The 72089-nt window shown below is 47.5% G+C and overlaps 2 protein-coding genes and 2 long non-coding RNA genes across 4 annotated transcripts in view; 3 read left to right on the forward strand and 1 right to left on the reverse strand.

Annotated features, from left to right (window-relative positions):
* Positions 1–10853: 10853 nt before the first annotated feature.
* LOC103654656 (uncharacterized) lies at positions 10854–13716 on the reverse strand. The gene is made up of 2 exons (XR_566255.2): positions 13566–13716; positions 10854–12163 (listed from the first exon to the last, which is right to left on the reverse strand). It is a non-coding gene; the product is annotated as an uncharacterized lncRNA (long non-coding RNA).
* Positions 13717–27320: 13604 nt separating this feature from the next.
* On the forward strand, positions 27321–29961 carry LOC103654657 (NEP1-interacting protein-like 1). Its single transcript, XM_008681492.4, has 5 exons — positions 27321–27607; positions 27769–27947; positions 28044–28127; positions 28235–28414; positions 28547–29961. The coding sequence occupies exons 1-5, from the start codon at positions 27466–27468 to the stop codon at positions 28667–28669; spliced, it is 708 nt and encodes a 235-aa protein (XP_008679714.1). The 5' UTR covers positions 27321–27465; the 3' UTR covers positions 28670–29961.
* An 18878-nt stretch (positions 29962–48839) lies between these two features.
* LOC103654658 (cation/H(+) antiporter 15) lies at positions 48840–51980 on the forward strand. Its single transcript, XM_008681494.3, has 3 exons — positions 48840–49264; positions 49362–50375; positions 50465–51980. Exons 1-3 carry the CDS (start codon positions 49082–49084, stop codon positions 51722–51724), a joined length of 2457 nt encoding a protein of 818 aa, XP_008679716.1. The 5' UTR covers positions 48840–49081; the 3' UTR covers positions 51725–51980.
* Positions 51981–71462: 19482 nt separating this feature from the next.
* LOC103654659 (uncharacterized) overlaps positions 71463–72089 on the forward strand; it is a 1712-nt gene continuing 1085 nt past the window's right edge. Inside the window, exons 1-2 of the long non-coding RNA XR_002268900.1 lie at positions 71463–71929; positions 72010–72089. The exon at positions 72010–72089 is cut by the window's right edge and continues 1 nt beyond it. This is a non-coding gene — a long non-coding RNA (uncharacterized lncRNA). The remainder of the gene's footprint in view (positions 71930–72009) is intronic.

Genomic DNA, 72089 nt, shown 5'->3' on the forward strand with positions numbered 1-72089 from the left:
CATCATTGCCTATCTGGCGGAGCGAGCCAGATGGGACGCCGGTCTTGTTCCCTGTGGCCCGAGTCAGCTCGGGGTAGGGTGATGATGGCGCCTCCTGTTGACGTGGCTGGTCTGCGCCCTAGGTTGGGCGATGTGGAAGCTCCTCCGAAGCCGAGGTCGAGCCTGTCTTCCGTGGCCGAGGTCGGGTCCGAGCCCCTGGGTCGGGCGAGGCGGAGACCGTCGGCTGAGGTCGGGGCGTAGTCCGAGCCCTGGGGTCGGGCGGAGCGGAGTTCGTCGTCTTCTGGGGCTGAGCCTAAGTCCGAGCCCTGGGTCGGGCGGAGCGGAGTTCGCCGTCTTCTGGGGCTGAGCCCGAGTCCGAGCCCTGGGTCGGGCGGAGCGGAGTTTGCCGTCTTCCGGGGCTTAGCCCGAGTCCGAGCCCTGGGTCGGGCGGAGCGGAGTTCACCGTCTTCCGGGACTTAGCCCGAGTCCGAGCCCTGGGTCGGGCGGAGCGGAGTTCGTCGTCTTCCGGGACTTTAGCCTGAGTCCGAGCCCTGGGTCGGGCGGAGCGGAGTTCTCCGTCTTCCGGGACTTTAGCCCGAGTCCGAGCCCTAGGTCGGGCGGAGTTCGCCGTCTTCCGGGACTTAGCCCGAGTCCGAGCCCTGGGTCGGGCGAAGCGGAGCTTCCTATGGTGCCTTCGACCGGGCCTGACTGCCTGTCAGCCTCACTCTGTCGAGCGGCACCGCAGCCAGAGCGGCGCAGGCGGCACTGTCTTTCTGTCAGGCCGGTCAGTGGAGCGGCGAAGTGACGGTGGTCACTTCGGCTCTGTCGGCTGGGGGGCGCGCGTCAGGATAAAGGTGTCAGGCCACCTTTGCATTAAATGCTCCTGCGGCTTGGTCGGTTGGTGCGGCGATTTGGTCAGGGCTGCTTCTTGGCGAAGACAAGGCCTCGGGCGAGCCGGGAATACGTTCGCCGCTAGAGGGGGGCCTCGGGCGAGACGGAGGTCCTCCGGGGTCGGCTGCCCTTGTCCGAGGCTAGGCTCGGGCGAGGCGTGATCGAGTCCCTCGTATGGACTGATCCCTGACTTAATCGCACCCATCAGGCCTTTGCAGCTTTATGCTGATGGGGGTTACCAGCTGAGAATTAGGAGCCTTGAGGGTACCCCTAATTATGGTCCCCGACACTGATGGTGGAATTAAAGTGGATCCAGGAAAGATAAGTGAAATACTAAATTGGAAGCAACCAAAGGATGCGTCCAAGATCAGAAGTTTTCTTGGATTGGCATGATACTACAGAAGATTTATTGAAGGTTTTTCCAAGTCAGTGAAACCTCGTACCTCACTACTGGAGAAAGGTAAAGAGTTTAAGTGGGATGAAGCATGCCAGAAATGTTTTGAAGAACTCAAGAAAAGGTTAACCACTGCACCAATATTGGTAATGCCAGACATTCACAAGGGATTTGATGTGTATTGCGATGCATCACATGCGACGAATGAGACAATGTGCAGAAGCACAAAGTGCACCTTCGACAATTATAGTCTTACATGCCCCAAAAAAGTTTTTGACGATAACAATATTATGCAACAGTTATGATAAAGAAGAGTTTTTTCTTTACGAACCATGAAAAGAAGCGAAGGTGTTTTTTCGCCGAAGGCTCAAAAATGGTATGTACGCAAATTTCATGCATCGCAAAGAAATATATTACATTAATATACACATAGATATACAATGTTTAACTTATGTACGAACATTACATTCCCCAAATACTCTGACGGTTAGATTCACCCGATACCCCTTCGCACGGTAGTTTTATTAAAGAGACCCTCAATTTATTGGAAATCAACCCGTCGTCCCTGGTTTTCGCGCGCAGGCCCCTGTAATCTTACAAATTTAGCCTTGGACTTTTAAATATTCATAGAATTAGCCCTAATTTCATAATTTAGTGATTCAAATTGCAAAAGGTTCATAGAACTATTCTCTGTTTAAATAAAATGGTTTCACTTACTAACTGCACACTCTAATTTTTAGGATTGAATATGAACTAATGTAGATGTATGTTTTATTTATTTAATAAAATAAATAAAAGGAGAACCTTAGAGATTTAAACTTGTTTAAGCTTGTGAGATTAATAATATGTATTACATAAGTTCATCTCTGTTCTAAATTTTAGGTCACCATAAAATAAATTGACCTATGATTATGTACTTGTAAATAACACTTAGGGAAATAATAATCTATTTTCAAATAAAGTTAATGTATGCCATAGTTTATGTTATACTCTGAATTCATTATCCCTTATGTAGTATTGGGTCTTTTTAAGATATGTTCCAATGTTTGTACATGTTTGGTGTGATATTCATTTGTACTTTCCAAATGTATTGAATGCATGCTCGCTTTATTTAGACAACGAGCAGTCCGAAGTTTCTGAGTGTGTTGTTGGAGACCTCCCTGAGCAACCACCTGGTGAAGGCAAGTGTCCTCTGACCTATTATGTCCTACATACTTTATGATTCACTGTCCTGCATTACTTTATGAAACCTAAGGATTGACTAGTCTGTATTCACTTATCCTTGTTTACCTTTTGGGTTACCATGGTTAGCATGTTGCTATTGCTTTAACTTAATCAATGAACATGATGTGAACATTTATGATACGACACTGTTATCATGATTATGTAGATGATCTTGTGATACCTTAGGGGACTCAGGCCTTTTTCCTGAGTACCTCTCCGTAAGGACCTGTTCGTGGAGTGACCATCCGGGATAACAGTACAACCATGAGGGTGGAATGGGACGCCCTTAGCTGATTAATTAAATGAATCTGGGGGTGTAGTTGGCTTTACCAGAGGGCCGTCAATGGGGGTCGGGGCGTAGTGCTCGCACTGCCAAGGTTGGGGTGCAGAGGTTCTTTCGATTTGGTTTTGTTAGTCACCCACCTTGGGAAGGTGTACTACGTTTGTATGACTGGTGAAACCTAACAAGCAGCTATGCACCAGGGGAATCTTTGTAAAGGCTATGTAGTGTATCCCTGGCCATTCACCTTGGTAGTGAAGATCGGGTCTGTACAACCTAGGCTGGAAAGGGATCACGACTTGTGGGTAAAGTGTACAACCTCTGCAGAGTGTTAAAAACTGGTATATCAGCCGAGCTCACGGTTAAGAGCAGCCTTGGGATCCTCTTTGATTAGAAGAACTTTGGATACTTTTATGATGATGATTAACAATGATGCTATAAAATCTGATCTTTGGTATTTCCTCGTTTGAGGAAGTACTTTTGGGTAATAACTGGGTTTATTACTAAAAGTTGGCTCTACTAATAATAATAAATACTTGACTAACTTAAAAGCAACTGCTTGACCTCAACTCCATATATAGCTAGTCCACTTTAGCCAAACGGGACATTTGTTGAGTACTTTGATGTGTACTCACCCTTGCTTTACACACCACCCCAACCCCAGGTTGTCCCTAGTGTATCCAATGCTCAGGAGGTGATGCTGGCAACATGGAAGATTTCGAGGAGTTTCAGGACTACGACGAGTTCTAGTTCTTTCTTAGTGGCAAACCCCCAGTCAGCTGCCTGTTTAGGCTTAGCATCTACGTTTCGTAATTCCGCACTTTGATATTTATGTTGAAGAATGGTTATGTATTAGACTCTGTGGATGTCTTGGACATCTCGATGTAATAAAGTACCTTTCCGCTATTTATTTTGAGCATTGTGTGATGATGCCCAATTATGTAATCGCTGTGTACGTGAGCTTCTGATCCTGGCACGTACATGGTTCGCATTCGGTTTACCTTCCAAAACTGGGTGTGACAAATTGTGTCTAGGAATGAATGCACTAGCTCTTGTACTGAATGTGAAGTGCTGAAAACTAGGATGTTTGGAGTGGTGGTGGTTGGAGGGTATATTTATAGCCCTCAACCACCAAATGACCGTTGGGGCAGGCTACTGCCGATGGACGCACCGGACAGTCTGGTGCGCCATCGGACACTTTCCGGTGCGCCAGCCACGACACCTAACCGTTAGGGTTTGGGAGCTTCTGACCCTTGGAGGCTTTGTCTTCTAGTGGCACCGGACAGTCCGGTGCCGCACCGAATAGGCACTGTTCATTGTCCGGTGTGCCTTTGACGACTACTCTGACTTCTGTGTGCACTGTTTACGCACTGTAGCGTTTGCAAGGGTCCGTTGCAGTCGACCGTTGCGCTGGATAGCCGTTGCTCCGCTATCACACCGGACAGTCCGGTTGCACACCGGACAGTCCGGTGAATTATAGCGGAGTGCGCCCTGAGAAACCCGACAGTGGCGAGTTTGGACTGTAAGGTCCTGGTGCACCAGACACTGCTCGGTGGCACACCGGACAGTCCGGTGCGCCAGACCAGGGCACACTCGGTTTCTTTGCTCCTTTGTATTTGAACCCTAACTTCAATCTTTTATTGGTTTGTGTTGAACCTTTATGCACCTGTAGAATATATAATCTAGAGCAAACTAGTTAGTCCAATATTTGTGTTGGGCATTCAACCACCAAAATTATTTATAGGAAAAGGTTAAACCCTATTTCCCTTTCAGGTACAAACAATAAAAAAGCAAATTTCTTGTTCCATAACACACAAGATAAGCATGAATGCACATATGCAACTGCTTAATCACTAAGATACCCCAAGTATTGGTGGGTGCCAAAGTGACATAAATTATTTAATAAAATGTTAGTCTACAAAGATTACATGAAAACGGACAACACATATATCCTCAATATCTCACAAATTATTTGCCAACAATTCCATCTAGTAAACTAAACTAAACTTTTTTCAACTAATAATTTGTGAAAATAAGTTTAGTTTAGTTTACTAGATGGAATTGTTGGCAAATAATTTGTAAGATATTGAGAATATATGTGTTGTCTGTTTTCATGTAATCTTTGTAGACTAACATTTTATTAAATAATTTATGTCACTTTGGCACCCACCAATACTTGGGGTATCTTAGTGATTAAGCAGTTGCATATGTTGCATTCATGATTATCTTGTGTGTTATAGAACAAGAAATTTGCTTTTTTATTGTTTGTACCTAACTTTCGGGTTTGAAAATTTAAAGTTAACACAACTACAACCGCCCTCTCTACCTCTGGTGCAGACTGCAAACCCACATGTATTGCAAAATTCAGCCGATAATGAGGCCATATATGTGACATTAGAGGAAGCTCCTCATCCATCGCTTGCATTAGATGCAACGAATTTAGACATGGATGCCACACCTGACCTGGCACAACCATTGGAGAGTAAACCAAGGTAGTCATAGCCACCAGAACCTCCCCTTTTGCTATCTTGTGTAGTACAACATACAACTTATTCACTAGGGATGGTGTCTGATAATATTGAGACACAATTGCTGCCACCAGTTCCAGTTCTTAATCTTGATCAAACTCCAGACATCTGGATAGATGCAGGGACCAAGGATAGTCACAATGAAAGAAGTGTCATCCGCTGCCTATAACAGGAGTGGCAGAAGAGGCCAATGGATTTGTTTTTCCACCAATAATGGAAAAATGGTTGTGAGGACCAATCACCACCCCTAGAGCCACACACTTCTTTCCCTGCAGTGGATGTTGTAGCTACATCACTGGAGATAGATCCTACAAGTTTTGAGAATTTAGAGTCCTCTGGATTGATCTCTCCTTGTGTAGCCGAGCTGAAACAATAGACCCCTCAACACATGGTGCCATCAGCTATTATGCCTCTTGTTGCGTGTGTTTTCAACCTTGTTCGGACTTTTCTGATTTGGTTGCACAAAACTTGTCAATCAGTTGTCTGATTTTGTTCTGCTTTCTACAGATTAGGGATACCGGTGCGCTTGTACGTTTAATGCCAACGTGGGAGGATCTTCGTAGCTACTTAATTGCTAGAGGCCGCAAACGTTTTGAAGTCTGCGTGTATGATAGCTAAAAGAGGCCATCCTTTAGAAATGTGGAGATTGCTTGATCTAGGTTCAAGATTGATTAATTCTGTTCAACTTCATGATTGGATGGTGTGTATAAAATTTGGTTTGTAATTTGTCTTGTTTTTTAACAAAGTACAAAAGAGCATAGCTTAATTTGACCTTATAAATGTTGTGATATTCAGAAGCTGGCAAACTATAATCGTTGTGCACTAATGTTTTATTGAATAATTTGTGTTCCGTCACAACGCACATACACTCTATTATCATATATAGAAGTCTACATGGTATTGATGGTTGCAATGTAATGGTGAATTAGCTAGATTAAGAAAACAAAATTTATGTATGGTTTCGATCACAAATTGATTACGAAACCTTTTCACATAACAATATAACACACATTTGTATATAGGTTAAGGTTATCGTGTATTATATGTTCCCGTTGCAACGCACGTGCATTTACCTAGTAGAGTTTATGAGATATGGATTTCGTATTGTCTGCCTTGCTGCTTCTTGAGCCTCCACTGTGGCAATGTTTGCTGCTCTGAACATGGTGTGCCCGGATTCGTGGCCACCTACAGTTGCAGTAAGGAATAAGCTAGGGATCGAGTAGACGCGAGGAGTTAATCAGACACTGCGATTTCAACCTGATGATCTGGAAGACGAATGATGTTCACTGGTGACAGACACCTCATTCTTTCGGCGACGTAGAATACGTTCTTCTTATCTAGACTCGAGTGGGTCATTGGCTCTAGTGTCTTGCTCTGTTGACCGAAGCTACTCCGCGTGGTAAAGTGATGGTGACTGACAGCGACGACATGGCCAAGGACGACGAGGGACCTCGATGATGAGATAGCTCGGACTTGTTGACCGTGACCCAATACGACGCCGTTGCTGGAGCGGTGTCCTGGCTCTAGAGCGAGCGACGTGGGCGAGGATGGTGCCGCTGGCGTTTGTTGTGGCCATGGAGGGAGACAGTGGTGAGGTCCTAGAGTAGGGGAGCGGCTTGGCGTCGGTGCTTGAGGCCCTCGGCGGCCATGGAGAGGACGACGTGCTGGTGGAGGTGAGCAACAGCAACGATGGAGTGAAGGGATGGCGATGCGACACCAGTTCCACTCAAGGAGGAGCAACGACTGTGTGGGGAGCCAAGCGAAGAGTGAGGAGCAGTGCGTGAGAGAAGAAGGGACGTGCGTGCAGCGGCCTAGGGGCGAAGGGAACGAGGAGGGGCTGCGGGCGCGGGGAGGACACCGCCAATCTAGTCATGGTGGTGGATGTCTGGTGGCAATCTAGACGACGGTCGGACGGAAGGGTGATGGACTGAGACATGCGGACCCACCTGTCATACGGTCGGTGATGGGTGGAATAGAGAATGGCAGAACCGTGGTGCACGGATGATCTATATTAGAGTCTTATAGAGTAGTAGAGATTAGATATGGGGTCTGTTGGGCACCAAAAGGAGAAGGCCAGACGGTCCACGGTCTGGACGGTCCGTGCCTATGGGTCGGACGGTCCGCGCAGGCGCAGAACAGATTAGGGTTCCGAGTTTCTTGCTATGTTTGTTGGTGAGAATCTCGGGATAAACATGGAAATTTGTTTGTAAGGGGTCCAGCCCCCCTCCTTTATAAATAGAGAGGTATACGGCCGATTTGATCAACGAAATCTAACCTTCAATCAATACAATTTACATTTTATCCTAGGAGTAGTTCTAGTCTAGTTTAGGTTTAGTCTTCCAATCTCTAAATCTTCCGCTTCTCTTCGGCTCTACGTCGATTAGAGGAGTCTAGGTCAGTCTACCCGAGCCTAGACAACTCCTAGGATCTCTCCTCTCGATGGGGTCCCTACCGGGAGCGAGATCCAGGCGCCACCGGCGATCCTCCACCGCCTCTGCGCACGCGCGGACCGTCCGGCCGTTAGGCAGGGAACCCTAGCCCCTGCGCCAAGTCGTGGACCGTCCAACCCCTAGCCGCGGACCATCCGCGCCTGACCAGAGAGCACCACCACGGTTCTTGTTGAGTGTTTGGCACTCCGAAAAGGCATCAACATACTTTTTGGCGACTCCGCTGGGGACAACAAATATAGACTCATCAAATCGGCCCTCAATGGCCGGTTCAAGGGATAGCTCTGATATTTCCCCAAGCAACATCATAGAGCCGACTTGGGAGACCTTGCTGGCTCACGAACAGCTCTAGTTCGAGGAGCACAAGGAGCGGATGATCCAGGAGGCAAAAGCAAAGTTCTTGGCCAACTTCAAAGTGGACAGGAACAACAAGGTCGTCCGACATTGGGCGACGGATCCGGCTTCGCTCCGACCCACACCAAATATCCCCAATGTAAGTAATACAAATGAGCTACAATCTCTTAGAAATTATGTAGATGAACAGCATGAACAAATGCAAAATATCATAGGAGGTATGCAAAACGATTATAGGAGACTAGTACGTGCATTTGATAAATCTAATAGCGCAAATTTTCCTTTGCACGAGGTTGAAGTAGGGGGTAACACGCGTAATACATCGGCTATAGGTTGTCACGACCAGTCACAACCCCTTTATGGGATGCCGATGGACGCATACCCTGAGCAACCGCAAATCGACAGTAAATCAACCGATCTACACATGCTCGGATCGTCCGCACCTGAGCGCGGACCGTCCGGGCCAGCCACCGTCGGGCCCATTTTTAATGAATTACCAACACATGTGCCCGAGCCGCATCGTTTTGCGCAAAATTCAAACTACCCAGTCGGACCGTCCGCATACCACGATGGACGGTCCGCATATAATCACGGACGGTCCGGACCAATGTCCGGACAGTCCGCGCATGACCTTTTTGAAGAGGATTGTTACCCGAATTCTCACCCGTCCCAGCAACACTTCCCATCACACTATGCGATGCATCAGCCCAATAATACAAAATTCAGAGCCCAGGAAAGCTTTTCGACCCTGCCTAGAAGGTCGGAAAGGAGCGATCAATCCTATGAGCCATATAGGGCTAACGGCAATGCGCCACATAGCTCAAACCAATGGGGGGGGAAGACAACATACCAATATCCAGCCAACCCCACCTATGTTTGACTAGAGAGCCGGTGGTCTCGCGCCGGCTACCATTGATATAGTGAGGGAAGAGATAGCCGGGGCGTTCCGAGATAAACTCGGAGTAAGCATGGTTCCTAGGGGGCAATCATATCGGAAACCATATGACAGCCGGTTTGATCACCACCCATACCCATAGGGAACCAGGATACCCGAATTTGTGAAATTTTCGGGTGACCAAGGAAAAAACACGCGCGAACACATAGGCCAGTTCTTAGCGCAATTAGGGGAATTGACCGACACAGAAGCATTTCGCGTACGTTTATTTTCATTATCATTAACAGGAACCGCGTTTGCATGGTATGCCACTTTACCTCCTAATTCTATTTTGTCATGGGAGGATTTAGAACAAAAATTCTATGATCATTTTTTCTCCGGTGACTATGAGTTAGATCTGGTAGACCTAGTGGCCCTTCGATAGGGGAAGGATGAATCGGTTAATGAATACATCCGGAGATTCCAGGATACAAGAAACCGATGCTTCCAAATTTATTTAGCAGAAAAACAGCTAGCAGGATTAGCCTTTAATGGTTTGTGATATTATTTAAAAGAAAGATTAGAAGGCATCCAATTTTTTACACTAGCACAGTTACACCAAAGAGCTTTGGCCTGTGAAAGCCGAAGCAAAGAGACTGCCAAAACCATTCGTCACAATGTCCATATAGTAGAGTGCGACCAAAGTAGCTCGGACGACGAATCAGTAGAAGTGTATGCTGCTGAAATGGTTAGGCCAAAGCAGGCCAAATCTTCGGCTTGTTCCTCCTTGCAGCCGGTTCAGAAGAAATGGCAAGAGGAAGTTAAGTTTACATTTAATGTTGGTAAATGTGATAAAATATTTGATGAATTACTAAAAAATGGCAACATTAAAATAAATCATATTGTTCCATCCGTCGACGAGCTAAAACGTCGGGCATACTGCAAGTGGCATAACTCATTTTCTCATGCCACTAATGATTGTAATGTATTCCGTCGACAGATTCAATCGGCTATTAACGAGGGATGATTGAAATTTCAGGAAATGCAGGTGGATACAGAGCCCTTTCCGATGAACATGATCGACTTCGAGGGCAAGAAAGTCCTGGTTCGGTCAAACACAACCGATAAAGGCAAAGGCAAGGAGATAGTCATCAGCAATGCAAGAGAGGCCGATGAGAATCATAAAATTTCTTGCAGGAAAGTGGTGGCAGAAAAGACTCCTGATGGAGGGAAAACTCTTAAGGTGACCATCACGACCTCCGGCACTGGGGGGCAAGCACGGACCAAGGAGCAGGAACCCGTGCTGCGCACCCCAGACGGTCCGACACACAGGCGTGGACGGTCCGGGACCCCGCCGGATGGTCCGGATTACTCCAACGGATGGTTCGGCCATGCTCAAGACTCGCAACGGACACGTACTTTCAAACCACGACGACCAGAGATAGGTACGTGGAAAACAAATACATTCAAGGCAGCTGGTCGGTTGGTCAAAACTGGCCTGACTTTCGATCAATTATTGTCTAAATACGTAAAAAAATAAGGTCGACCCCAGTGACCGGCCAGCAAAGCGACCCCGCTCACTCATTCATGAGCGACGTCGGGTAAAGCCGATTGGACCACCTCACCAATCGGAGGAAATGAAAGGTCATACTGTGCAATTGAGACCTAACATACCTGCGTGAACACCTCCACATTATCCACCTATGCCATATCCATACACATATTTACCTCCACCATATGTCCCAAACCAAATGTGGGGCATGCCACCATATCCATTGTTACACCCGGTTTTGAAGGTAAACCGAATGCGAACCATGTACGTGTCAGGATCAGTAATTCACGTACACAGCGATTACATAAATGGCTCATCATAGCACAATACTTCGAATAACAATAAATAGAAAGTAATAATATTACAGATTAGAGCCATTTACATAATATAAATCAAAGTACACAGAATCGAAACGTAGCCAACGTAAACAACCCACCACAGGCAGCTGACTGGGGAAGGTCGCTAGCCTAATCCTCGAACTCATCGACGTCCTGGAACTCCTGGCGATCCACCTCGACGCCTTCTTATCTTTCTTTACCTGAGCATAGATTGCATCAAAGGCAACCTGGTGTTTTGCGAAAGCAAGGGTGAGTACACATCAACGTACTCAGCAAATGTCCCGTTTGGCTGTAGTGGACTAGCTTTATGTGGAGTTAAGGTCAAGCAGTTGCTTTTAGTTGGTCAGGTAATTATTACTAGTAGAGAGCTAGGTTTTAGCATTAACCCAAGTTGTTAACCCAAAAGTACCCTTTCCAAACGGAAAGAATACTAGAAACCATAACCATAATCATAATAGAAACCAGCAATATCCTTATCATCATCTGTAAACAAAACATCTCTGATCAATGTGTCTCTAATCAATGGAGCTCCCTTGGCCGCTCATAACCACGAGCATGACTGATATATCAGTTTCATAACACTCTGCAGAGGTTGCGCACTTTACCCACAAGTCGTGATTCCCTCTCTAGCCCGGGCTTGCAAGACCCTTATTCACTACCGAGGTGAATGGCCAGGGATTCACTACGAAGCCTTTACAAAGGTTCCCTGAGGCTGTAGTCGCTCGTTAGGTTTCCTAAATGCACCGCACTCCTCCCCAAGGGGCGAACCAACCTTGGCAGAGCGAGCCGCATACACTGAGCCCCATTAACGGCACGACGGCGAAGCGAACTACACCCCAGTTCCTCTAATTAGTCAGCTAAGGGCATCCCATTCCACCATCATGGTTGCACTGTTTTCCCGGGCGGTCATCCAACGAACAGGTCCTTATGGAGAGGCACTCGAGAAACCGCTCAAGCCCCCTAGAATATCACCAGTCCAACATCATAATCATAATGAGAACATCGTATCATAAGTGTTCACATCATGTTCATTGATTAAAGTAAAGCAATAGCATGAAACTAACCATAGTAACCCAAAAGGTAATCAAGGACAAGGTAAATAGAAAGCTAGTCAATCCTTAGGTTGTTCATAGTATGCGGGACAGTGAATTATAAAGTAAATGGGACATAATGGGTCAGAGGACACTTGCCTTCACCAAACAGATGCTCAGGATCTTCAGCCTCGCAGAACTCGAAGAGTTCGATCACTTAGTCGCCAACGCTTGATCGTCGATTCCTCGAAGGTCAGAAACGGATCGCAGTCTATTCGCGACGCACCGCGAATACAAACAGGCACAAACAAACAACCATATATATGCATAAGAACATTACACCATTCAAGTAAAACATAATAAAATACGCAAAATAAAATAGAGTGTGCTACTACGGTCACACGAGGACAAAGAAACGCGATAGTTGGAGCTATGGTCGAGAAGTCAACGGGTTTATGCTAAGCAAATATTAATTGGAATATTTAATCTGATATCTCTATATTAATTGATATTAATTAAATGTAAACTAATACTACTACTTAGTTCTTGTCTAACTTACCATTTTAATAGTTGATGATCAAATAAGTAACTAATTAATTCACATGAGTAATTATAAACAAATGGTTTAATCTCGCACGCGGCAAGGCGCGTGACACACGCGAACGACGCGCGACTACGCGTGCGAACAACACACGCGGACGACACGCGACGACGCGCGCGACATCACGTGAAACAACACGCGGCCACACGCGAAAACCGTGCAACGATAAACTAGAATCGCTAACCGATCCCGCATCCCTATTAAGAAAGTGTTAATTACAACATTGGCATCGATGTAATCACATTAACGAGCATTTATACGAGAACAGGTTAGAGCTATACCTAAATTGGAATGTCATTTTATTAATCATTGGACCAACAAATAATCGATTAAATAGCTAAACCCTATGATGCGACAAAATACTATTATTAACGTGCAATGTTATCTCGAAGCTAACTCAATTTGAACAAGTCGAAATCGATTTATAACATAAAAGATGTCGCTTATTTAACGAACTAGGAACTTATGCGTAATGAACTGTATGCTTCGAGGACTAGCAATTAGTTTTTGCATGACTTAGGAGAATAGCGAGTTAATTCTGGAATTAAAGCAGTGTCTTTTCTAAGCAGTTGAGTGATGTGTCTCAAATTTATTGGATGAAAGACTGGCCATTTGGAGGGCTACAAAGAGCACAACCACAACAAGTCTCGAAATAAAGGATCTAGTGTGGAGCGGTTTCTAGATTTTTTTCCTGCATGCAGCGAGGAGCGTGGATGTATGGCATGCATGGGGCCCACAAGGTGTTTTCTATTCGGCTTATTCCAAAACCAGAACGCACGATGGCTGTTGCTAGGCAATTTCTTCCATGAACGAGCACGAGCAGCAAAGGGAAGGGAAGAGAAGGATCATGACCATGGGGATGGCTCGCGGGCGGGGTGGCCTCACCGGTGCAGTGCCAGCGGTGGTGCCCCGCGACCCGCAGACAGTGGTGGCCCAGAGCTAGCAAGCGACGCCGTCGGAGCAGGGCAAGGGGCACGAAGGTGTGAGGAGAGAGAGAGGAGGTATGCAGCCATGGCGCAGGAACTTCGACCATGGCGGCACGCTGCAGCGAGGAGGGGCCAGTGGGGCTTACCAGCTGGGGTGACGGCGATGGCATGCTGCTTGGCGCTTCGGTGAGGTGACTTAAGTGAAGCGCTGGCGAGGCTCGACGACGTCGGTGGCTTGGGCAGGAACAGTGGCGAGCGCAACACGGACTCCTTGCACGACGGCGAGCTCAGCGTGGGGCGGCTGCTGTGCAGTTGCAAGAATGCGGCATTTTACGAGATCGAGGGAGGGGAGAGCAGGTACCAGAGCTTCAAATACGGGCGACTTGGCGATCGGTTGCTGGCGTGCGCCATGGCCAATTCAAGCAGGAGAAGCAGATTAAGGAGGGGATTACGAGTGGGGCCACGACGCGGAGCAAGAGCTGGGTGCCCGGGCTCTACGCGCGTGCCCGCGCAACCGCTGGGCTGAGCCGGCCGGAGGGGTAGGGGTGGGAATATGTTAGTTTTTCCCTTTTTGTTTTACGTAATTATATGTGTAGATGTGTATTTATATTTATATATATAACTATATTTATTTATATTAGATCATCCAAATTTAATATTTTTTCCCAAATGGAAACACCACCAAAACCATTTTAGCAAACAAGAAATTATCTCTCGACATAAGATGCAACACACACGTATATATGTATATATATTCACAATAACACCTGAATTTGTGGGATATTAGAAAAGAAATTTTACACCCTTAAATTCAGGGTGTTACAAATCTAACCCCGTTAACAGAATCTCGCCCTCGAGATTCAAGGAGAGGCTAGCAAGAAAATGAGATTGGTTCATCGTTTTTTTCATAGCTTATTCTAACTCAGTTTTAACTCTGCCAGCTTAACTTATGGATTGGTCGCTTTGACCTTCAGATGTTCATGACCCATTGATGCAATTCTTGAGGACCTCTTGGACCTGTGTGTTAGGACCCACACACGCTTTCGCTGCGCCACTCTGATCTTGTTGGTTGATGTTGATCGCATTGTCTTCATTGGGGTTAGCGGCTAACCCCTTTAACAGGAGCGTTGATATGCACTTGGTGAAGATGTTGTCGACTCTGATCTTGACTGATTAAGAGAAGTTGAAGAATGCCAACCGGACAGGTGCAAGAGGGAAGGGTATAGATAGAAAAGGTAAGCATAGATGGATTAAAGAGAGAAAAGGGAGAGCACCCAGCTATCTAACTCTATGGCACTCAGCTAGTAGACTGATGTCATTGCGGACCAAGGGCCACAACACACCAACACTCATCACAAAGAAGCAAATTAGTCACCACACAAAGACAAACAACACAAGCATACAACAACAAACATCTCGTTGCTATACGTAACTTTAATTAAATGGTGGTCTTTCCTTACCAAGGGGAAACTATTCTAAGGCCATCGAAAGGCAAGGGGAATAATAAGACATACATAATAGGGGCATGAGCACTATAAAGGATGGAGCTAAAGCAAGGATTGTAACCGACAGGGGAGAGAATGCAACCAAGGTCAAGATAGGTAAAACATCATTCTCAAATCGAAATGGGAAAGATGATATTTCGAAAGGTAGGCATAGGGTAAGCATCATGGAAAGATCTAGATATTAGGAAGGTAAGGGTGATATCAAGCAAAAGCTAAGACTTGCAACACGACAGAGGAAAAGGGAACGGACAAGAGCGAGATGGGCAAGACATCACTCTTGGAATGAAATGGGAGAGGTGGCTTTAAAATGCGGGCAAGCATCAAGGTAAAGATCGAGGGATGACAAGGGTTAAGGTGATAATGGTCGAACACACAACAAAGGATTTTTTTTTGACGGAACTAGCAAGGTGTCAAAGAAGGGGGAGCAGTCAATGATGAAACAGATGAGGCATTATCCCTGAACAGGGATGGAAAAGAGGAGGCTTCAAAGGGTAGGTTCAATGTAAGCATGTGGGCAAGGGCATAGGTATCACGAGGGTTTAAAGGTGATAACAGATAAGGATCTAGGAGAGGAGGTAAATGTGCATAAGAACCAAGAATATAATTACCACAAAGGATGGAGTTAAGACAAGACCTGCAAATGGAAAAGGAAAGGGTACATCCAATGGCCAGATAGGTAAACTGCCACTCTTAAATTGAGGTGGAGGAGAGGAGATTTTTTTAAAGAATAAAGGTAAGTATCAAGACAAGACCGATGGATGACAAGGTAATGGTGATAGCAATTAAAACACATGGCAAAGGATGGAATTAAGACATAACTTGTAAGGCGACAAAAATTGAGAAGAAATCAAGGGGGAGATGGGTAACTCACAGCTCTCAAACCGGGTTGAAAGAAAGGGGAGACTTTTGAAGGATAAGTTCAAAGTAAACATTTAGGTAGAAGGCCTCAATATCACAAGGGTCAAAGGCGATAATAGACAAGTACATAAGGGAGAAGACGAAAGCACAAAAGAGCCAGTGGTATAAGTACAACAAAGAATGGAGGTATGTCAAGGCATACGCGGTAAAGAAGAGGATATAGCCAAGGGTGAGATAAGTAAAACATAGCTCTCGAATTGAGATAGAAAAGAGGAGATTTCAACAAGCAGACCTAAGATAAGTATCAAGGCAAGATCTACAAATTACAAAGGTAAGGATGATATCAAACAAAGGCTCAACAAAGGATGAAGTTAAGGTGAGACAAGATTGCAAAGCGACAAAGGGAAAGTAAACGAACGAGAGCGGGATAGGGAAAACAACACTCTCGGATTGAAATGGAATAAGCGAGGCTAAGAAAAATAGGTAAACATCATGGTAAATATGGAGAGAGGTCAAGGGTCAAAGGTGATAATAGGCAAGGATATAAAGGAAGATGTAAATGTACATAAAAACCAGGAATCTAGGTACAACCAAGAATAGAGTTAAGATAAGTCTTGCAAGTGGTAAAGTATAGGACATAACCACGGGTGAGATAAGTAAGAGACCACGCTTGAACTAAGGTGGGAGATTGGAGGTTTTAGATAACGAACATAGCGTAATCGCTAAGGTAAGATTGAGAGATGAGAAGGGTAAAGGCAATAAGGAACAAAAGCACAACAAAGGATGAGGTTACAAACTCGCGAGCCAAGTAAGAGGATACGACCAAGAGGAAGAAGGTATGAGACGGAAGAGGGGTGATTTTAAAGGGCAGGTATGAGACAAACATCAATGTAGGATATAGAGGTGTCAAGGGTGCATATGATAATAATTAAAAGTATAACAAAGGATATAGTTAAGGCAAGACTCATGAAACGACAAAGTGGAGAAAACAATCAAGGGTAAGATAGGTAAGGTTCCAACAGAAGGGTTGAAGTAAAGATTCATTACCGAGTGGAGTTACAAGGATACAATGAGATCAACAAGGATATGCAAAGTAGAATGACCGCTCATGGATCATTAAGAAACAAGGGTGGTCAAGGATATGTTAAATGTCTTGAACAGTCATTGGGATATAAAGGTAGCATATATAAAAATAAGAGTATGCAAGATTCCAATGATACAAGCGTACCTAGACATGGGAATAGAAAAAGGTAGAGGATAAACAGGGAGGGATCTCGGAAGACCAGAAGTTCATGGACATATAAACTAGAGTGTTTAAGTAGGCAGGAGAAATTCAGATGTAAGGGTTTGAAACAAAAGTACTGAAGAATCTAGGAGTACGAGCATGTCAATACTAAAAGGACAAAGATAGTCAAAGGGTAGCAATTTAGTGATGGAAGAGGGAAAAATCCCAACAGACAAAAAGTTATGGTCAGGGGGCATCTTCAAAGATGTCGCAAGCATAAGAGTGAGAACAGAACTAATATGACCAGCAAATAAACCATAAATAAATGAAGGATTAGAATAAAACACAATTTTCAGCAAGGTATAATATATAGTAAAACATAGGTTTGGTCGATATGACCAACTTTTGAAGGGATAGCAAAGTCAAGGCAGGGATAGAGGTCTATAATCCTTAGAACGACCATTCTACTCTAGGTTAGCGGTCCTACAGTCAGCACGGCTTTGATACCACTTAGGTCACACCCGGTTTTGAAGGTAAACCGAATGCGAACCATGTACGTGCCAGGATCAGTAATTCACGTACACAGCGATTACATAAATGACTCATCATAGCACAATGCTTCGAATAACAATAAATAGTAAGTAATAATATTACAGACTAGAGCCATTTACATAATATAAATCAATGTACACAGAATCGAAATGTAGCCAACGTAAACAAACCACCACAGGTAGCTGACTGGGGAAGGTCGCTAGCCTAATCCCCGAACTCATCGACGTCCTGGAACTCCTGGCGATCCACCTCGACACCTTCTTCTCTTTCTTTACCTGAGCATAGATTGCATCAAAGGCAACCTAGTGTTTTGTGAAAGCAAGGGTGAGTACACATCAACGTACTCAGCAAATGTCCCGTTTGGCTGTAGTGGACTAGCTTTATGTGGAGTTAAGGTCAAGCAGTTGCTTTTAGTTGGTCAGGTAATTATTACTAGTAGAGAGCCAGGTTTTAGCATTAACCCAAGTTGTTAACCCAAAAGTACCCTTTCCAAACGGAAAGAATACTAGAAACCATAACCATAATCATAATAGAAACCAGCAATATCCTCATCATCATCTGTAAACAAAACATCTCTGATCAATGTGTCTCTAATCAATGGAGCTCCCTTGGACGCTCATAACCGCGAGCACGGCTGATATATCAGTTTCATAACACTCTGCAGAGGTTGCACACTTTACCCACAAGCCGTGGTTCCCTCTCTAGCCCGGGCTTGCAAGACACTTATTCACTACCGAGGTGAATGGCCAGGGATTCACTACGAAGCCTTTACAAAGATTCCCTGATGCTGTAGTCGCCCGTTAGGTTTCCTAAATGCACTGCACTCCTCCCCAAGGGGCGAACCAACCTTGGCAGAGCGAGCCGCATACACCGAGCCCCATTAACGGCACGACGGCGAAGCGAACTACACCCCAGTTCCTCTAATTAGTCAGCTAAGGGCATCCCATTCCACCCTCATGGTTCCACTGTTTTCCCGGGCGGTCATCCAACAAACAGGTCCTTACGGAGAGGCACTCGAGAAACCGCTCGAGCCCCCTAGAATATCACCAGTCCAACATCATAATCATAATGACAACATCGTATCATAAGTGTTCACATCAAGTTCATTGATTAAAGTAAAGCAATAGCATGAAGCTAACCATAGTAACCCAAAAGGTAATCAAGGACAAGGTAAATAGAAAGCTAGTCAACCTTAGGTTGTTCATAGTATGCGGGACAGTGAATTATAAAGTAAATGGGACATAATGGGTCAGAGGACACTTGCCTTCACCAAACAGATGCTCAAGATCTTCAGCCTCGTAGAACTCGAAGAGTTCGACCACTTAGTCGCTAACGCTTGATCGTCGATTCCTCGAAGCTCAAAAATGGATCGCAGTCTATTCGCGACGCACCGCGAATACAAACAGGCACAAACAAACAACCATATATATGCATAAGAACATTACACCATTCAAGTAAAACATAATAAAATACGCAAAATAAAATAGAGTGTGCTACTACGGTCACACGAGGACAAAGAAACGCGATAGTTGGAGCTATAGTCGAGAAGTCAACGGGTTTACGCTAAGCAAATATTAATTGGAATATTTAATCCGATATCTCTATATTAATCGATATTAATTAAATGTAAACTAACACTACTACTTAGTTCTTGTCTAACTTACCATTTTAATAGTTGATGATCAAATAAGTAACTAATTAATTCACATGAGTAATTATAAACAAATGGTTTAATCTCGCACGCGGCAAGGCACGTGACACACGCGAACGGCGCGCGACAACGCGTGCGAACAACACGCGCGGACGACACGCGACGACGCGCGCGACATCACGTGAAACAACACGCGGCCACACGCGAAAACCGTGCAACGATAAACTAGAATCGCTAACCGATCCCGCATCCCTATTAAGAAAGTGTTAATTACAACATTTGCATCGACGTAATCACATTAACGAGCATTTATACGAGAATAGGTTAGAGCTATACCTAAATTGGAATGTCATTTTATTAATCATTGGACCAACAAATAATCGATTAAATAGCTAAACCCTATGATGCAACAAAATACTATTATTAATGTGCAATGTTATCTCGAAGCTAACTCAATTTGAACAAGTCGAAATTGATTTATAACATAAAAGATGTCGCTTATTTGACGAACTAGGAACTTATGCGTAATGAACTGTATGCTTCGAGGACTAGCAATTAGTTTTTGCATGACTTAGGCGAATAACGAGTTAATTCTGGAATTAAAGCAGTGTCTTTCCTAAGCAGTTGAGTGATGTGTCTCAAATTTATTGGATGAAAGACTGGCCATTTGGAGGGCTACAAAGAGCACAACCACAGCAAGTCTCGAAAGGATCTAGTGTGGAGCGGTTTCTAGATTTTTTTCCTGCATGCAGCGAGGAGCGTGGATGTATGGCATGCATGGGACCCACAAGGTGTTTTCTATTCGGCTTATTCCAAAACCAGAACGCACGATGGCTGTTGCTAGGCAATTTCTTCCATGAACGAGCACGAGCAGCAAAGGGAAGGGAAGAGAAGGATCACGACCATGGGGATGGCTCGCGGGCGGGGTGGCCTCACCGGCGCAGTGCCAGCGGTGGTGCCCCGCGACCCGCAGACAGTGGTGGCCTAGAGCTAGCAAGCGACGCCGTTGGAGCGGGGCAAGGGGCACGAAGGTGCGAGGAGAGAGAGAGAGAGAGAGATAGAGAGGAGGTATGCAGCCATGGCGCAAGAACTTCGACCATGGCGGCACGCTGCAGCAAGGAGGGGCAGGTGGGGCTTACCAGCTGGGGTGATGGCGATGGCATGCTGCTTGGCGCTTCGGTGAGGTGACTTTAGTGAAGCGCTGGCGAGGCTCGACGACGTCGGTGACTTGGGTAGGAACAGTGGCGAGCACAACACGGACTCCTTGCACGACGGCGAGCTCGGCGTGGGGCGGCTGCTATGCAGTTGCAAGAATGCGGCATTTTACGAGATCGAGGGAGGGGAGATCAGGTGCCAGAGCTTCAAATACGGGCGACTTGGCGATCGGTTGCTGGCGTGCGCCATGGCCAATTCAAGCAGGAGAAGCAGATTAAGGAGGGGATTACGAGTGGGGCCACGACGCGGAGCAATAGCTGGGTGCCCAGGCTCTACGCGCGTGCCCACGCAACCGCTAGGCCAAGCCGGCCACAGGGGTAGGGGTGGGAATATGTTAGTTTTTTCCCTTTTTTTATGTAATTATATGTGTAGATGTGTATTTATATTTATATATATAACTATATTTATTTATATTAGATCATCCAAATTTAATATTTTTTCCCAAATGGAAACGCCACCAAAACCATTTTAGCAAACAAGAAATTATCTCTCGACATAAGATGCAACACACACGTATATATGTATATATATTCAAAATAACACCTGAATTTGAGGGATATTAGAAAAGAAATTTTACACCCCCAAATTCAAGGTGTTACATCTATTTGGGATGTCATAGTACCCTGCTTTGGGGGCACCCCAAACATCTGTATTTGATAGGTTGGCACCTCTAGTACAAGACCGATTGAGCGTCGCTCAATCCGGTCATCAGGCACAGGCCCAACAAGAGTGCCGGAGTATTCGGCCTCAAAGGCTGACCAATCCGGCAGGGGGGCATATACCTGCAGCAACTGAAAGGACAACAAAAAAGGACGTCATCAAAATAGGTACTACAGATGTTGTCATACAGGAAGATAATAAAGGGCCGATGATTTTTGGTGAATCGGCCAACACAACCAAAAAAGAAGATACGGCTACCATCAAAACAGCCGATCTGAAATACTCCATGCCTCGATGGTGCCCAGCGGGATTGACACGGTCCCAAAAGCGGAAATTACAGCGCCTAAGAGCAAAGGAGAGCCAGGAGAAGGAGGCGGAAAAGATATTCAATGACACACATCCACAGTACCCGCCACCGCAAAAGAAATGGAGATCAAAGGCTGTTGAAGAAAAACAAACGGCCACAAAAATAGAAAATAAAACAACACTTGTGCAGCACTCTGCAGGTACGGCAGATAGCCTGGCCAACAAGGCCGAACAATCTGCACCAGGCGCGGACCGTCTGCTCCCAGAGTCCGGACCGTCCGCACCACACCAGGAAGCCTCCAACGACATGCCAACATCAATGGAAGAGGACGACCTACTAGGAGAAGACCTGGTCGACTACGAGGCTTCTCCAGAGCGCCCAGGTATGGATGTAAATGTTATTACATTTTCCGCATTGTACTATTGTCGGCGACGATGAACTTGTTGTTGCCCAGTTTGATTTTGGTCCTAAAGAAGCCACCTTTACTAAACCAAAGGAATCAGTAAATCATTTAAAGCCGCTCTTCGTGCGCGGTCACATTGATGGGGTACCGATTGCTAAAATGTTGGTAGATGGAGGGGCGGCTGTAAATCTAATGCCTTATTCATCATACAGAAAATTAGGTAAACAAGATGACGAACTTGTCAAGACCAACATGACCCTCAGTGGTGTTGGAAATGATAGTTCGATTAAAGCCAGGAGAGTCACGTCCGTTGAATTAACCATCAGGACTAAGACCCTTGCTGCTTCATTCTTCGTCGCTGATGTAGAAGGAAATTATAGTCTAATCCTAGGTAGAGATTGGATTCATGCCAACCAGTGTATACCTTCTACATTACATCAAATGTTAATACAATGGGTAGGCGATGATGTAGAACAGGTACATGCTGATGTATCGGCCTGCATCGTTGTGGCCGATGCCCCTGTACTCTGGACTTATGAGACTGCTACATGTCTCACAGGAGTAGATTTTTCTGATTACCAGTTCATAAGTATAGATAAGAAGGGTTTCATTCCTGTAATGCTAGAGCCGATGGAGAATCGGCTAAATCCTAAGTAAAGTTTAAATGATGAGTACACACAAAATTTATGAGTCCTTGGTCACAGACAGTTTGGTTTCTAAAGCTGGATCGTCTGGTCTTTCACCAAATAGTTCGGACTTTAAGATCGAACATCTACCACAGCGTAAAGACGGTATTACGGATGATCCGACCCCCAAGATCGGAGAGTCTGCCACCACACAAAGAACATCTGATTCCTCTGTGGGGGACATGATACAGGAATTCAGAGATCTTGATAAACTAGGACATGGATTTACATCGGCCGATCCTTTGGAGGAGATCGACATAGGAGATGGTAAAACTCCAAGGCCGACTTTCATAAACAATACCCTAGAGACCGATTCTAGAAGTGAAATGATCGGTCTATTGAAAGAATATTCGGATTGCTTTGCTTGGAATTACACTGAGATGCCGGGACTGAGCCGAGAGATCGTAGAGCATCGGCTGCCCATTAAGTCCAGTTTCAGACCTTTCAAGCAGAGAGCTAGAACATTTCGTCCAGATCTCCTCCCACGAATCAAGGACGAAATCCACCGGCTGCTAGAAGCTAATTTTATTAGACCTTGCAGATATGCAGAGTGGGTCTCCAATATTGTGCCGGTGGAGAAGGAGTCAGGTAAGCTTAGAGTATGCATTAATTTTTGCAATTTAAATAGAGCCACTTCTAAAGATGAATATCCCATGCCCATAGCCGATACATTAATCAATATTGCGTCAGGAAATAGAATTATTAGCTTTCTTGATGGTAATGCCGGATATAATCAGATTTTTATAGCCGAAGAAGACGCGTCTAAAACGACCTTTATATGTCCAGGCTTCATCGGTTTATTTGAGTGGGTTGTCATGACATTTGGTCTAAAAAATGCTGGTGCTACTTATCAGAGGGCTATGAGTTTGATCTTTCATGAGCTATTAGGAAACACTATAGAAGTCTACACTGATGATATTGTAGTCAAATCGGCTGAGTTTAGTTCTCATGTAGCTGATTTGCGCAAAGCCTTTGATAAAATGCGTCGGTATGGGTTGAAAATGAACCCACGTAAATGTGCTTTTGGAGTGTCGGCTGGTAAGTTTTTAGGATTTGTCATCCATGAACATGGTATAGAGATAGACCCTAACCGAATCAAGTCTATTCGGAATGTTGGACCTCCGACTTGTAAGGTCGAAGTGCAGAAGTTTCTTGGCAAGGTGAATTATTTACAGAGGTTTAGTTCTAACCTAGCCGGGAAGATTGATGCCTTCACCCCTATCATTCGACTTAAAAATGATGCCGAATTCACTTGGCGGCAGAACCGCAGGAAGCATTTGATCTCATTAAAAATACTTGTCTTCGGCTCCCGTATTAAAAGCACCACAAGAAGGAGTACCATTCAGATTATATATTGCAGCTGAAGATAAGGTCATTGGGGCTGTTCGGACACAAGAAACTGAAGGAAAGGAGCATGTGGTGACTTATCTAAGTCGGAGGTTGGTGGATGCTGAAACGAGGCACACTTTTATTGAGAAGTTATGCTTATGCTTGTTTTATGCATGCACCAAGTGTAGATGCTATTTACTGTCTAGTCATTGCACTGTTTCTGGTCAAGCCGATGTGATCAAATACATGTTGCATAACCCAATTATGAGTGGTAGAATTGATAAGTGGGCTTATGCACTCATAGAGTATGACTTGGCCTATGAACCATTGAAATCTATGAAAGGTCAGGTCGTAGCAGATTTTATTGTAGAATATCGGATTAATGATACTCATAAACTAGACATGTCATACCTCACTATTACTCCTTAGACTTTATATTTTGATGGATCGGTTTGCAATGAAGGGCAAGGAATTGGCATCGTACTTGTTTTACCGAGTAATGTCTCCTTTGACTTCTCTAGCCGATTGAAAACTTATTGCACTAACAATCAAGCCGAATATGAGGCCCTTTTGTTCGGCTTGGAACTTTTAAATTGTATGGGAGTAAAACATGTGGAGGCATTTGATGATTCTCAACTGGTCGTCCAACAAGTGTTAGAAGAATATCAATGTTTTGATGGTACTCTAAATAGTTACCTAGAAAAATGTTGGAACATAATCCATTCTTTTGACGAATTCAGTATTCGGCATAACTCTAGAGTTGAGAATCATAGAGCTAACAAATTGGCACAAGATGCATCAGGTTATCGGATAAAGCGAGGGAGATTTCACAACACTGAAAATCTGATAACCGGTGCATGGCCAATATCCCAGGTCGCGGACCGTCCGCGTGAAGACGCCGGACCGTCCGGGGTTACCAGGACAGTTCTCCTAATTGACTCGGCTGATGATGAAGCCGATACAAGTGATTGGAGGACGCCTATAGCTAATTATTTACGAAATCCCAATATCAGGACAGATAAGAACATTCGACGTACGACTTTTAAGTATGTTTTGATGAGTGATGAACTCTACTGCCGAACAGTCGACGACGTCCTGCTTAAGTGCTTGGGCCCAGATGATGCTATATTAGCCATGGCCGAAGTACATGAAGGAATTTGTGGTACCCATCAATCGGCTCCAAAGATGAAGTGGTTGTTGTGAAGGTCTGGTTTTTATTGGCCTAACATGGTAGCTGATTGTTTCAAGTACTACAAAGGATGCCAAGTGTGTCAAAAATTCGGTGACCTACAGTTGGTCCTTGCAGCCGAATTACATCCCATCATCAAGCCTTGGCCTTTCAGAGGATGGGGATTAGACTTTATTGGAGAAATTCATCCTTCATCATCAAAGGGGTATCGGTTCGTGTTAGTTGCCACTGACTAATTTACCAAATGGAGTGAAGTTGTTGCTCTGAAGAACATGACACACCAGGAGGTAATTGAGTTCATAACTGAGCATATTATTCATAGATTTGGCATTCCCCAGACCTTGACTACATATCAAGGAACTTCTTTTATGTCGAAGGAGGTACGTAAATTTGCTGAATCATATATAATTAAGTTGCTTAATTCATCTCCATATTATGCTCAGGCCAATGGACAGGCCGAGTCTAGTAATAGGACATTGATTAACTTGATAAAAAAGAAGATATCCGATAATCCTAAGCATTAGTATAAAATTTTGTCTGAAGCTTTATGGGCTCACAGAATATCTAAACATAGTGCTACTAGAGTATCTCCTTTTGAGCTTGTCTATGGGCAGGAAGCAGTGTTTCCTGTGGAAATAAGTTTAAATGTTGTCAGGTTCGTCAGGCAAAATGATCTAACTGTCATTGATTATTATAATTCAATGATGGATAATATTGATGAGGTGACCGACAAGAGGGTGATAGCTTTGGGAGCAATAGAAAAGAACAAGATCATGGTAGCTAGGGCCTACAACAAGAAGGTCAAAGCAAAGTCATTTCAAGTAGGGGAGCTGGTGTGGAAGACCATCCTGCCGCTAAGGAACAAAGACCGAAAGTTTGGGAAGTGGTCGCCAAGCTTGGAGGGTCCTTATAAAGTAAAACAGGTAATGTCTGGTAACGCCTATTTAATACAAACATTACAAGGCAAGGATTTACCTAAGGCTTTGAATGGACGTTTTCTCAAGCAGTACCATCCTAGTATGTCGCAAGATGCTTAAGAAAACCGATGTAATCACATCGAGTTAAATGCTTTTGGTTTGCTCAGCTCCACCAAAAGGTAGAGGGGCATATGTTGGGCACCAAAATGAGAAGGCCAGACGGTCCGGCCCTTGGGCCGGACGGTCCGCGGTCCGGACAGTCCGCGCCTATGGGCCGGACGGTCCGCACAGGCGCAGAACAGATTAGGGTTCCGAGTTTCTTGCTATGTTTGTTGGCGAGAATCTCGGGATAAACTCGGAAATTTGTTTGTAACGGGTCCAGCACCCCTCCTCTATAAATAGAGAGGTATACGGCCGATTTGATCAACGGAATCGAACCTTCAATCAATACAATTTACATTTTATCCTATGAGTAGTTCTAGTCTAGTTTAGGTTTAGTCTTCCAATCTCCAAATCTTCCGCTTCTCTTCGGCTCTACGTCGATTAGAGGAGTCTAGGTCGGTCTACCCGAGCCTAGACAACTCCTAGGATCTCTCCTCCCCGACGGGGTCCCTCCCGGGAGCGAGATCCACGCGCCGCCGGCGATCCTCCGCCGCCACTGCGCACGCGCGGATCGTCTGGCCGTCAGGCAGAGAACCCTAGCCCCTGCGCCAGGTCGCGGACCGTCCGGCCCCTGACCGTGGACCGTCTACGTCTGACCAGAGAGCACCGCCACAGTTTTTGTTAAGTGTTTGGCGCTCCGAAAAAGCGTAAGCAGGGTTAATAGATATCGGGTCGCAGAGTGCCATCTCTAGCGCGATGCTTCGGAACTCCCTTTCAATGCGCGATCGATCCGCCGTCCGGGGTGCCCGCAACGAGTGAGATGAGGTGACGGATGAGACATGCGCAACGCAAGAGCAGGCAGGGCAGCACGACGGCGTCGTGGTTGGTGGTGGTGTTCGGGAAGAGGGAAGCTTAGCCGTTAAGAGAGCGAGCGGAACAAGGAAACCAAGGCGGGCACGCACGGCGCGGCGATCCTTCGCCAACCACCCTTTCGGGCCGGGGCCGCCGTCGCCGTCAGACGCGCGCCGGACGGATGGTTAGCATTTATGCGCCCGGCACAGCGCGGTCCGTGCGTGCTGTTGCCTGGTTGCTGCCTCCCGGACGCTTTGCGTGCGTGCGTGGGCGCGTTCCACCGCCAGCCAGGCTCTCCACGTCAGAGTCGCCGTTGAGAGCAGACGCGGGCGCACGACTGACCTGCCGAGCCGAGCGCAGCCGTGGGCGCGGGCGGCAAAACAAGAACAACGCGTACGTCCATCAGCCAGAACAACCTATAAATTTCCAAACGCGGCGCGCCACAAAGTCCGCCCGTCCGCAAATCCCTCGTCTAGTCTGCTGTGCCATCTGTTGTACCACGACTAAACCACAGCTCCACCGTCAGGTCTTCTTCCCCTTTCGTGTCCTCTCCTGCGCGCGCACCGACAAGTGAACGAGCGAGCGAGCGAGCATCATGGACATGGAGGCGGCCGCGATCTCCGGGACCGCCAGCGCGTCGTCGTCCACGTCGCGGCGCGGCAGGAGCATCTCCCGCCTGCCAGCGCGCGTCGCCGGCGCGGTGATCCGGGGCCTGGTCACCTTCGTCTTCGCGGCAGGTCGGTGGATAGATTTTCGACTTGCCATCAGTTTGATCGATCGATTCGATTCATGTGTTCACCGTGCCCTCTTCCTCCGCCGTTGCGTGCTACTGCTACACAAGTGGTTCTGGCTCGTTCAACGGACCAACCGAGGCTCACTGATTCTTGGTTTCATGCAGTGGGCATGGTCCTCGGGGCCGTCACGGGCGCGCTGATCGGGCTCGCCACGGAGAGCGGCCTGGTGCGCGGCGCCGGCATCGGGTCCATCTCCGGCGCCGTCGTGTCCATGGAAGTTGTCGATTCCTCCGTCGCCATCTGGCGCTCCGACGAGTCCGGGATCTGGAGCGTCCTATACGTGGTACGTAACAATCAGTTTCGCCGTTTCATACCCAATCCAATCTCTTCGTTCACCAACCTAGTAACAAAAGATCAAATTTCTGCTAAAACGTTTCAGCTCGATGTCCTCTGGAGCCTGCTGACCGGCCGCCTGGTGCGAGAGAAGGTGGACCCGGCCGTGCAAAGCGCCGTCGACAGTCAGGTAAGCACAAAGCCCCAAATCATCCGCTCACAGTCCAGACAGGATCATCTCAACAGACGAACCTCAAGTCTCCAGCCAAGCTAACGTGATCTCGATCGGCCGCGCAGATGAACGCCGCGGACTCGCAGGACATGGCGCCGACACTGGCGGACATGTTCGAGACGGGCGCCGCCGACGCCAAGGGCATGCCGGCCGCCGCTGTCGCGGCGCTCCCCATCATGGCCTTCACCGAGCACACCGTCGCCGACGGCTCCGGGGAGCCCATCGGCTGCTCCGTCTGCCTTCAGGTCAGCTACCTATAGATCCCCGCCGCCGCGCATGCTTGCAGCGAGTGCAGGCTGTGCATGGCCGATTTTCGTGTCGTTTCTGCACAGTTTTTGATGGTCGACATCGACCCGGTCGGTGGTTTGATTTTGCAGGACTTCGAAGCAGGCGAGACGGCGCGGAGCTTGCCGGAGTGCGGGCACACGTTCCACCTGCCGTGCATCGACGTCTGGCTGCTCCGGCACGCCTCGTGCCCACTGTGTCGTCGCGCGGTCTAAGCCGGTGCGCACACTTTTCGTTAGGATGTCTTTGGGCAACCGTGAGCCGATGCGCGTGCACACGTGTCCCAGACCAGGAGCACAGTACAGTAGGGTAGTAGGAGTGCAGGACACCTGGTTCTTTCTTGCATACCTTGATTATTTTTTTCCTTCTTTTTTCTACGTCTTGGGCACGCATGTACAGATACAGTACGTGGCTCACATTGTCTCACACACACACTGTGGATGTAAATATGTATAGGGTAAATGTTGTAAACAATGTAATTTCCTTATTATGAAAGCCGGACCGAAACGGCGCCGACTAGGCCATCCACGTCGTCGAAAAACTTCATAGCCGTTCGATCATCCATCAACCGTCACCGTCGTTCATCGCGCACTTCCAGACTTCCTTCGAAGCGCCGCGTATATCGGATCATTTCTCGAAGAATCAAGAGAACCGTCTCCACGCGCTTGCTGCCTTCCTCCTCCTCCTCTATGCCCTAGGTTGGCTGAGGTCCGCGCAGCGGACAACGGCGAGGTCCACGTGCTGCTGGCACTACGGACTTGCTCCAGTTATTGGCGCCCTACCGCAACTCCTGTGTGCTGGCACCGTCGTGGTGATTCAAGGGCGTCTCATGAGACATCCTCGGCGTCGTCGCCACCGTCTCGCTACAGGAGAAGGGGCTCGCCGGCACGCTCCCAACCGCCGTCGCGGGACTCTGCTCCCTAACCGGCCTCTACCTCCACTACAACACGCTCTCCCGTTCTTCTTTTAATCCTCCTCCGATTCCTCACCTGCGCGCGGAATCCCCTCCGTAGCTCTTCGTCCCTAGAGGACCAACCCCACCAACGGGGATGTTGTACGCCTGCTTCTTCAAGTACATCATCATCGATGAACAGGTACGTCCCATCCCATCGCCCTTCTTCATTCCTCTGTTCCCCGATTGGATCCTTGCTGCCGTCGCCGCGGCAAGATAGAGATCCAATCTGCTGCTTGCCCGCTCGAGATGATGTTGATGGCCTTCCTCTGCTTCGCTTTGCTGCAAGCGTTGACAAGTCATGTCTGCTGCTGTAGTTCACCCACAAGAGCTTCCAGTCCGTTGATGACCTCACCATCGGCGTCGAGTCCTGTACCTGTTGTGGCTTATACTGGAGATGCAGAAATGTTGAACAAAACACTGCTGTCGCTGCCACTTAAGCGGAATCTTGTGGATGTAAAGTTTAATAATTCTGCATCAGCATCGAAGCGCATTGCAATAACTTACCAGATGTACCAACCCTCTACATTCCAAACTCTTGCTCCTATTTGCAAAGGTCTGTGGGTAGCATTCGATTGTCCTACTTCATCTCATTGTGGTCGGACAAACTTCAACAATGTTTCTACTGAAAACTTGGACAATTCTCAAGGCACACCATGAGTATTGACCACCACAACACTTCTTGCCTTCCTGGTGTGAATGACCAACAATCAGGAAATTTTTATTTATAGGTTTTGAACCGTAATGTCTTCATATGCATCTCATATCATGTTATTGTGTGTTTATGGCATTCTAACTTAACGTGTCACTTTTCTCTCATGACTACGTTAGTAGGATTGTTGGATTTACATCCGTTCCTAGGAACTATTGTTTAGTTCAGTAGCATATCCAACTAATGTCATTGCATCTCAACTTTGTTTAGTTCAGTAAAAGATTTTCTGTGATTCAAACTAATATTATCTTTTAAGGCCAAATAAAGTATCTCGGTAGACAATGCATGATAGCCTTTTTAGTTTAACGAGAAGTGCATGAAGTAGGAAAACAACAAGAGCCTTACAAATCATGAACGCTGATCAATTGGAATAAAAAAAATGTTGACTATTTAAAATAATAGTGCATTTGCCACATAATTTTATAAGTGAGTGGAAATTTATCATTGTACAGGATACTGATGATGACCAATGTCCTGAAAGAATAATTTATCCGCTCACTTTCCTACCATAATTATTTTTCACGCATACCATTATTTTAAGAAAGAGGAATTTGTTTCTATTGTATTTGTCTCATTATGGTTTGTCATTAAATAATGCACAGGTTATCTTAAATTTAGAGGTGTGGGATTTGAGAAAGTTCAGGCAAAAATGTCATGAGCAAGCTTGGTATGCCAATCATTTTTTTGTGCGGTTATGCCTTAGACAGAGGTGCTCCGTGTAACATGTGATGCTCATCTGGGGCACATCTTCAATGATGGGCCGCCCACCAATAGGGAAGAGATACTATATGAACCAGTATAACTTCGATTCTGTTTATAACACATTACCCCTCCTCCTGTCATCTCTAACTCCAAGGCTAGGTTTGCACACGTTTTGGTGGTGGTATTAGATCTAGGGATCGTGTCATTGCGAGTCCTCCCTGATGTACTTTCCTCAGCGGCGAGTCACTAGCAATCAAGCCCACTTGCTCAGGTCTTTAACATTGTTTTCCAGGGGCAACTCACTAAGGGATGCGACAACAATGGCTTATGCTCAGGTCTTTGCTCCTCACCATGAATGGGCAATAAGGAAAGCAGTTGCTGCTGGATGTACGCCCTTCCCTCAAAGTCACAGCTGTTGAGTAAATTGAATGGAGATGGTAAGTACTTTAGATCTATTGTCCATTCAAGCTGCAGCCCCCAACAAAACAGCAAGCGGCTGGTTTTTGTGCAGAAATGATCACATCATAACAGTGTGCTAGGTCCTTATAAAACTCAGCGTCATATCTGATTATTTTGTTGTTCATGTTATAGCACATTACTCTTAATTTGTGTCAAAGGAAATGACCGAAAGTGGCAAGCTACACGTGAAAGTCATATGCATTTCCTTTCACAAATTATCTTTTCACCATTTGTGGTCAGTTCTACTCTACTATTTACGGCTGCTGCTGCCTTAACCATTGTTCTATTATCATATAAACACACTTACTGATTAGAGTTTAGGCCAAAATGATAGTCCTTGGTTCCGTCCTATGAATAGATTCTAGGATGTCAAAGCCTCCAAGGAATGACCAGATATCTTTACAATTTTCAGATTTTATTGTTGTATATCCCTTATCCCTCTAGAAGCACTCACAGCATATTGCCAGCCACATGGGTCTTCACTACCAATGTTGTACACTACAATTTTTGAACATAAAAAAATGCATTATGATTTTGGAAATTTCAATATAGTTTTCCTTCTGTACAATAACGGAAGTATTTCCTCCATAGGTGGAACATGGTAGAACACAAATTATCTGATCAAACAATACCTACTGAGTTTGAAGTGCAAACAACACCACTGAGTGATCGAGTCCTCCCTGGGATTATACGTCAAATAGTGACAGATTAAATATTCTTTATCCACTCTAAATTCTAAGTGGTTTGGCTTTATCATCTTATACGTACGATTTTGGAGAGAGTGAAGCAAATTTCAGAATACTGTATACTGACAAAGTGGCTGAAAGGGACCTTATGCCTGCTTTTGAGATTACCTTGTTTGATCTCACAGTTTTGCACTCTTTGCTCTCCGCACTAGGTCCAGTGACATATGCTAGACCTAATAATCGCATACTAAAAGGCTGCCTTGATAAATTGTGTCAACCCAAACCCTGATCATGAGACTGACTAAATCAGCTCATCCACCAACCAGGTATCTCATTTGGATTTTATGCAGCATGGTAATCTGAAGCTGAAGTTGTTTTATGGTATGTGGTAATATTAATGTTGCACTTATGCAAATTATGCTTGTCCTCTTCTACTTAGTAACAAAAACCGGTTTGCGGTTTATGCTGTAAATACTATATAATATCGAATAAAATCACTGGGTTCTACTAGAGTTTCTGGTCATTATAGTTTTTTGTTTGGGGGACATTTGACATCACACGGGAAGAATCAGTCATTCTGAAAGCAATCTGTTTGAGGAAATGACAATACTCTTCATTTATGTCCGAGGAAATGACAACAACAATGCTAACTTATTTGGAACAAAACATTTGGCATGCTGCTTCATTCTGTTTGAGTGCAATCTGGATTTGGGGAGCTAAGACATTGAAGCATTAAGTATGTTTTCACGACATGGCTATTATATATGTGCTTTGCTTCTCTTATATGTGCAGACTGCAGAGATAAAAGGGAGAAAAGAAACAGATGTGTATAATGCTCTCCACATTCTAATTATTGTCCATATGATTATTTTGAATTGACACACACCATATGCATCTTGTTGTTTATCTTCTGAATAAAAGGAAATTCATTATTATTCAAGCTTAGTCTATATAGTTTGCTTAAAAGTGATGATATCCACGTACTTAGCTATATATTTGTTCTAGCTACTTAGGTATACATGTACTCTGAATGTTGTTGCCTAAAGTTTTTGCCATGGACTTACCAAGCATAAATGTTCAATTTATTTATACATATATAAGTACTTCCTCCTTCGGATACAAATTGTCATTTTTTTCTTACTTGCCTGTCTATTGTTCAAAGCATTATCTCTAATAAAGGCTGCCTTCATAAAATTCTGATTTCCCAACTGCCTATAGAACATTTTTTTGTAGAGCTTGGTACAACAGCAGCTCTACGTCATTGTTTGTATATTGTTACACATATTATTTCTAAAGTATAATTCTGTTTTTTCCAGATCTCTAAAGTTCAATTCTGGTTTCCTAGCTGCTTATAGAGCAAGTTCTGTGTGAGCATGCAGAATCAGTTCTAGTACGTCCAGGTTTAATTTCCCTTTCTTTTTTTAGTGAATAGTGGGTTACAAATATAGAACATATACACTAAGTATTGTATGGATCTCATAAAAAGGAAAAAGGCAAAATGAATTTTATTTTGGTACAGATGGAGTATTATGTTGCTTCGGCACAAATATAGCATCTAGCTCCATTTGTAGACTGAAATGTTCTACTACTAAAGACAATTATCTCTTTCGATAATTCTACCACTTCTATATGTATACATCTATCTATACTATTGTTCCTATATATATATAAAAGAACACTTTTTAACATTCTAATAAACGAATTGAAGACTCGCGCAGGCGCGAGCCAGTCACTAGTATACTTGTACATTGAGATTTCTTTCCAATGATCGTGGCATAATACGAATAATGTACTTGTTCACACTTAAAATTCTCTACGATAGAGAGTATTCGATACAATAGCCTCTTTATTTTGGCCCACTTCTATGAAAATTACATCTATAAAACTCGTCCAAACCAACGTGAATGTAGAATTCGTCTAATCGCCGCGTCGGGAAGAATTCGCCGCTTCCTAAACCCTAAATTGGGTAGACTTCTCCTTGATTTTCCTCCACACGTAAGGCTCATGATATCCAGATTCTGGTGACAGTTATATTATCCAGGAATCCAGATTCTTAAAAAATCTTTTAAAAAAAGTTGACTCAAATAGGTCCGATGATAGATTGATAAGCAGTGGATCATCTTACTATGATTGAAGCCTAATGATGAGGTGCTGTGATATGTGAACAATGTACTCGCATGAAGTGGAATCGCTTGACTGCTTGTAGAGATGGCAATGGTAGCAGAAACCTGATATGTGATGGATAAAAACTATTATTAGAACATGGGTATGGTAAATTTTGATGCCCATGAGTATTTTGTTGGACCATTTATTATACTCAACGGGTATGGTGGGCATGAGTATATTCTCTATTGCCTAAACCTGCTACCCGACGGGAAACCCACTAACATATGACAAGTGTGTTCGAATTATTACAAGTGTTCTATATAAAATTAAAAGTAAAATTAAATGTTGAACTTGTGATAAAATTATGTTGGGTTTGATGAATTTGTCATGCTGGTCACAAAGATAACATTCTACTTTAATATCTCTCATTATTGATGAGACATAAGGCTCCAATATTTTATATTTGGTACTTACTTTTGTGATTAAAATAATCATGTCAATTGGATTTTTGGTGGGTATGTGTCACACCCGGGTTTTAGGGACCCGAGCGTGAACATAATCACCAGGTATGGTGAGACCAAGTTGTCGGGTACCATAATTAGGGGTACCCCCAACACTCCTAAACTCGGCTGGTAATCACCATCAGCGCAAGCCGCAGAGACTGGTGGGCATGATCCAGGTCAAAGCTTCGTCCACTCAAGGGATGCGATCTCGCCTCGCCCGAGCCTAGCCTTGGGCAGGAACAGTACTCCTAGACAAATCCACGCCTCGCCCGAAGACCCCTTCAAGCAACGGGCGCACCCTCGACTCGCCCGAGGCCCAGCTCGGGCAGGCTTCGCAGTGAAGCAACCTTGGCCAGATCGCCTCGCCAACCGACCGTATCGCAGGAGCATTCAATGCGAGGATCGCCTGACACCTTATCCTGACGTGCGGTCCTCAGTCGACAGGACCGAAGTGACCGCAGTCACTTCGCCCTTCCACTGACCGACCTGACAGGAAAGCAGCGTCGCATGCCTCGCTCCGACTGTTGTGCCACCCGCCAGGGTGAGGCTGACAGCAGCTGAGTCCAGCCTCAGGCGCCACAGGAAGCTCTGCCTCGCCCGACCTTGGTCCTTGGCCTCAGGAGAAGTCTCCGCCTCGCCCGACCCCAGGGCTCGGCCCCGCCTCAGCCTCGGAAGGTGGTCTCCGCCTCGCCCGACCCAAAGGCTCGGCTTCAACCTCGACCTCGGAAGGTGGTCTCCGCCTCGCCCGACCCCAAGGCTCGGCCTCAACCTCGACCTCGGAAGGCGGTCTCTGCCTCGTCCGACCCCAGGGCCCGGCCTCAACCTCGACCTCGGAAGGAATCGCGTCCACGCCCGACCCCGACCTCGGCCTCGGGAGGAGTCTCCGCCTCGCCCGACCTTGGGCTCGGACCGACCATGCCGCAGGGGGTACATCATTACCCTACCCCTAGCTAGCTCAGGCTACGGGGGAACAAGAGCGGCGTCCCATCCAGGCTCGCCCCGGTAACAAGTAATGTTGGCTCCCCGCGTGCGTCCATGACGACGGTGGCTCTCAGCCCCTTACGGAAGCAAGGAGACGTCAGCAAGGTCCCAACAGCCCCGACAACTGTGCTTCTACAGGGCTCAAATGCTCCTCCGACGGCCACGACACCGCGTACACAGGGCTCTAGCACCTCTCCGACAGCCACGTTGGCATGTACATAGGGCTCTGGCTCCTCTCTGCCGGACACGTTAGCATATTGTTACACCCCATTGTACACCTGGACCCTCTCCTTGCGTCTATAAAAGGAAGGGCCAAGGCCCTCATACGGGAGGGTGGTCGCGCGGGACTCCCTCTCTCCCTCGCGAACGCTTGTAACCCCTACTGCAAGCGCACCCACTCTGGCGCAGGATAACACGGAGCCGAGGTTTTACCCCCCTTCGTGTCACGTCTCGCGCCAACCCATCTGGGCTGGGGCACGCAGCGACAATTTACTCATCGGTCTAGGGACCCCCCGGGGTCGAAACGCCGACAATTGGCGCGCCAGGTAGGGGCCTGCTGCGTGTTGACGAACAGCTTCCCGTCGAGTTCCAGATGGGTAGTCTCCAGCAACCTCTTCAGCCCAAGACGCTACTCCGTTTCGGGAGTCTCGAGTTGATGTCCCTCGACGGCAGCTACGACATGGTACTCCTTCCCCCGCAGCGCGACAGCGACAACGACGACCGTCAGCCTGCCCGGCGGCGGCGGACTCGGCGACGTCTTCCCCCCATGGCGGAAGAGCAGCATCCGGGTTTGTCCTGTCGCCTTCCTCGCCGCAGGAGAAGGAGGCGGGGCAACCGTGGCCAAGCAGGAGGCGGCACCTCGTCGGCTGTCGAGCGAGACGATGACGCCGGCACCCCAGCGGGGGACACGTCGGGCGTTGACCTCGCGCCTAAGACGATGACGAGCGTCGTTTCCCCGCAACACGCCAACCCCCAAGCGGACAGATGACGCCAGCACGCTCGCGAAGGGCCTGCTGGGCGTTAGCCTTGTACCTGAGATAACGGTGCAGTCCGTCCCCGACGCGACTTTGTCACCGTCCATCGATCGAGAGGTACCGTCTGTTTTCCACCCTGTGCCTTTTAGATTCAGCTTCGATCCACCAAGCGACCCCTGCTTCGGTGAGCGCTTTCATAAAGGCGTATCCTAACCTTCCGGGGTACCATATGTGGTCAACCTGGGACCGACTGACGGCCGTCTCGACCTACGGGCCCCGGGCTCTGAGGAAGACGACGAGCCCGACTCTGGTTGGGATTTCTCTGGGCTCGGTAATCCTAGCGCCATGCAAGACTTCATGACCGTGTGTGACTACTGCCTCTCCGATTGCTCCAATGACGGCCACAACCTTGACAACGAGGGTTGTGGCCCAAGTCGCGAATGTTTCCACGTCGATCTAGGGGGTCACGACGAAGGCAACCACCTTGGTATGCCGGAGGACGATGATCCCCCTGGGCCTGCACCTCGCGTTGACATCCTGCGGGAGCTAGCTGTGGTCCCAGTCCCTGCGGGGGGTCAGGACACACAACTCGAGAAAATCCGCGAGATGCAGGCCAAGCTCGACGAGGAAGCAGGACAACTTGTGCAGCTCCGGCAAAACATCGAGCAGGAGTGGGCAGGCCGAGCACTAGCCGGAGAAGCACGCCATCAAGCCCAGGACGTCCAGCGCCGTATCACTGACGATGCCAGGGCAAGGCTGCCCCTAGTTTCCAGTGGAGTTGGCCAGAACCTGGCTGCAGCGGCAATACTACTCCGAGCGATGCCGGAGCCATCCACCACCGAGGGGCGGCGTATCCAGGGAGAACTCAAGAATCTCCTGGAGGATGTCGCGGTCCGACAGGCCAAGAGCTCTGCCTCCCGAAGGCAAGGGTACCCCGTGGAGCATCGCACCGCGACTTCCTGATTCATGCGGGAAGCCTCGGTCCACACCGAGCGCGCGCGGGATGCGACGCCTGCGGCCCCGGGTCGCCTCGGCAACGAGCACCGCCGCCACGACCGTCGAGCCCGCCTTGACGAAAAGGTGCGCCGAGGCTACCACCCCAGGCGTGGGGGACGCTACGGCAGTGGGGAGGATCGGAGCCCCTCACCCGAACCACTTGGTCCGCAAGCCTTCAGCCAGGCCATATGACGGGCGTTGTTCCCGACCCGGTTCCGAGCCCCGACTACCATCACCAAGTACTCGGGGGAAACAAGGCCGGAACTGTGGCTTGCGGACTACCGGCTGGCCTGCCAGCTAGGTGGAACGGATGATGACAACCTCATCATCTGCAACCTCCCCCTGCTCCTCTCCGACGCCGCTCGAGCCTGGCTGGAGCATCTGCCTCCTGCGCAGATCTCCAACTGGGACGATCTGGTCAAAGCCTTCGCTGGAAACTTCCAGGGCACATACGTACGCCCTGGGAACTCCTGGGATCTTCGAAGCTGCCGCCAGCAGCCAGGGGAATCCCTGCGGGACTACATCCGGCGGTTTTCGAAGCAGCGCACCGAGCTGCCCAACATCACCGACTCGGATGTCATCGGCGCATTCCTCGCCGGCACCACTTGCCGTGACTTGATGAGCAAACTGGGTCGCAAGACTCCCACTAGGGCGAGCGAGTTGATGGACATCGCCACCAAGTTCGCCTCTTGTCAGGAGGCGGTTGAGGCCATCTTCTGTAAGGACAAGCAGCCTCAGGGACACCAGCAGGAAGACGTCCCCGAGGCGTCCGCCCAGCACGGCACGAAGAAAAAGGGAAAGAAGAAGTCGCAAGCGAAACGCGACACCGCCGACGCAGATCTTGTCGCTGCCGCCGAGCACAGGAACCTTCGGAAGCCTCCCGGAGGGGCCAACCTGTTCGACAAGATGCTCAAGGAGTCGTGCCCCTATCATTAGGGTCCCGTCAAGCACACCCTTGAGGAATGCGTCATGCTTTAGCGCTACTTCCATAAGGTCGGGCCCCGGCGGAAGGTGGCAAAGGCCATGACAATGACAAGAAGGAGGGCAACAAGGCAGAGGAGTTCCCCGAGGTCCAAGACTGTTTCATGATCTACAGTGGGCAAGTGGTGAACGCCTCGGCTCGGCACCACAAGCAGGAGCGCCGGGAGGTCTGCTCGGCAAAGGTGGCGGCACCAGTCTACCTAGACTGGTCCGACAAGCCCATCACCTTCGACCGAGGCGACCACCCCGACCGCGTGCCGAGCCCAGGAAAGTACCCGCTCGTTGTCGACCCCGTCATCAGCAACGTCAGGCTCACCAAGGTCCTCATGGACGGAGGCAGCAGCCTCAACATCATCTACGCCGAGACCCTCGGGCTCTTGCAGATCGATCTGTCCACGATCCGGGCCGGTGCAGCGCCTTTTCACGGGATCATCCCCGGGAAGCGCGTCCAGTCCCTTGGACAACTCGATCTGCCCGTCTGCTTCGGAACTCCCTCCAACTTCCGAAAGGAAACCCTCACGTTCGAGGTGGTCGGGTTCCGAGGAACCTACCACGCGGTGCTGGGGAGACCGTGCTACGCCAAGTTCATGGTCGTCCCCAACTATACCTACCTCAAGCTCAAGATGTCGGGCCCCAACAGGGTCATCACCGTCGAATCCACATACCGACACGCGTAGGAATGCGACGTGGAGTGTGTGGAGTACGCTGAGGCCCTCGCCGAGTCCGAGGCCCTCATCGCCGACCTGGAGTGCCTCTCCAAGGAGGTGCCAGATGCGAAGCGCCACGCCGGCAACTTCGAGCCAGCAGAGGCGGTTAAGTCCGTCCCTCTCGACCCTAGCAACGACGCCTCCAAGCAAGTCCGGATCGGCTCCGAGCTCGACCCCAAATAGGAAGCAGTGCTCGTCGACTTTCTCCATGCGAACGTCGAGGTTTTTGCGTGGAGTCCCTCGGACATGCCTGGCATACTGAGGGATGTCGCTGAGCACTCGCTGGATATCCGAGCTGGAGCCCGACCCGTGAAGCAGCCTCTGCGCCGTTTCGACGAAGAAAAGCGCAGAGCCATAGGCGAGGAGATCCACAAGCTGATGGCTGCGGGGTTCATCAAAGAGGTATTCCATCCCGAATGGTTAGCCAACCCTGTTCTTGTGAAAAAGAAAGGTGGGAAATGGAGGATGTGTGTAGACTACACTGGTCTAAACAAAGCATGTCCGAAGGTTCCCTACCCTCTGCCTCGCATCGATCAAATCGTGGATTCCACTGCTGGGTGCGAAACCCTGTCATTCCTCGACGCCTACTCAGGGTATCACCAAATCAAGATGAAAGAGTCCGACCAGCTCGTGACTTCTTTCATCACACCCTTTGGCATGTACTGTTATATTACTATGCCATTTGGTTTGAGGAATGCAGGTGCGACATACCAAAGGTGCATGAACCATGTGTTCGGAGAGCACATCGGCCGAACGGTCGAGGCTTACATCGATGACATCGTAGTCAAGACGAGACAAGCCTCCGACCTCCTCTCTGACCTTGAAACGACATTCAAGTGTCTGAGGGCGAAGGGCGTGAAACTCAACCCCGAGAAATGTGTCTTCGGAGTCCCCCGAGGCATGCTCCTAGGGTTCATCGTCTCCGAGCGGGGCATCGAGGCCAACCCGGAGAAAATCGCGGCCATCACCAACATGGGGCCTATCAAAGACTTGAAAGGAGTACAAAGGGTCATGGGATGCCTTGCGGCTCTAAGCCGCTTCATCTCGCGCCTCGGCGAAAGAGGCCTACCCTTGTATCGCCTCTTAAGGAAGACCGAGCGCTTCTCTTGGACCCCCGAGACCAAGGAAGCCCTCGGAAACTTAAAGGCACTCCTTACAAGTGCGCCCATCTTGGTGCCCCCCGCTGCAGGAGAAGCCCTCTTGATCTACGTAGCCGCAACCACTCAGGTGGTCAGCGCTGCGATCGTAGTCGAGAGACGAGAAGAAGGGCATGCACTGCTCGTCCAGAGGCCGGTCTACTTCATCAGCGAAGTGCTATCCGAGACCAAGACCCGCTACCCGCAAATTCAGAAGCTACTGTATGCAGTAATTCTGACACGGCAAAAGTTGCGACACTACTTCGAGTCTCATCCGGTGACTGTGGTGTCATCCTTCCCCCTAGGGGAGATCATCCAGTGCCGAGAGGCCTCGGGTAGGATAGCAAAATTGGCGGTGGAGATCATGGGCGAGACAATCTCGTTCGCTCCTCGGAAGGCCATCAAGTCCCAAGTCTTGGTAGACTTCGTGGCTGAATGGGTCGACACCCAGCTACCAATAGCTCCGATCCAACCGGAACTCTGGACCATGTACTTCGATGGGTCGCTGATGAAAACAGGAGCAGGTGCGGGCCTGCTCTTCATCTCGCCCCTCGGAAAGCACCTCCGCTACGTGCTGTGCCTCCATTTCCCGGCGTCAAACAACGTGGCCGAGTACGAGGCTTTGGTTAACGGGTTGCGCATCGCCATCGAGCTAGGGGTTCGGCGCCTCGACGCTCGTGGCGACTCGCAGCTTGTCATCGACCAAGTCATGAAGAACTCCCACTGCCGCGACCGGAAGATGGAGGCCTACTGCGACGAGGTTCGGCACCTGGAAGACAAGTTCTACAGACTCGAGCTCAACCACGTCGCCCGACGGTACAACGAGACTGCGGACGAGCTGGCTAAGATAGCCTCGGGGCGGACAACGGTTCCCCCGGATGTCTTCTCCAGAGACATACATCAACCCTCCGTCAAGACCGACGACACGCCCGAGCCCGGGGAAGCCTCAGCCCAGCCCGAGGCACCCTCGGCCGCCGAGGGTGAGGCACTACGTGTCGAGGGAGAGCAGAATGGGGTCACGCCTAATCAAAACTGGCAGACCCCGTACCTACAATATCTCCACCGAGGAGAGCTCCCCCTCGATAAAGCCGAAGCTCGGCGACTAGCGCGGCGCGCCAAATCGTTCGTCTTACTGGACGATGAAAAGGAGCTCTACCATCGCTGCCCCTCAGGCATTCTCCAACGATGCCTATCCATCGCCGAAGGGCAGGGGCTATTGCAAGAGATACACTTGGGGGCTTGCGGTCACCACGTAGCACCTCGAGCCCTCGTTGGGAACGCCTTCCGACAAGGTTTCTACTGGCCCACCGCAGTGGCCGACGCCACTAGGATTGTACGCTCCTGCCAGGGGTGTCAATTCTACGCGAAACAGACGCACCTGCCCGCTCAGGCCCTACAGACAATACCCATCACTTGGTCATTTGCTGTGTGCGGTCTGGACCTCATCGGTCTCTTGCAGAAGGCACCCGAGGGCTTCTCGCACCTGCTGGTCGCCATCGACAAATTCTCCAAGTGGATCGAGGTCCGACCCCTAACCAGCATCAGGTCCGAGCAGGCGGTGGCGTTCTTCACCAACATCATCCATCGCTTCGGGGTCCCGAACTCCATCATCACCAACAATGGCACCCAGTTCACTGGCAAGAAGTTCCTGGACTTCTGCGAGGACCACCACATCCGGGTGGACTGGGCCGCCGTGGCTCACCCCATGACAAATGGGCAGGTGGAGCGTGCCAACGACATGATTCTGTAGGGACTTAAACTGAGGATCTACAACGACCTCAACAAGTTCGGCAAGCGGTGGATGAAGGAACTACCCTCGGTGGTCTGGAGTCTGAGGATGACGCCAAGCCGAGCCACGGGTTTCTCACCGTTTTTTCTAGTCTATGGGGCCGAGGCTATCTTGCCCACAGACTTAGAATACGGTTCCCCGAGGACAAGGGCGTACGACGACCAAAGCAACCAGACCAGCCGAGAAGACTCGCTGGACCAGCTGGAAGAGGCTCGGGACGTGGCCTTGCTACACTCGACACGATATCAGCAGTCTCTGCGACGCTACCACGCCCGAGGGGTTCGGCCCCGAGACCTCCAAGTGGGAGACTTGGTGCTTCGGCTGCGGCAAGACGCCCGAGGGCGCGACAAGCTTACTCCTCCCTGGGAGGGGCCATTCATCATCACCAAGATTTTGAAGCCCGGGACATACAAGTTGACCAACGATCAAGGCGAGGTCTACAGCAACGCTTGGAACATCCGACAGCTACGTCGCTTTTACCCTTAAGATGTTTTCAAGTCGTTCATATACCTCGTTTTCTATACATACACAAATAAAGTCTAACCATCAAGGAAGGGTCAGCCTTGCCTCGGCAAAGCCCGACCCTCCCTCGGGGGCTAGAAGGGGGAACCCCCTCTGTGTCAAAATTTTCCTCGGAAAAAGTCTTTCTGCCAGAACATCTTTCGCGCTTTTCGACTGCTTCGATAGCGGGATCCTGAAAACGATGGAGTACACGTAAGCGGCAAGGCCGACCGAGCCGAGGGACTCCTACGCCTCCGGGATACGGATACCTCACTCATCACCTTCTACGATAAGTAACTCATGCTTGGATAAGCGATTCTGCTGACCGAACAAGTCTTAACGCTCGAAAACTTTTCTGCCAGAACGATTTTCGTGCCTTCTCGACTATATCGATAACAGAATCCTACGAACGAGTAATAGTACACGTAAGCGGCGAGGTCAACCGAGCCGAGGGACTCCTACGCCTCTGGGATACTGATACCTCACTCATCACCTTCCGTGAAAAGTAACTCTCGCTCGGATAAACGATTCTGTTACTGACGAACAAGTCCTGATACTCGAAACAAGAGGAAAGAAAACACAGCTTTACAACACGACAATGATATGTTTGGGCCTCGGCAGCCGCGAAAAACATACGCACACTACAGACAAACTCTCCCTGCAGGTTCAGACACCAACAGAGGGAGCAGCAGCACCCTCGGCGTCGTCTCCACCTTCGGAGGAATCTGGCCCGGCCTCGGACGGCGACGCGGGCGGAAGGATCTCCACCTCGAAGGAGGAAGCCAGCACCAAGCTCGGGCCATCATAGCCAAGGTCTCTATAAGGGTCCCAGCCCGGGCAAACACCTCGACCAGCCGCTCCGTAGCCTCATCCAGCTGTCCCCCGAGGACATCAGCCCGGCTCATGGCCTCGGCAGCCTGACTCCGGGGTTGGTCTCGCTAGCGGACGACCTGGCCGAGCTCCACCCGCCGCTGCTGCACCTCTTCGGCCAGGGAGGCCACGTGCTCCCGGGCCAACGAAGCTTCTTCTCGAGCTGGCTCTGCCTCTGTCCACGCTGACACCGCTGCCTCCGGCTCCGGCTCATCGCAGAGCAGCTGAGGGTTCTTTAACTGAGCAAGAGAAGCCTTGGGTGGCAAGGTCGACCGAGCCGAGGGACTCCTACGCCTCCAGGATACGGATACCTCACTCGTCACCTTCCGCACAGGGCAACTCACACTTGGTTAAGCGGTTCAGCCAGCCGACAGGCGAGTCCTAGCGCTCGAAATGAGGAAGAAACACGGTATTACACTCAAATACCTAGATGTTTAGGCCTCGACAGCCACAATGAACACACACCGGCACTCAAGGTGCCATTACAAACGGAACTCCGGTTCCACTCCCACGGGTATGAACAACCTCCACATCGGAGGGCCTGCGGGACGACAAACTCCAGGTGGCTCGCCGCCGACCACTGCAGCAGCGTCAACGACCTCCGTCTCAGACGGCAAGACAGCTGCAGCGACGGCCTCAGGGCAGACGCTGCTGCGACAAGGTCCTCGCCCACGTCCCCACTCGAGGGGCGAGGACAAGCCGCCGAGGCCGACGAGCCGGAGGTCAGTCCGCAGGTGGCACCGACGATCTCGTCGGCGGAGAAACCTTCTCCGGCTGCCACCGCCTCAGCGCCGACGATGGCAGCCACCTGCCCATCAACACCGCACCAGCGAGCACCGGCCGCCCCAAAGTGCACCGGTAGGTCCTCACTCCCGTCCTCGCCGCAAGAACGAGATCAGGACCGTCTCAGAACACGAGTACCGCCCTCGCGGCGTACGACGTGTTGTGAGACCCTCTGGTGCGGCCGGCCACAGTCACCTGGACAGAGGATGGAATGCTACACCCTGGCCAGGGAGCAGCAGTTCGCCTTCCCCCGCATGGCTAGAGGACGCCTCCTCCGTAGAGCTGGAGGATGGTTTCCACCCCCAGATGCTGGAGGAAGAAGCGGGACGCCAGCCCACGCGAAGGCAGGCCCCGCCTCGCCTCACGCTCCTCCCCAGCAAGGATGATGAAGATCCTTGAAGCTGAGGGCGGGGCAGAGGCCACAGCCCGGCTTGCTTCTCCCCACCATCGAACTGGTGGTCACCATCCTGGGTGACCATCGATGAGGGAATGCAGCTGGGCTGCCTGATGAAAATCCTTGAAGCCGAGCGATGGCTGAAGGGTGCCCACCTCCGTAAGATTGCGCTCCTCCAACAACAAGACGAAGGCAACGCGGGCGCTCCCCATCCGGGGGCTCGGAAGGTGGAAGGATGCGATGCATGAGGAGAGTGCGAAGACATGGTTACCACCCGGGGGGTCGATCCCTTTTTAAAGGCGGCTCTCCCCACTCGCGTCCTCAGGCGTCGCAGACTAAGTCTTCACTGACGTGCCCCAGGGTCCTCCCCCTACGACACGGGGGATGGGTCTCACACGTCATACAAGCTGGCCTGAAACAGAAGAAGCCAAACCGCAGCGTGCGGAGCGTGTAACCGCCCCGCGGTTACAAGCACTCCTCCACCCTCATCGAAACCAACGGTTGAAAGGGCGGACCACCATGCAGGTGGCGTGCAACCACACCACGGAGACGCACCCCTTCGACTTTGACGCATCCAGCATGGAGGCCCAGGCCCACACGTCATGTAACCGGCGCGCCAGTTACTACGTGCGAGAAACTGCACCGTCACTTGCGCCAATGCCGCGCCTTCTCGACTGCGGAACCGGTGCCGCGACTCGAGGCAACCCTGCGCATGGCCCAACAGTGCCAACCGAGCACATCGGTCATGGGTCAGTCAGCCACGGGAGGAGGCGCGACGGTCGATATGGCCAAAAGTGGGCCGGCAGTAATGGCGGCAGCAGGCGAGCGGAAGCAGCAGTCAAATCGTCTGCAGGCTCACGTCCCCTCCTGGAGCAGCAGGGGAGCTCTCTCCCACGGCATGAAGACGACGCGCCCGTGTTCCATCTCTCGAACGCCTCGCACAACGGCTGCCCCGCGAACCACCCGTCCCGTCGCATTAACTTCGCGGCAGGGCAAGCGACATCTTTGGTAGTCGAATCAGGCGACGTTTCACCTCCGCCATGATGACCGCGTCAAAAAAGGTGCGCCACATCGTTTAAATTCGTATCCTTTTCTTCTTCCCCTTTCTCTCTCTTGCTACAGGGACTGGGAAAGGGGATATTTCGAAAGGGATCCTTCTCCGCGGAGGAAACGGGCCCCGGGCCCTCCTACTGATCAGGGGTTCGAAGACTGGCCCCTCGGAAGGGTTCGACAGCCGCCCCAGAGCACTCGGGCTTTAGGCTCATTACTGATCAGAGGTTCGAAGGCTGGCCCCTCGGAAGGGTTCGACAGCCGCCTCAGAGCACTCGGGCTCCGCGCCCACTACTGATCAGGGGTTCGAAGGTTGGCCCCTCGAAGGGTTCGACAGTCGCCCCAGAGCACGCAGAGCGAGGGATGACTCTGGGTACGTCCGATACATGGCCGAGGCTCGGGCTACGCTCCTGAGGTACCCTAGGACATTTCCGAGACCAGCAGGAGTGATTTTGTAACGGAATCCCATCAGAGGGAGGCATCGAGCCCTCGGACCCTATCGAACGGGACCGGGTCCGGCAAATCACCTGCAGGTACTTTTGGAGCGCGCCTCTAGGCCACTAGCTGAACCTTATCGAACGGGGCACAGGCGTCCACTCGGGGCACAGGGGTACTTTTGGAGCGCGCCTCCGAGGGCAACATGGCGCTTTCCCCCCCCTCCTTGCGGAAAGGCGACGAAGGGGCGTATGATAAAAGCTGAGTCAGTCCTTGATCGTCCTCTCGCTCTGTGCAGAGGCTCAGTGGCTGCTCTCGCAAACCCGGCTCTGGCCAAACCGTTGACAGCGTCAACCGACCAGCCTGAAAACTCGGAACCTGACCATGCACCCGGACTACGATCAGATCGCATGAGGGAACAACCAGACCGGCCAAGGCATCACGAAAGGCATTAAGACCTCAGAGGAGTCAAACCACTCCTCCGAGGCCTCGGGGGCTACACCCGGCGGGTGCGCTCGCGCGCACCCACTGGAACAAAATGTAACCGAGAAAGGCCGGTCCCCTTGCAAAAAAGTGCGACAAAGCCTCCAAGCGAGTACCAACACTCCCTTTGAGGCTCGGGGGCTACTGTCGGGTACTATAATTAGGGGTACCCCCAACACTCCTAAACTCAGCTGGTAATCACCATCAGCGCAAGCCGCAGAGACTGATGGGCATGATCCAGGTCAAAGCTTCGTCCACTCAAGGGATGCAATCTCGCCTTGCCCGAGCCCAGCCTCGAGCAGGAACAGTACTCCTAGACGAATCCACGCCTCGCCCGAAGACCCCTTCAAGCAACGGGCACACCCTCGACTCGCCCAAGGCCCAGCTCGGGCAGGCTTCGCAGTGAAGCAACCTTGGCCAGATCGCCTCGCCAACCGACCGTATCGCAGGAGCATTCAATGCGAGGATCGCCTGACACCTTATCCTGACGCGCGGTCCTCATTCGACAGGGCCGAAGTGACCGCAGTCACTTCGCCCTTCTACTGACCGACCTGACAGGAAAGCAGCGTCGCCTGCCCCGCTCCGACTGCTGTGCCACCCGCCAGGGTGAGGCTGACAGCAGCTGAGTCCAGCCTCAGGCACCACAGGAAGCTCCGCCTCGCCCGACCCCAGGGCTCGGCCCCCGCCTCGGCCTCGGAAGGTGGTCTCCGCTTCACCCGACCCAAAGGCTCGGCCTCAACCTCGACCTCGAAAGGTGGTCTCCACCTCGCCCGACCCCAAGGCTCGGCCTCAACCTCGACCTCGGAAGGTGGTCTCCGCCTCGTCCGACCCCAGGGCCCGGCCTCAACCTCGACCTCGGAAGGAATCGCGTCCACGCCCGACCCCGACCTCGGCCTCGGGAGGAGTCTCCGCCTCGCCCGACCTTGGGCTCGGACCGACCACGCCGCAGGGGGTACATCATTACCCTACCCCTAGCTAGCTCAGGCTACGGGGGAACAAGACCGGCGTCCCATCCAGGCTCGCCCCGGTAACAAGTAATGATGGCTCCCCGCGTGCGTCCATGACGATGGTGGCTCTTAGCCCCTTATGGAAGCAAGGAGACGTCAGCAAGGTCCCAACAGCCCCGACAGTTGTGCTTCTACAGGGCTCAAACGCTCCTCCGATGGCCACGACACTGCGTACACAGGGCTCTAGCACCTCTCCGACAGCCACGTTGGCATGTACATAGGGCTCTGGCTCCTCTCTGTCGGACACGTTAGCATATTGCTACACCCCCATTGTACACCTGGACCCTCTCCTTGCATCTATAAAAGGAAGGGCCAGGGCCCTCATACGGGAGGGTGGTCGCGCGGGACTCTCTCTCTCCCTCGCGAACGCTTGTAACCCCTACTGCAAGCGCACCACTCTGGCGCAGGATAACACGGAGCCGAGGTTTTTTCCCCCTTCGTGTCCCGTCTCGCGCGAACCCATCTGGGCTGGGGCACGCAGCGACAATTTACTCGTCGGTCCAGGGACCCCCCGGGGTCGAAACGCCGACACAAGTCTCATACATATGATGAATCATGGTACAGAAACGAATATTACAACTTTACTATATAATAGAAGTTCTGTATAAAATAAATAAATAATTACATCGTAAGAAGAGAGCGATCCAGCAATCCAAAGTTGACTGGAAGACGACGACCTAGACCTCTCACGAACACATCGTAGCATCCTCCCTGCGCCTCATCCTGTGGCCTGTTCTTGACCTGTGGGGGTGTAAGACATTAAGGGTGAGCTCACATATGTTCATCGCTCAACAAGTTGTAGGTAATAATGTGCATGAACTTGCCAAAAGAGAATGGTTAAAGCTGAGCATTGCTTTTAAAATTTGTCAAAATTTTATTAGCAGTTACTAACTGTAAGTAGATACCGAACCATAATAATAATAGAACAAAATTAATAATAAATCTCATGCAATGCAGATGATAAATTGAATTTAGTTCTATAATTTAATCATGCGGGAGTCTTAAGCTGCTCATTCGGCTCAATTAAATTTAGCCACCGAGATAAAGAATCAAAGTATTTTAAAAATGCAGGTACTTTAAAGGGACTATACTTCAATTTAGGTGACATGCACATGCACGCAAGCAAGCAAGCGCCGGTTGTTTGCCCATTCGGCTTATTCCAGAGCGTCTTCCGGACCACGGCCACGAAAGTCATGGCCGTCCCTCCAATATGGACGGAAAATGCCCAGAACCAAGCTATCGCATGCAAGACCGCAGTACGCCCGGAGTTGAATCCGTCTAGTCGACGACTGCCTGCCTGAGGAGACGAACCAGCTTGCCGATCGCCGTACCTACTGTCGAAGAAGTTCCGGAGGTAGCAAGGCCATCTAGCACTCGATCGGCGCCCTCGGCGGCGGCGGCCGACTGCCGGGGCTGCACAATGGCTAGATCGTTCAACATTTGTCCGCAGATCGACCCCTTGGTGGTCACGCGCGTCCCCGGCGTGGCCCTCGACATGCTGTTCCTCGTAATCATCCAAGCGCTTGCCGTCATCCTCCTCGCCAAGTTCATCCACCTCTTCCTCCAACGCTACAACCAGCCGAGCGCAGTCTCTCAGATCCTCGTACGTACGCGCGTGACGCCCCATCCCAATCCGCGGTTAACTTCCAGACGCTCCATCTGAAACTGGCGTGCATGGCGATCTGCTTTAATGATTTCAGGCCGGAGTTGCGGTGGGCGGCATGGGCCTGCGCAACGCCATCCTGCACGTGGACGTGGACGACGTCGAGGACATGTACGGCGGCTACATCACCTTGGCGCGCGTCGTGTACATGTTCCTCGTCGGCCTCGACCTGGACCTCGCCGCGCTGCGGAACTCCACGCGCCGGTGCGTCGCCCTGGCCTACGCGACCGTGGCCGCCAGCCTGCTCGTGGCCGCCATCGTGTCCAGCGGGATGTACGGCAGCATGATGCACTCCCCGGTGAAGACGCCCGAGCTGCTCGCCGCCACTCTCATGCTGGCGCTCACCAACACCTCATCCATCACCATCTCGCGGATCGCCGGCGAGCTCAACCTCACAGTGACGGAGAATGGCCGGCTCCTCGTTGCCGCGGCCATCATCACGAACCTCATCTGCGTCGTCGGCGACAGCGTCCTGTCGTCCACGGCACTGGCCAAGGAGAAGAGCCAGGACCTGTACCACACCTCGCCCCAGATCAAGAAGGGCTTCCTGGCGCTCGCCGTGGCAGGCGTCGCTGTGTGGCAGGTGCGCCCCGTTGTGACGCGCATCAACCAGCGCAACGTTGGGCAGCACCACGTCAGGAGCCGCGACCTGGTGATCATACTCCTGGGCATCTGGTTCATCAGCAACATACAGCAGCTGCTGGGTTTCGACGGGATGCCGACGAGCCTCGCGCTGGGGATGGCGTTCCCGAGGGAAGGCCCCGCCGCGCGTTCCGTCGCCGACGCGCTTATGCCCCCCGTCAACGGCTTGGTCCTGCCCTTCTACTTCGCTACCATCGGGATGAGGCTCGACTACAACTCCATGTCCGGCGCCATCATCGTGCCCGGCCTGCTACTGACGCTGCTCGGCCTGGTGGCGAAGGCCATCGGCGCCACGGCCGCCTCCACGTACCTCAACATCCCAATCTCCGACGCGCTCCGCTACAGCGTACTGCTCAACGTCAAGGGCCACGTCGACACCATGAACATGAAGTTCGCCAAATCGGAAGGGGTTGGTAGCTACTCCGCCCAAGTACAATCATGCTCCTTGTACTAGCCACAGTTATTTATCTATCTGATCGCTGTGGTCGGCCGATGCAGGTGTGGGCGGAGCAGGCGCTGTACGCGATGATCATCGGCAACCTTATCAGCACCATCATCGCCGGGCCGGCCGCCGCCGCGGTTCTGAGCAGGGAAAAGGAAGAGTACAAGACAAGGCACCAAGCCATGGAATCGTTGAGCGCAGAGAAAGAGCTGCGCATGCTCGTCTGCGCCCACAGCGCGCACGCCGCGCCCGGCGTCCTCAGCCTAGTCGAGCTCCTGGTGATCACGCCCCACGAGCAGCCGGCCGTGCCAGTCCTCCATTTCTTCGAGGCCCCCCGAGACCGATCCGCCCGGACGCCGTACCACCAGCGGACGCGGGGTGACGAAGGCGCCGAGGACAAAGGCGGCCCCGATCCCGTTACGCAGATGAACATGGTGGTCGACGTGTTCTCCAAGACGACGGGCATCTCCTTCCGCCAGATCGACGTGGTGAGCCTCGGCGCGTCTCGGGACGCGGCCGTCGCCTGCCGTGGCGCGGAGGAAGCGCACGCCAGCCTGCTACTCCTCCCCTGCTACAAGGAGCAGCGGTTCGACGGCAAGATGGCGTGCCGCCTCGAGGAGCGGTGGAAGCTGAACCACGACGTGCTGGAGCGGGCGCCCTGCACCGTGGGGCTCCTCGTGGACCGCCCGTACCGTGGCGGCGGCACTAGCTTCCAAACGCCCATCGACATCGCCCCGGAGACCGGGAGGACGCTGGTGCATCCGTGCAGCGACCGTACGGTGACCCACGTGATAGCGGCCGTGTTCCTGGGCGGGCCCGACGACCGCGAGGCGGTGTCCTTCGCGTGCCGGCTTGCGGAGCACCCGGCCATCGGGCTGACGGTGTTCCGTTTCGTGAAGCGCAGCACGTACGACACCGTGACGTCCTCCACCTCACGCGCCGCCGCGGCGGTGGCGGCCGGCGGCGACGAGCTTGACGTGCCGTTCAAGGAAGGCCACGTGGACGAGCGGTTCCTGTGGCGGTTCTACGAGAACTACGCGTCACGAGAGCTGGCCATGTACGTGGAGAAGGTGGTGGAGAGCCCCGCGGACGTGGTAGAGACGCTAGAAGGGATGTCCGGAATGTTCTCGCTGGTGGTGCTGGGGCGGGGCGGTCGGCAGCCGGTGGAGCTGATGGCCGGGCTGGAGCGGTGGTCGGAGGCCGGCAGCGAAATAGGGCCTGTGGGAGAGATCCTGGCGTCCCACGAGTCGCTAGAGATGGGCTCCGTGCTCGTCATGCAGCAGCACACGGTGGCGCTCTCGCCGCCATGCCAATGATGTCAGATTTCACAGGACAGCAGCAGAACGGTTTGTGATAGATATCTGGACTAGGAAAAATGGATTTTCTTCTGATGCCCTTTCAGGTCAGTTTCAAGAGTAGTGGATATCCTCCTACATATTGGACTTGTTGTACTGTGGCATTTGTATCATTGTAAGAAAACAGTTACTTAGGACTCTTCTCTAACATCTTTGTTTTCACCATCAAATCAGTATTTATATCAAGGTCATCATCACTTGAGGACTCTTCTTCAACTAGAACTTTAGCCCTGTGTCACACCCGGTTTTAGGGGTAAAATCACTAGTACAGATAAACTCTATAGTGCCGGTCGTAAAATTATTTACAGTGGCGTTTTTCGTAACCGCCAGTGCTAGGGGCTAGTAGAAATCATCATTTTTACAGGCGGGTAACTGAGAACCGCCAGTGGAAATCGATTTTCACTAGCGGTCGACGTAATAAAACCACCAGTAGAAATCAATTTTCACTGGCGGTCGGCGTAATAAAACCGCCATTGAAAATCGTTTCCAGGAAACATAAAACAGATTTTAAAAATAGCAAAAAATATATTTTTATTACGGAGGCCTCGCGGCCCACCACCCCACCCCCCACCTGTCCGTCGAAGTCGAAGGTCGCGGAATTTTTTGTGTACTACGCGGTTGCTAGAAATCGAACCCCTGACCTCACCCTCACGCGTACCCTCCTCTATCACTCCGGTTATGGCATGCTTTGTGTCTAGTTTGTAGTTTTGTTGCCCACATATTACAACCAACTGAATGTAAATTGCTTGTTTGAGACCGTAAACGAATTCAAATAAAACAGTTGTCAACTACAAAGTTGAATAATTTTTTATGTTCTAAAACTTTCATTTTGACACTTTTTTCATCCGAGGTCGTTTGCAAAATTTGAATTTTAAATTTGACAAATTTAGATACAATTTTTGAGAGCCGAAATGATTTCAAATAAAAAAAGTTGTCAACTACAAAGTTTTATAACTTTTAGAGATTTACAACTTTTATTTTGATGGTTTTATCATACGAGGTCGTTTGAAAAACTCGAAAAATTAAGGATAAAAATGATTTCTTGTGGCGGTTCCTTAAGAAAACCGCCACTAGAAATCGATTTCTACAGGCGGTTTCTTAAGAAAACCGCCACTAGAAATCATGGATTTCTACATACGGTTTTCATAAGGAACCGCCTCTAGAAATACGATTTCTAGTGGCGGTTTTCTTAATAAATCGCCACTAAAAATAGCACAGGCAGTTGATAACCGAATCCGCCTATAAAAATATACCGCACCGCAGGCTTTGAGCCTTTTTCTACTAGTGTAACCGAATGCATAGCATATGTATATCAGGATCTATTTCCACACATATGTTGACGTCACAAATGTAATATATCAAAAGAACAATGCATGAAAGCGTAAATAACGATTATATTAAAATATTACACTTCGAACAGACATAATGTCTTAACCTTTATTCATCAAAGTACAACAAAACATGGACATCCATCCACAGGAAGATGACCGAGGGTATCACTAGACTAGCATCCATGGAGTTCAGCATCATATCTTCATCTGCAAACTTCTGATCAAAATTTGAGCAAAGGTGAGCTCACTTATGGTCGAGGCTCAGCAAGTGGGGGGAAAATGCAAGGTAACAAAGTAATGCTAAAGTTTAATGCGATTGGCATTTTAGTTGGTCAACATTTTATTATCAACACCTGATTACTAGGTATAAGTATATACCAAACCCAATTAAGCATAATTCATAATCAGCATGAACTTAAACCATTTGAGCAAATACCATCAACATGAAGCTCAACCTCTTGAGCAAACCACTTAAGCATACCGCTTAAACAAAACCAATCACGATTTATTTCCATCTTCAAGTTCAATTATCATGTGAGGGTCCAGGCTGTTCTTAACCGTGAGCACGACTGATATATCAGTTTTACACTCTACAGAGGTGGCACATCTTTACCCATGAGTCACGATTCCCTTCTAGCCCGGGTTAGCTAGACACATATTCACTTCCGAGGTGAATGGCTAGGGTCTCACTACGAGGCTTTTCCCTAGAGTCCTCATTATGCAAATGCTGGAAATGGTCAAATTGCATAAAGCACACCTGACGTAACCAACTTATAGACCAGTCTGTAGGGTAAAGCTTGGGAGCTATGCTCGTATCCAATCTGCCTGAGCCAGAAATATAAGCGCTTGGCAGATGCCCCCATTCCGGTAAACCACGACCAGCACCCAACATAAGACTTCCCGAGTTATTTAGCTAAGGGCGTCCCATTCCACCCTCATGGTAGCACTGTTTTCCTGGGTAGTCACTCCATGTTCCAATTAAATCATATGATCTTGCTTAATCTTTAGATTAGCAACAGTAATGTAAACTTATCATTTGGAACATTAATATCACAAAGAGGAGTGACTGCATAAAGTTAAGTTGTAGCAATAGCATAGCTACGAAGGTAAAGTATAATACCCAAGTTTGATCAAGGAATACAGTTGAAAAGGTTAGGTGTATCCGAATAGGTAACCCATCAAATTATGCATATATATCCAAGAATAAACTTTATTAAATGTATTGTTTGGGATCAAACAGAGTATGCAGAGGGAGAAGTCCACTTGCCTTGCTTATTGAAAACTTAAGTTTCTTCCACGGATCGAAATAGATCTTGATTCTTAACCACTAAATCAACCACTGAATATCACACAAACAAACAAGAAGAAACAAACACCACTCAATAACATACAACATTCACCATACGCAAAGCTAAAAGAAAGCTTAACGAAAAGAGCATTTGCTTTTCAAAAACCTCGCAAGCAATGGTTATAATAAAAAGATATTCTTTTAAAAAATGTGTGATATATACTTTATAGAACAAGACATGAGCTTAAAAATATCTTAATTAAAATATACAATATTAGGTTCACCAATTTAATCTTTTATAAAATGTCATATGTGATATGTCTAAGATTAAGGGTTTATAAGATGATAAAACACATTATAACGATATTAAACCTTTTTAACCTTTTAAAAAAGATATATGTTATATATCTAAGGTTAATGGGCTACGAAACACGTTATTAATTTTAGAAGCATTATGGAACATATTATAAATCATTGTTAAACCTTCACTTATGATAAACTAAGATATAAGTCTAAATAGGTTTTATGTGAAAAGATCATTATTATTAAACACCTATTTTATGAAAAGCTAGGTTATAGGCCTTTAAGTGGATTTTCATGCAAAAGATAATGAACAATTAACTATCTTTTATTTTTATTAGAAAGTACATGGTCTATATTTCTTATTAAGAAAGCTATATATAAAATAATATGTAAACTAACATTTTAATTATAAAAAGAACATGAACACTAATTTAGGTATTTTATCCTTTAGGAAAAACTAAGTGATATATATATAAATAATATGGACTAATTTGATAGATAATATTAATCATGTCTAGAAAACTAGTTGTTATATATATATATATATGACATGGACTAAGTTTGGTTAAATAATTAATTAAGCTATAACCAGTTGTGAACAAATTGAAATATAAATCTAATTAACTAGATTATGAGAAAACATAATTAATCTATTACTTATCTTTACCTTTAGTTTAGGAACATATGACCTAGATATTTAAAATGAATACTATATTCATTAACTATCATTTTAGTTATGACGGTTTGAGCACTAAATTAAGCCATTTTATCAATAATATAAAATTCTATTCTTTCTATTTTCTCCTTTCTTTTCTAAATAGGATTTATATGTGTAACTAAAAATTGTTTATTTATAATTCTTCTAACATTAATATTCTAAGAATTAATGTAAATTACTAATTGGACTTTAGTAACATAATCATGGTTGTTATGACATAAATAAGCATTTTACTATTCTAAGTAATTAAGGGCTATACTTTCATTTATCCTGACTAGTAAAATCTATATTTTTATCTGACCACAAATACGTGGCCCAGATGTAATGATTTAACCAATTCTATAGGAATAAACTAATTATTTATACTATGAATAGTGATCTCATTTTAGTTTTATCTTTTCTTTCTAAAAGAAAAATGTCCTTATAATAATCAGAGACCAAAACATCTAATAATAAATTAAACCACTGTTTATACTATAATATTTGTATTGTTATGAATTCTATACCACTTACTAATTCTATGTTAAGAACAACTTCTATTATCTATTTAGTGGGTTTAGATGAACCTATGATTATAAACTTCTAGATAAATTCTACAATTCATCGTAAACAAAATTAACTATGAAATTACTTATCTAGTGTTTTTATCACCAATGTGTGTCTACCAATTTTTGTCATACCTCTCTCTAATCCAACTTTCTAAAAGTCATCATAAACAAATAACATGAATAATCACAGTGCACTAATTTATCGCATATATCTACCAAAAATCCATAACGCACATACACATGAATTTCGAATCACAACATTCTCATATAACAACACAATAATTATAAAATATCACAAACTCAATCAAAAAGTGATTTCGAAAATACATAAAATTATTTTGGGTCGTCTTCAACCTTGAGCTTGCTCGTGTGACGGGGAAGAGTTCGACGGGGGTCCAGTCGAGTGGAGAAGAGCAGGGGCTCGGCGTCGGGCGGCTCCGGTGGTCTACGAAGCTCCGGCGATGGCATGGGCGAACTCTGGCGATGGCGGCGGTGGCTCAAACGGCGAGGAGAGTGAGAGAGAGTAGGGGGCGAGCTCGGGTAGGGAGGAGGGAGAGAGGAGCTCGGCCGTATTTATAGAGAGATGGAGGGGAGAGGAGAGGTCGCTGGGGAGAGAGAGAGGTGGCCAGTCGGTGCTTCAAGGCCATTGATGGCGTTCATCAATGGGGGAAGAACCTAGGGGAAGGGAGAGAGAAACCGACGCGCTGAAGCTCCATAACGAGGGGAGAAGAACGGACGCGAGGGGCACGGTGCGTGATCGGCTCGGTGCAGGGCGGCGTCCTGGCGCGGGGCAGGTGCGGGGCTCAGCCGTCCTGGCGTGGCGCGGGGTAGCCTGGGCGCGGTCGGGGTCGGTTCCTGGCACGGTCGCGGGCGGCTCGGTCGCGGGGTCAGGGCGCGGCATCCTGCGGGCTCCTGGCGGCGTGCCTGGAAGAGAGAAGGAGAGAGGGAAGGAGAGAGATGGGCCGAGTGGGGCCCGCGCGTAAGAGAGAGGAGGGGAGGGGAGAAGGAAGAAGTGTGGCGGACTGGCGGTGGCGGCTGGGAGACAGGGGAGGGCGTGTGTCGCGGCTTCATGGGCCCTAGTGGGTCGTTAGATTTTTTTTCTTTTTTTCTATTTCTTTTCTAATTTCAAAATATATTTTTAAATAACCATAAAATTCATAATAATTATACCAAAATTATTTATAAATAAAATATTTATTTTTGGACTAATAATTATATTATTTATTTGGATTTTCATTTAAGAAGAAATGCTATTAAATATCCAAAATCAATCATGAGCAACCAAAAATTATTCCAAATGCAAATAAATAACAAACACTTGAATGAAAAATTTATTGCCATAATTACCATTAATAAACTAACTGCATTATTTTTATTTAATGGTTTTTATAGTGTTACAAACTTACCCCCTTAAAAGAATCTCGTCCTCAAGATTAAGGAAGGTTAGCACGAAAGCAAAGGAGATACATGGTTATTTGTAGGTTCTTAGTTCACATTGAACTCTTCTAATATTAAGGAACTTCATTTATTCTTTGCTCCGCAATGAATACTAATCAGACGACCTTCATCATCGTACTTATAAAATGGTTGGTCTTCTGAATTATTGCTTAGATCCTGCTTTGCAGCTTTCTTCTTTAGTCGGTCTAGACACTTCTTGGGGCATTTGCGAATAATGTCCTTCATTTTTGTAGTAGTAGCAAGCACCTCTTGCTTTGAGTTCTTTGCGAGTCAACTTTGCTTGACCAATAGGGGGTGAGGGTTGATTGGGTGTTTGTATCTCATATAGCTGAGCTTGACTTGATTCTTCTGTTTGGGTATCCATGTGTTTCGTGGCTTTTGCTTGTGGTTGAGGTGGACTAATCATGTATCCAAACATTTTTCTATTCCTTTTGTTGTTCTTCATTTCATTCATCCAATATCTTTGTGACTCATTTTTCTCGTTCGTAGTTGTTAAGGTAGGAATATTGTCGTTGGCATCATTTACTTCATTTCCATTGGGGTTCATCATCTAGTTAGAGGGTAAAAGAGTTAGTGAGACAGGCTGCATAAGAGGCTTGCATGACATTAAGACAAAGAGCTTAACACAACATTTTTTATTTCCAAAATAAGATTAGTTAAGGATGATTTCCAATTCCGCCTAGCTTCATCATACTACAAGAGTGTACAAGTGTTATAATCCTTAACAAAGATCTTTTGAACTTTATAGATTTCAGAGCCTGATATCCAAATCATCTTTCTGATCCAACAATATTTCTTTGAGCACAAATTGAGAGAAAGACTTGAGCGGGACTTTAGGGCAACTAGAATAGAGCATCACATTGTTTGCATATAGCCGATGGCACCACACTTTATTCTCTTTATAAAGAGGCAAAACGCAATAGGTGTGAAAGATTCTCCAAATTTATTCATATATCCCTTAGCACAATTACAAATCCTTTAAGAGAGCAACACCTTGACACATTTTTTTCTGTGAGACATACTGATCTTTCTAGCTGGATGACATATTATTCTTCCTCATCAGATGTACTAATCTTCAGAGCTAGAGGTCGGTTGTCTTCAACTACTATTCTTTCTCCAGATGGAGTTTCCAAACACATGGTTCTCTCAGTATGTTGGATTACTGCCTTAGTTCTTTGTAACCAATTATTTCCAAGAATCACATCCTTTCCCATTGATTCTATCACTATAAGATCAGCTAGAAAATCTATCCCATTGATTTTAACACTTACTTTTGGACATATGTAGTTTACTAACATTTTTCTTTCGAGTGCACTGATGGTCTTCCTTGATCTCAAGGGACACTTAAAGATACCATACTTTGTTGCAAACTGGGCACTGATAAAAGAATGTGTTGTACGAGGATCATACAACACAATGGCGATAGTTTTGTGAATGACTAGTGTTCCAAAAATTACTGCATTATCATATGGAATGGTTCCTATCACCGCATAACTTATCCTTCCCATGGACTTCTTTCGTTGTTTATTCTTTGTTGATGCATGAGTTTGAGGGTGTTATCTTTTCTTTTGGACCTTATTGATCTCCACATCTTTCTTAGGACAACTATTAAAAAGATGGCTAGTATCACCACAACCAAAGCAAGCACGGCTTGATGAGTTACATGGTGGAGTTGTCTTTACGTTGTTGGTAGAAGTTCCTGTGCATTTTTGTTCATATTCCATGTCTGAAGACTGAGATAGCTTCATCTCGGAGGTGATCTGTAGTGAACTCTTCTCAGGACAGTTACAGAAGTAATGACCTTCACGTCCACATTGATAGCAAGCTTTTCTTGAAGTTATATCTTGACTTTTTCCATGTTTCCCTTTTTGTTTCTTGGACCTGATGTGACCATGAGGCTAAAACTATGTGCAAGTAATAGTCCATCCATCAATGTAACACTCCTGTGTTTCTTCTTGGGGCTAGGCATCCTTGTGATGTTTCCTTTTTGGAATACTTTGCAATTCATCAACTGACACTGCATTAGGTATGAGAGACTCTGCTATTAGTTGTTCAGGGGGAGACATCTGCCTTTTATGCCAGAAAATAAAATCTGGTTCTTCTGTTTTGCAGTTTCACTTTCATTTGCATTGATTTGGCGACAAGGAATTCCATAGTACTCACAACAACAACATGTTCCAAGGTCACTTGTTTGTTGGTTTGGTTGTGCATCCTTTTGTGTCTTGAATGTTTGTTCATCAGTTGTTTTATTTATAGTGTTGTTTTGACTTGCCAACACACCACATTCTTTACATTTAGTGACATCATTTGTAGTTGACATCAGTTGTATGGGTATTTTTGGGGGCCTTCGTCTTCCGAAGGTCCTCAAAAACATGATTTAACAATGTTTCCGGAGTTGTAATACATGAACAGGTACCTTCGGACTCGGATCAGAACCACAGCGTGAGAAGCACGAACAATACGAAGGTTGACACAGCGCCGAAGCTACGCGTAAGGGAGCTTCGGCATGATAGCAGGAAAGGGAACCGACTTAAAGGGGAAAAGGCTATTTAGACCTCGATGGATTACCTTAGGATCATTAGCAAATGTAAAGGGCATGGATGTAATTTCACATGGGCTGCGTCCCGTGCCTATAAATAGATGAACAGTGCCCCCGTACTGTTCACGCTGACTTGGCATTTGCTTTCGTGTCACGCTCGTACCTTTGTTTTATGTCAAGCCGAAGGTACCAAATGTTATCCATTATTGTACTTGTGTTAACTTACAATTATATACTGAGAAATATATATGATAATGTTATTGTCCACATTGTTTCTTATGCTTTACATGTTCTATTCGTTGCTAATATTAATACATATATGTATGATGAGATGAAGAAGGTATGTCCTTCATGACCTTCGTCTGAAGATCATTATATCCTTGGGGAAATAATGCTTCGAAGGACGAAGGGCATTAACAAATAACTTGTTTTGGTGTTGCCTTGTTCTCAATTTATAGCATTTGAGAGCAAGTCCCCAACATTGGCGCCCACCTCTGGTGAACCCTTTTTGACCACCTTCGGCAAGCACTGACCTTCGTCATGCCACCAAAGAAAGCTTCAGCGACAGGGGCTGCCGCTCTGCAGCCACTGGACCCGAACCAGGAGACCCTTTCTCTTTGAGAGGCCCAAAGCCAGAAGAGGAAGGCCACTAGTCCAACACTCCAGGAGGAGGAGTTGGACCAAGAAATCAGAAACATGGAGATTATCCACCAGCAAGTGTAAAGGAAGAAGGAGAAGATGGCCCGACTGGCTGATCTTCAGAGGCAGATCGACGAAGCCACCGAAGAAGTACGCCATCTTGTTCAAGACGAACAAGATCGAAGGCCCCAACACAGGGAGCTTCATCAAGAAGGCTTGTTCAACAACGATGGATGGTATGATGATTTTAATCATGATACCTTTACTTTTGATGATGCTTCTCCCTTGGCAGCAGAACTGCAGGCTATCCCATGGCCCCCATCATACAAGCCACCTCAACTTCCCATGTATGATGGGCATTCAGATCCGAAGCAGTTTTTGATGAGTTATGAAGCAACTATATCTTCATATGGAGGCAATGCAGCTGTCATGGCCAAGTCCTTCGTCATGGCAGTTCGGAATGTGGCCCAAACATGGTATTCTTCTCTTCGGCCAGGCACCATTACTTCATGGCAGAAGCTCAAGGATATGCTGGTGACAAGTTTTCAAGGCTTCCAGACGAAGACAGTCACAGCTCAGGCCTTGTTTCAGTGCACGCAAGATCATGAGGAGTACCTCCAGGCATATGTCCGAAGGTTCTTGCGTCTTAGAGCACAAGCGCCTACGGTGCCTAATGAAATTGTCGTTGAAGCCATGATTAAGGGGCTTCGTCGAGAACCTACTGCTCAGTATTTTGCTAGGAAGCCCCCACAGACTCTGGAGAAGCTGCTTCAGTAGATGGATGAGTACATCCGGGCTGACAATGACTTCCGCCAAAGAAGGGAGGAAGCATATAGGTTCTCTAAAATGACCAGGGGCTTCGGAGGAAGAATCCACCCGAGGCACGTAAGGTTAATTCACAACTCCATCCAGAGTGATGACAGAGGAAGTCAACAGCAGAGACCGCAGTATTCTTCACAAGCTTCGGGACAGCAACAAAGCTCTTTTCGTCCGCCAACTCTAAGAGGCAGAGGTGTCAGGGGCTTCGGAGGAAGATATGGGGACCAGCCCAGGAAGATTTACTGTCTATTTTGTGGTGAGGACAAGGGCCACAATACAAGAACGTGTCAAATCACCATCCAAAAGCAAAAAGAAATTGCAGAAGCCGAAGCCCAGAAAAATCAGCCGAAGCAGGTCCTGCACACTACTTCGTGTCATTCACCCTACATACCAGAATATGTAGGTAATCATCCTGCAGCTTCTGTTGCTTCGGCTAGTCAGCCGCAAGTTTCTTGGCCAAAGCTTCCACCTCCGCCGCCGCTACAGCCTGCCTACTCACGAGGTCAGCAGCCAGAAGGGAGTCAACAGACCCATCAGCAGCGAGATTTTAGGGAGGGGTCCGAAGCTCGCACAGTTAACAACACTATGCCAGAGTCAAAACACATATATTGAGAGATATCCTACCTTTGGCACAGTTTTACATTCGCTGTCGTTTTCTTTTTAATAAGGAACAATCAATGTAAACCTAGTTTTCTTGTTATTTTTTAAATTCTCTGTACTAGCTTTATTTATGTCAAAATGAAATATACCTTCGTCACAGACTCACGAGAATGCCGAAGCTACAAAGAGATATTCCTTCGAGAATGCAGTGCTAAAAATCGCAGTAAAAATTTCACCGAAGCTACAGAAAGTCGTTCTTAAAGAGCGCAGTGTAAGTTTGCCGATGCTTCAAAAAGCCGTTCCTAAGGGAGCGCATCGTAAGTTTTCTGCTCAAAAGTCGTTCCTTAGGGAATGCAGAGCCAAATACCGCTGAAATATAAGGCGAAGCGCGAAAAGTCAACGCGAATACCGCCGAAATAGAAGGCGAAGAAGTTCAAAAGACGTTCCTTAGGGAATGCAGAACTTACACCGAAAAATAAACGGTGCAGCCGAAAAGTAAACGGCAAAGAGATTTCAGTCATTCCTTAGGGAATGAAGGTTGTGGAGGAAGCTTCGGATGTGTGTGTTTGGGCATTCATTTGCACCATACATTAGCATCCTTCATTGCATCATATCGCACAGCATCACATCATACATCATGTCACATCAATGACATCAATTGAAAATGAGGCCGATCTTCGGGCAATGCTTTACAAAGTAAGCTGAGAATCACAACTTCATCAGTTCTGGTGCGGAAAAAGGGATCTATTGTTTACGAAGTATTGATGTTTTACAAAGCATTGATGATTTTTACGAAGCATAAAAGCTATTCTTTACGAAGCATGAAAAGAAGGGAAGGTGTTTTTTTCGCCGCAGGCTCAAAAACGGTATGTACAAGAAGTTTCATGCATCGCAAAGAACTAAATTACAAACCACTCATACATTACATTCAAATCTATAAGCACTGAATATTACAAACATAGTTTAGCAAATATTACATCAATATTCTAGGAAATGTTTCTACAATAGCTACTCTTCTTCCTTCAGAATTTTTTCTGCAGCTTCGGTTAGAAGCTTCATAACAACTTCATCTACAATAGCTTCGGCCATATTGATAATTTCTATTGTCTTCTTTGTCTCTGGGTCGGCCAGTGGGTCAAATGGCTCTGGGGGAGGAGATAGTTCAGCTACAGTAGAAGACATAACTTAGTACGAAGTTACAAAAATAAACAACAAAGTCAAAAGTCATTAAGTAATACCTATCCGTCTTTCAAGTTCCACAGCTTTTTCAGCCGCTTTTGTTGCCTCTCGAGCGTCATGAATATCTTTTTCGCTCTTCTTCATTATTTCATGGGCCATCCATCGGCCACCATTTTCCCAGATATCAGTAAAAAAATCCGCCTATTGAGCTTGCTTCGGCCGAGGTGTCTTTCGTATCGTCAATAGAGAAGCCAGCTTCGGCCTAGGCCAAAGTTTTAACATGTTTGCACCCTGCCTTCTCCAAAATAGCTGCAACTCCCCTTGCTCCAGAAAATGCACAGACGTCCCCGCGGTCACTCAATATCTCTTCAAAAGCTTCGGCTTTACTGCTGATCCACTTGATTACGCCCTCATGATCGCCCCTTATGAAATTGTCTTCGCTCGAGTACGCGCCCACGTTGGCAAAGCTAGTTTTTATCTTTTTAACGCATTCTACGGATTTTTCAAAACATCTTTCTTTTGATGAGCGAAGCTCTGCAACTGTTTTTTTTCAAAATAATTTTTCCAGTACTCACTGACATCTCGGTCAGCTTCGGCGACAACACATTTCAATTTGTCTTCGACCAGTTGTTTTTGAAGGTTTTCAATCTCATTTCTTTGGATTTCAGATTGAGCCTTGAAGTTAGCTTCATCCCCCTTTACTTTGTCCACCAATGTAAATAAAATTTTGTCTTTTTCCAAGGCTTTGTTTCTCAGCTTGATAACCTATGTTCGAAGGTTGTTGAGAGCAATAGTGCAGCTCTCATCTTCAGCATTCTTTTGTGCCCTTAAGGCGTTGCTGAGTATTAAGCCCTATACAAAAGAATGAATGGATTAACATAAGAACAAAAGACATTCAAAATTCATAAACTTCAAAATTCACAATTTTTGTACCTTCATACCATTGTATGCAAGGCTATCCGCAAGATCGTCCTTCGTCATGGCACAGAGGCCAGCCTCAAGCTTCAAAAACCCCATACTTCTGGCCATTTCCCGGCAGACGGATAATTCTTTGTTGTCTGGGAGGCAGTACAAGAAATCATATTCATCTGTACCATTAAACACTAAGGCCCCTTTTGGGTACTTCAGTTCTCGGGCATAATGTTTAGCTTCAAAAATTTCTTCTTCAGATAATCTTTTTCCCGAAGCATGTCGAATAATATAATCAAGGTCTTTGGAAGGTGCTTCGGGAGTAGGAGCGGCAGCTTTTTCAGGCAAAATTTGTTCTATAGCCTCTTCCTCCGGTGCCTTTTCTCCAGTTTCCAAGGGTTTCTCCTTAGTAGGCTCTGAAGGCCCAGCTTCGACGCTAGCTTGGCTCACTGAAGCTTCGGCTTCGGTCGGTTTTGTTTCGGTTTCAATTTGCACTTTCGAAGCCTTGGCAATTTTCCCTGGAGTAGAGCTTGAAGCCTTTATCGTCTCCAGCATATCTAGTACACTGGCCATCCTTTTTCTCTTGGGGTCGCTGCTATACCTTTTTGTGCCTTCGGCGCCGCCACTCCTGCCGAAGGGCTTAGAACTTCTAATGTTTACGTCCCTTCGATTCTTGGTTCCTCAATTTTGTCAGTCTTCGGCATTGCAGCCGGCTCTTCAATCCTCTGCGTAGGAGCAGGTCCTTTTGCCTCAATAGCTGAAGAAGTTTCACCGCCACGTTCAGGCACTATGGCCGGTTCAATGTAGCGTGGTCGGTGGGTAAGGACCTTCAACTTTTCCTCTTTGGTGCATGCTCGCTTGGAGCAGCCGAAGCAGCAGCCTTTCCAGAAGTTGCACCCTTTCTTTTCTGCCCCCGCGGCGAGTAGCGATAGTCAGGGTACACAAATCCAATAGCATCAAAAACCCTATTTAGTCTTTTCTTTTTTCGGCTCCCGAAGGCCGCAGATAGTGCATTATCTTCAGATTTGGAGTATGCTCCAAGTAGTTCAGCACTAGTGTTTTCAACACACTTCAGCCAGTCATCATCTAGTTCGATAAACTGGTCTCCAAACCTGAAGGTGTATTTCAATCGAACTAAACCACCTTCGTTAGGGTTAGTGATGGTCTCTTTTGGCATTTCCCAGCTGTCTATCAGTGGTCATATCCTGTAGGCTACATGTTCTTGAACTAAGTCTCTTGTCCCAACAAAAGAGCAAACTGTGCTGAAGGCCCTTCGGCATGCTTTGGCTGCCTCATCAATTTCTACCTTCGGCTTTCGGAGACCGAAGCGGGACCAAATGGGTGGCATAATGATTTCTTTAATATCTTCTCTTGCCTTCAAATCATTTTTCACGTAAAACCATTCTTCCATCCAGGCCTCGGGCCACCTCTTCCGAAACGTTGGCACTGGGTAGCTTGCGCCAGAGCGAGCAACAAAGCTGTAGCACCCAAAATTGTTATGATATTGTTCCTTACCCCAGGGCTTCGTCTCATACGAAAGCTCGTGCATACTGCAAAAACATCTTGCGCTTGGCTCTAGACCTTGACTCCTCACAGCCCAGACGAAGATCCCCATTCTGATAATTGCTTCGGGAGTGATCTGGTGAAGGAAAATCTGATATATCTTTAAAACTTCAACCACAAATCTACTTAGTGGGAACCGAAGTCCAGCTTTGAAGAAGCTTCAGTAGATTACAACTTCGTTTTCTTCGGGAGCAGGAACGGCTCTGTCTACGTCAGCCCTCACAATAGACATATCTCGAAAATACCTTCCTCTCATATTATCAAGATGGCTCTGTTTAATAGTTGATTTCCCGAAGACTGCGTGACTTGGTCGCCAAGGACGATCTTCAGAGTCTTCGCCTCCACTTTCCATATCATAGCTGTCGCTATCATCAGTATCTTCAGACAAGCCTTCTAGTATCTCTCTAGTTATCTTCTATGTGTTTGTTTTTGCAATTGACTCAATAAATCCAGCAGTCTTCTCCTCGAGGAGCTTCTCCTCTTCAGTTAGCTTCGTCTCAGCAACCGTCTTCTTGCCTTCAGACATCTTATCTTCGGAAATGACGAAAACACGTCCTTAAAACCGAAGCTTAGGAAGTCTGAGAAACTAAGCAGGCGGTGGCAAGCAAGAGCTAAAAACTGAGTAAACAAAACAAGCGGCAAGTAGCGTACTAAATGTGCTCAGGGTGAGTTCCTATTTATACGATCGACGCGCTCCAAGTTGGAGGGTACCATTTGTCATTGACTATTGTTATTCTAGCAAAGGGAAGGTGTTTTTTCGGACCTTCGGCTTACGGCCTTCGTCCATATCGATCGCGCAAAGACGAATTTGAAAATTTAGTTCAGCCCTCTAAGTTCATCCCAAACAAATTAAATAGAACTCGACGACTAAAGTTTTCGGTGCAAAATAATTCAGTCTCCACTCGTCAACTGAGAAGTCGTGTCCAAGAAATATAAGGCATAGAGTTATTAATCGAATTGCTCTCTAGTCGAATGTTCGGATAGCGGGCAAAATTCATCTAAATCTAACCGAAACGAATGCAAATTAAAATTTATCGATTAAGGCAAATTAGAAACGTCACCTAATTATTTCGTTCTTGTTCGAGCGATCTCTACGAACTCTGTAGCGATAATATTAAGGGTGGACTATTTAGAATAAACCAAACTTGAACTAAATAAAACCAGAACAACGGTTAGCTGATTCGCTTTCTTATTTAAAATCCAAGAAAATAATCTATTAATCGGTAGCGTTGTAAATTGGCCCGTTTACTCCACGTTTTAAATCCAAATCCCAATATTCAGAACAGATGAGGTTTATCTGTTTTCAATTAGATTCGACATAATATAGAATATCCATGTCGGTCTTGTTTGGTTTGGTCCGTGTGTGTTTCTCGCCTCGATTTAAATCTTCAAATATAAATAACAGGTACAAGTTTATCTGACTCTGAAGTATTTATCAAATCAAATCTTATCAAAATATTGTTGTCGATCTTGTTTTGGTTCGACCCTATATATATCTTTTAGACTCTAATGTTAGAACCTCAAAATATCTACATTTTAATTTTGTTAGAAAAAAAAGAGAAAAAAGAAAAAATCTCTTTTTTCTATCTTCAAGTCATCTCCTTATCTCATGTACGGTGTAATATCTCCAAAAGGGTGTCGGCTCGTGTGCATTTTTTTTAAAAGTCGCTTCGCAGGTCGTTATCTCCCCACCGCTCACAACTCTCTCCCTGATTTGTTTTCCATCGTCGGCAGCTCCTGCGCGCTTCTCTCTCTCCCTCGGATATTTCTCCACCGCCGGCCATCCGATATATCTGCGCTGCTGGTGCTCGCCTCAGCCCAAGACACGCCCATGCCGAGCTCCCTGCGCGCCGCGGCCTCCCAGCTCCTCCCAGCCATGGCCGCCTCTCTCTGCTCGCTCGGCTTCTAGCTCCATGGCCGAGCTCCTCTGCTGAACGCTGCTGCTCGGCTCCCTGTTGGAACTTTGTCGGCGCCGTCTAGTCATGCTCCCCGCCATCGTCTCACCCTTCCTGCTTGCCGTGTGTGGGTCTACGCACTAGCCGCGCTCTTCTGTTTTCTCTCGGCGTGCCCAGCGTCGCGCCCTCGCCAGCCGAGCTCCCATCTCCCGTGCGCGTGGCCATCTCCCTGTGCCCGACGCCCAGCTCGCCATGGACGCGCGCAGCTCCCTCGAGGTTCCTCTCCATGGCCGCGCTCCGTATTCCCCTGCCGCGTCCCTCAAGCTCGTGCTCTGGTATATCTCTTCGCGGCCGCCGTTGAATCGCCGAACCCTATCTCCCATGGCGCTCGGATTTTGACCTTGCTCGTCGGTCGGCCGTGCTGGTGCTAGTCGCCTCGCTCACCGATGACTCCCCAGCTAGACGCATGAGCTTGCTCATGCGTCAACCTCATCATCGTCTCGGACATCGCATCGCTGTGGTGCATCAGCAGGACGCCGGAGCAGTATATGTGTCCTTGCCTCGCCGGTCCGCTCTTCGCTATCGTCGGGTGTTCGGTAAAAATCTTGAAGCAGGAAGTCATCATCGTTCGCATGAAATTTCTAATTGCTTGGATGGTGGTGAGTTAGGTCGCTACTCCTGCCTTTTTTGGATAAGTAGAACGGTTAAATATATTAGTTGCGATAATTTCCTTGTCGTGGTTAAAATGCATTGTGAGACATTTGCTGATGTGTCACATATGCGATATATATTTGGATTGGTGATATGAAGGTTAGGTCTGGTATTTTATTTATTGGATAGCCATCATATTTTTCGGGGTTATGTCAGTTTTATTTATTAAGGTATAGTCAATGCTCGGCTCTAATAGTCATTATTTTCTATATTCGGTGACCGATTAAACCATCTTAGGGAGATGAGAGTGTAAATTAGACAAGGAATGCTTAGGTGGATGTGTAGGTCTGGTACTCTGAAATCAGTTATAGGTCTACAACATGAAGTATAACAATGATGCGTGGAATAGGTTTAGTGTTTCCAATGACTAGCTGATGTGTTCTTCTCGAGTAACTGATTCTATTGGTTTAAAGTAAGGCTCGAACTGAAACCCACTATCGATGTCGTAGTTTCGAGTGAATTTAGTATTTAACGTGTAATCAACGAAAAGCTTGGATTAGTATTAGTTAATCGATGTAGTGGATCTAAGCTAAATTTATTATTGGCACGCATTTTGTTAGCCGAATTGTTAGATAGTTTAAATAAATATGTGTGGTGCAAAATAAAATTAAAATAGTTCTTTGTAAGCAAAGTGGTATAATTTATAAAGCAAGGGATAAGTTTAACATTTAATTAATTAGCTAATGAGTTGGGTTTAGGCTAATTGTGTTAAATGTGTACAGTTTGTTGTTTCGTGATGTTTGCGTTAGATTCAGTTAATCTAGAGAAACGTAATCATTGCGCTTAGTCGTATGTCGATAACTAGTGTTTCCGTATGAAATAGTACAACGCCTCGCCGCTAGGTGTTTAATTCGCTATAGTGTAGCATTATTTAGGTTTGTGATATTCCTGTTTATATGCATTCATGTGCATTATGCAAATCATTTAGGTACGTTTATTGATTACGTGATATGGAGGACCAAAGTTGAGTCGACCACAAGATGTCGCTGCGCATAAGCTTCTCCACAAGATGATGTTGATGGACGAACCTGACAATGGAAATCTGAATGAGTGCCAAGACAAAGGATGGTTGTCAAGTGATCGTCGTCTAACAAACACTAACGTAGTGTTTATTCCAGGCAAGCCCCGGTGCCTGCAACCCCTTCCTTGTGTTTTTAAATGATTTTTACACACTTTAAGTCTAGCGTAATGTGCATTAGGTTTATAGAAGTTGCTTGGAAACCCTTTGATGCATTGGCTACCTTGAAATCCATTCCTTTTATAAATACTTCTGGTGAAGTATCAAATATGATTTACAAAATTGCTTAGCCTTGCCTAAAGGTAAATCTTGCGGATAGAGGTTGTCCTTTGCGTTAATGCCAAGCTCAAGGGTTATCCTGAGGAAGGATGGCTTCTGCCTGCAAGAATATTTTCATTGGGAGCAATGGTGGGATCTTACTGCAAAAGTTCCCTATAATGCTCTTTTCATCCTAAGGAACACAAACAATCCTAAGGATGGAAGTACTTAAATCAGGACTTGGGCTAGGAACAGGTGATGTTCTACCCAGGTTGATTAAGGATTATAGCGAATGTAGGCTTGTTGATCGAGGACCTTTTAACTGGTCACATGCCTCGTCATGGGTAAGCTTTGCCTCGGGCAGACTAATATCAGAAGAGGACAACACACAATGGGAGTGGAGAGATGGCAAGAGTAGCGTGTACCCTCCGTGGCAAGAGGCTCGACTAGGGATGGCAATTTAATCCGTGGATTTGGATATCCGTCGGATATCCGACCCGATGGATAAGGATATGGATATGTTTTTTGACCCGTGGGTAAGACCCGTATCCGATCCGAGATAAAGAGGGCATGGATTTGGATATTAAATCTCACCCACGGGTAATCCGTTGGATATCCGAAATTAACCATTAGTCCATTATTGCCAGAATGAACATTATTATACTATCATTGACTAAAAAATTCAAACACATCTACTATAGTGCTAGCTCAAGTGCTCAACACTACACTCGGATCGGATCAATATTGATTGTCATGTATTTGTTTTCATGTTGAGACATGTAGACATGTATTTTTGTCATGTTGAGAATGTTGATTGTTGAAGGACATGTATATTTGTTTAATTTTTTTATTAAATTTTAAGTTGTGTATGATGTTGAATTGAGAAGAAATTTGATTAATTATGTTATTCAATTGCTGAAAATGGTTCTTATCATATCCGATGGATATCCAATGGATATCCGAAACCCGATGGGCATGGATATGGATATGAATTTCTACCCGTGGATATAGTCACGGGCGGATATTATCTATGACCGTGGATATGTCTGCGGGTGGATATTTCCAATATCCGATCCGAATTCGACCCGTTGCCATCCCTAGGCTCGACGGTGGTGTATCAGTGCTCTCGGTTGGCGTGAACCCGATTTGGTCTTAAGAACCCCGGTGGTGAGTTGACATATGCAAGGGTTAAGTGCTACATATGTCGTGTGATTAGAGATCCCCAGCTGGGTATTAATCGATTCAGATCGCCGTTACTTCTCGGACATGAAGACTTTGTCACTGCCCTGCAATCTAAGTCATGGATGGAATCATAATGAGCAAAAATCATGTTGTATTGATTAATGTGATGATGAAATTAGACTAGATGCAAACAAGGTCTATTAATACTTAATCTAGCATTAAAATCTTGAAAGTAAGGACTCATTTTAGTAAGCTTTCTGCAAACTATTAATGTTGATTCTTGCTAAAAGCCTTTCCTTGATTCCCAAATCCAGCATATCCTTGAGAGTCTTTTTCCTTAGTCAGGTAAGTCTTGCTGAGTACTTGTGTACTTAGGATTTTATTCCCATTGTTGCTGCAGGTTACGAGTCACTTTGATTGTGATTGGTGTTAAGCGCCAGTGGGCATGGCCTTCTATAAGTCTAAGTACTTCTTCTATACTTCTTATTGAGGATGGTCACTTAAGCTAGCATATATTTCAAAACTACAAATAATTTATAATTGTTCAAAGTTATTCCTTTGAATCACTTTTGTAATCACTCCGATCATGCACATCGTAAAACTTGATGTAACTTGTAAAATTTGGTAATAAGATTTCCGCTGCAAAATGTTGGTGTGTGATTTGTGTTTACTTAATCTTGTGGTCCTAGTTGTAAGTGGTTTATCCGAGGTCCTTGGGGCACTCGGACAGATCCTATTAAGTTATCTGGTGCACATGCATAGCCGTCTGAGGTCTTTGAGACAAGGACAGGTGCATGTGGGCCCAATAACTTAGGAGGTTCTACAACAATTGCCGATTAGTTGGTGCCTCCAGTAGAAGAATACCAATAGATTGAATGTTTTGTGTTGTGGGTTGGAGAATGTTGTGAGTTCGTATGATAGGGTAAGGTGACTTACTGGAATTGGTTATGCCATAGAAAAGGGAAGTGTGCGTTGCAAAATGGTCTCTGTGACCTTTAGCAATAAAACACGTAATATAAGTGTATGTAGAAATTGTAGACCTATTAGTTTAGTTAGTTACCTTAATCTCATTGATGTTGTTTTCTTTCTCTTCATTTTGTTGATTTCCTTCCAAATTTCATCCCATCAGTTGCTTCTTAATCTGCTGATTTCAGGAACAAGCTTTGTGACTTATTTTAGATTTGAGCAGCACGGTCATAACATTGCTGGTAAGAGATCTGTTGGTCTTGATTGAAATGGCCAATCATTATTGTTTGTGTAATTGATTATGTTTGTATTATTTTCATAGCCACACCAGAACTCTTTAATTCTTCATGCTCTTATGGATCTATTTTATTCATATGTTCGAGTGAATATTTTCTCTAGCAA

The sequence above is a fragment of the Zea mays genome, chromosome 4 (genome assembly GCF_902167145.1).
Source record: "Zea mays cultivar B73 chromosome 4, Zm-B73-REFERENCE-NAM-5.0, whole genome shotgun sequence".
Lineage (NCBI taxonomy): Eukaryota > Viridiplantae > Streptophyta > Magnoliopsida > Poales > Poaceae > Zea > Zea mays.

Bases quoted from the DNA above. Each gene is read 5' to 3' on its own strand.
- LOC103654657 (XM_008681492.4), top strand. From the start codon at position 27,466: ATGGACATGGAGGCGGCCGCGATCTCCGGGACCGCCAGCGCGTCGTCG. The intron at 27,608-27,768 runs GTCGGTGGATAG...GGTTTCATGCAG, and splicing joins CACCTTCGTCTTCGCGGCAG to TGGGCATGGTCCTCGGGGCC. The intron at 27,948-28,043 runs GTACGTAACAAT...AAAACGTTTCAG, and splicing joins TCTGGAGCGTCCTATACGTG to CTCGATGTCCTCTGGAGCCT.
- LOC103654658 (XM_008681494.3), top strand. From the start codon at position 49,082: ATGGCTAGATCGTTCAACATTTGTCCGCAGATCGACCCCTTGGTGGTC. The intron at 49,265-49,361 runs GTACGTACGCGC...TAATGATTTCAG, and splicing joins GCGCAGTCTCTCAGATCCTC to GCCGGAGTTGCGGTGGGCGG. The intron at 50,376-50,464 runs GTTGGTAGCTAC...CGGCCGATGCAG, and splicing joins AGTTCGCCAAATCGGAAGGG to GTGTGGGCGGAGCAGGCGCT.